The sequence below is a fragment of the Notolabrus celidotus genome, chromosome 11 (assembly GCF_009762535.1).
Source record: "Notolabrus celidotus isolate fNotCel1 chromosome 11, fNotCel1.pri, whole genome shotgun sequence".
Taxonomy (NCBI): domain Eukaryota; kingdom Metazoa; phylum Chordata; class Actinopteri; order Labriformes; family Labridae; genus Notolabrus; species Notolabrus celidotus.
Window position 1 is genome coordinate 30,358,101 of NC_048282.1, and position 70,160 is coordinate 30,428,260.

The following is a 70,160-nucleotide window of genomic DNA, read 5'->3' on the forward strand; positions in this document are numbered from 1 at the left end:
TATAATGCACACTTAACATTGACCATGTTTGTCTCATATGGTCCATAGGCACGAAACGGTGACAGATCTGAGTCAAATTTCACCACTTCACTGGCTTGGATGGAGGCAAAAGACATGTGCAACCCTGAGGCTCTGAAGCAGACTTCTTCAGTAAGTCACAAGACCACCAATAATCCACTCTTCTAATGACCATATTAGTTATAGTGTACATTAATGAGCTATACAGTGAGTTCCTGTGATTTATAAGTGTCCCCTCTTCTTCCTCAGACATGCATTGTGAAGATGCTTGAAGTCCTACGGAGCTACGACTCTTATGTAGAGACGATTTCCAAATATAAAAGCTGCTCACAGTATGCCAGAAAAGTGAAACCAGCTCTGCAGGACTTTCTCAGAGACATGAGCAAATGTGTGAGCTCGAGGACAGGGACAAATCCCCACCAGGTAAGTTTAGTCGCCGAAATAAATATCCCAACAAGCTTTGCAATTTTTTGTATCTTTCAGCTCCAGAAGCTGAGTTTAAGTTGATCAAAGCTTTATGTGCACTTTCTCTGATTGTACAGGAGACAGACATCAGTTCAGAAGACACTCAGCCCATCCTTGCCTGGAGGGAGCCTCTGCTCTGCCACTACACCCTGGACAGACTCTTCTCCTTCTCCATCCTCAGCGCTCGAGTCTTTGCTGTTGGAGATCCGGCTCATCACTCACTCAGCTCAGCTCAGATGTGCATGTAGAGCATGCAATATAAAAATGTTCAAAACTCCTTTGTTTGATCATATTGATCATATGGTACAGCTCTAAAGTGATGTTTCGTCAAAAGTGTTTTCACTCGTTTCTTTCATGTGTTCATGAAAGGTATTTATGGTAGAATAATATTTATCTTAATATTTATACTAATCATATTTATTGTATTTATTTATTTATCTATCTATCTGTATTGGGATCAATCATGATTTATTCTTATGAATGTCACCTGGATGCATAAACATGTGCTTAATAATCAATAAAACTTCAACCATCATTTGTGCAGTGGTTCATTAGTGAAGAATTTTTCCAAGACAGCTGTTCACTTCCACTGAAAAGAAACAGGATAAATATTTCCTCATTAAGAAAGTATAAAGGTTAACCTGCACTGAGAACTCTTTCATTGAGTGAATTTCCAAAACAAATTCACTGACGAGCGCACACAGAGACGAGGAGGAAGCTGTAGATTCCTAAAAGATTCCTGTGGCTCTTTGGACAGCCACAGCTTCCTGCATACTTCCTCCCAGACTGGCGATGTCCTCTAAAGCAGCCACACTTACTCCATTTCCCCCTTAGTCCGACAATGCAATACTCAAACACTTCAAAGCAAACAAAGGGAAAGCATCACATTTAAAAGAGAAGAGGAAGTAGTTCAGTGGTTAACACAGGATTCTCATCAAGGAAGTGTGTCGTCAGTGAATTCCTTTCCAGAGTTCAATCAGCCTCCATCAAGTCCCTGCACTAAGCAACTCTTCCTGATGGTGAAATATTTACAAAGTTGAAATCTGCTTTTTATCATCGATACATAAAAACTGTGCAGAGACCATCTCATTAAAGGTGAGAGGAGTTCATGATTAATTGATATGCAGTCACAAGTAAAGAAAAAAAACACAAATCAGGGAAACTTAAGTCTAAATGATAGCTGCTGCAGAAGATCAGAGTCAGCATTTTAAGACAGAAGGAGGAAGGCGAGGGGGTCCGTGTACCATAGCGTGGGGGTCCGTGAAATAATTAAAATACATTTCTAATAAATTATAGAATTGTGCTGGATCATTAAAATCAGCATAGTACCAAGATTTCAAGATTCAAGATTCAAAGGTTTTTATTGTCAATTTTCACTGTATATACGAGACATACAGGAAAAACGAGATGCTGTTTCTCTCTTCCAGCTTTTGAATATCTAAAATTTAAATATAAAATACAATAAAATATAATAAAATACAGTTCTATAAAACATCCTATGTACACAGTGCAGGTAGTGCAGTGACAGTTTGAAAATGGACAATGAAAATAGATAGCAGTGCTAATGATATTAAGGTGCAAACAGTATACGAGGTAAGTAAATGATTAAGTAAACGGTTAATGTGCAAAAGCAGCAGAGGTAGACTCCTTGTATGTAGTGTGTGTGTGTGTGTGTGTGTGTGTGTGTGTGTGTGTGTGTGTGTGTGTGTTACAGTCCAGGGGGCAGAGGGGGGAGGTAGTGATACTAAATGATACCATTGTTAGGATTTTCTGAAAGCTTTTAAGATCAATTACTTGGAAAGTATAAATACTGTCATGATGCGTCCACAAGGAACGAAATGGCCCTCTGTTTTAGAGTATACAAGTGCTATTTACATGATTCAAATTGAAGTGTTATTTGTTTATCACTATAGAACAGGACAAATAGTTCCAAGGGCCTCTAAGAGTGCAAATGGCAGTAAGCATGTGCTTAATATGTGTTACAGTTATGAGGGGGTCCTTGGAAAATGTTCTCACCTGTAAGGGGTCCCTGGCTCCAAAAAGTTTGAGAACCCCTGATCTAGATGACATAGAAGAAGTGTGTATTTGATTTGAGTTGCTTTCACCTGAACTTTTTTTATGGAGAGAATGACATGCAGCAGGATTGATGTCCACTGCATGAGCAACAAATTAAAAAAAGGAAATATAAGTTCTATTGGTTTTACAGTTTTTGAGAAAAAGAGACTGATGATTCGATATCCCTGCCAGCTGGAAGCTTTGGAACATTTCTGCTTAATAGAACACACGATGGAACAGTTTTATTTTTATCTTTATGATTTTTTAAATTTAAATATTACAGATAGACAACTCTAAAATACATATCTTTCCATTTTTTACCACAAAAGCTGAAAGAGGAAGTCAGGCTTGGGACAGGACGAGTGTGAAAAGACCAAGATGAAAAAGGAGGAGAAGAAGAAGAAGAAGAAGCAGAAGCAGAAGAAAAGAAGAAGAAGAAGAAGAAGAAGAAGAAGAAGAAGAAGAAGAAGAAGAAGAAGAAGAAGAAGAAGAGGAAGAAGAACAACAACAAAAAGAAGAGGAATAAAAAGAAGAAAAATGTAAGAGGAATAGAAGAAGATGAAGAGAGTGATGATGATGATGATGATGATGATCAAAAAGAAGTAGAACAAAACTTTAAAAAAATTCAAAGTAAGCACAAAGTCAAAGCGCGTGAAAAAAGTTGAGGCAACATTTAGTTTCAGTTTTGGTGAAGTGCCTGCGTCTTGTTATTATCAAACAGTGAGAATAAATCTATTTGTCATACTTTATGACAAACAAACATAAACAAACACATAAACAATCAGTGGGAAGTGCTACTTCTCACTGATTGTTTATGTGATGATTATGTAAGCAGCAAGGCCAGTTACTGTAAGTCATTTCCAGATGAATGATATCATTTACAGTTCATGTGTGAAAGTCTGGCATGATTATGTTGCCAGATAAGAGGACAAGGGTTCAACATACATTTCATCAATACCCATTAACTAAACAGGGATGTCCCATATCTGTGATTTACTGGTTATTTTTAATGTGTATCATAACACTTCCTTTTTTAATTTCTCCACACTCCACATGGTATCAGTAATTAATCCACTACTTTACCTGGTGACAACCTTTGTGTGTTTTTACTTCCTGTGCACAGCTGTTTGTGTTTTATGTGTGGCTTTACATTTCTTTGCATGCAAGGCACAGCTGTTCATTCCCACTGCTGCCACTGCGTGGAGGTCAGAAGGAGGCTGTCCACCTGTACAGCAGAAAAACAAATTCACTCAAGGATGAAGTTGCTCATTGAGACATTTTGTTGCTATGTGTCTCAGTGAAGCGAGGTGCTGAAATGTGAACTGCTTTGGTTTGTGGATTGGAGCCAAACCGCATGCTTTCTGATGCACACACATTCCTTTTATTATAGGTGTTAACAGGAAAGAGTGAAAGCTAATATTTTCTTATCTGTGATTTTGTATGTTTTTGGTGTATTGTTGCAAATCAGTGAGAGTTCTGATTGCATGAATGTGAGGAAGTCTCAATTTGTCAAGCATTTCTTTACTTCATTTATAATTAAAGCTCATGTGAGGAGTTTTAGCTAGTTTTGAAATAGACTGAAATGTATGTCTTTAAGGCCTACAAAAGAAAACACTTCTATCAGTACAAAGATTTGTTTTTCCTAACAATTATCTTAAATGTCTGAAAATGTTGCAGAGGGGTAGGTGTCACATAAAGTGTGATTACCTGCAGGCTGTCTTTTTAAAAACATTTTCTCACCAACTATTCTTCATGGGTTAAACTTTTGACTGTTTTAAGAAAGCAGGTTGAGACACTTTTTACACATGTAAAGGACAAAGTCAGCAAAAATAGAGAAGCAGAACTGCTCTGTCAACAGGTGGCAACAGTTCTGAAACAAACCGAAAGTTACTCACAGGAGGTTTAAACAAAAAGACATAAAATAATAGCTTAAATTAAAAAAAAGAACTGTGACAACACTTTTTTTAAATGATAGTTTTGGGAAGTGTCTTTGTTGGTAATTTAAATCATAAAAATCCAGCTATCACATTGTGATATTTTCCCATTTCTGTTTTGCAAACAAAATTAAGTCAGGTAGTTTCTTCATAAAACCCATCCTTTTTAGATTTAGTTATCATGATATGTATCTTTGTGTAAAAAATGTTATTATGGACTGTGAGGTAAGAAACAATGGTGAAAGTTGTATTCAAGTAGAGTTAAGTCAGAGCAGAAATATTCAAACATTACCAGCAAATTTTACAGAAAACTGCTAAAAGTTAAAGCACTCATGTGGTGTGCATTTTTCTGGAATGGTGTGTAATCAGATAATCAGATAATCAATCCATCCATCCATCCATCAATCTGCTATCATCACTTATCCAGGGTCAGATCATGGAGGAAAAAGTCTAAGCAAGGCCAGACGACACTTTTGAAGAGGCTGTAATTATATAAGGTATGTTTAATGAGTGACTTATTTCAATAGTGTATCAGCACACATCAGCATTTTATTGTTGTAAGTGTTGGAGGGCAAAGCTCTTCTAAATATATTTTGGACTGATCTCATCTTATAAACTTGTCACTTATTTACCACAGAAATAGTTACCACAGCAATTTCTCCTTGAGCTCATTAAAATGTACCCTAAGAAATATTAACTGTCTACATATGAAGTTTGTTTTGATAACTCACTGAGTAACATGCCAAAGCTCCTCAGGAGGATGTCTTATATGGGTCATTTGTAAGATGAGTTACAGCACTTCCTTATTTGGTTTCTCTGCACACTGTTCGGCATGCCGGTAACAGCCTGATTGTTTTCGTTTTCATTCTTTGCCTACTTGCTATTTGACCCCAATATATTTCTCCTCAGGACGTCACTCTGATTGTATCTCTTTTATAAGAAGAAGAAGTTTCCTGTCAGGTATCTTTGGTTGTTAAGTAAATTCCCTGGAGTTAAAAACAGCCTGTCTCTGAGACGTGGTGGAGTTTGAGCATGACTGGACTCATTATTCTAACTTCAGTATACTGCCCTCAGAATAATGAGACTCCAAACCACATTATTTCTAGAAGTATGTGAAGAAAATATAACAGTACAGTAATAACGCTCCATTTTGACCCATGCCCCCCTTCAGCATAGAACAAAAACTACAAACAGTAATAAAGATTTGAACTTTTAATATTGCAGCTTGTATGTCGCTTTCAGTTCCTACAACTTACAATACCTACAAAGAATGGAATTTTTAAAAAATGGCACACAAATTATTTTTTATTATTATTTGAAAGGCTTGATAACTTTCCAGAAAAGCTTAGAACTGTTTAACAAATGTCACTCAAACATTGACTTCAGGGGACGGCCTAACAACGTACACTTAACAACTATAAAGGAACAATGAGTCAGGCAGACAAGATGAACATATTAAACTTAACCACCCTTTTCAATCAATCAATCAATCAATCAATCAATCAATCAATCAATCAATCAATCAATCAATCAATCAATCAATCAATCAATCAATCTGTATTCATGTAGCGCCAATTCACAACAAATGTTATCTCAAGACGTTCTACAAAAAGAGCAGGTCTAGATTGTACTCTATGTTATATTATTAACAAAGACCCAACCTAAAGATAGGATAAGATCCAGTCCTATAACACAGGTAAGAATCAGTCTGATCTCATCTTAATCCACCATGAGCACAGCACTTTGAAGCTTTTAGCAAGCTACAGTAGCAAGGACAAACTTCCTATTAACAGGCAGAAACATGGAGCAGAACCAGAATCATGTTTGACAGACATCTGCAGAGACCTATCTTTGCCTCTGTACTCTCTCTGGGAGATTGTGAGGGGGGTTCAGGGTATCCACAAGGACATAGAGTTTCAAGCCAACATGAAAATATTTGTCCACGATGCCAAAATTTGGTGGGGAATTAAGTCCACAGTTTGTAAATAGATATTATTAAATGAGTAGTGACTGAATGACCAGCCATCAGGGTCTAGTTAATACTTCTAATAAAGAATGGCAACCTGTGATGAGTACTATGTCTTGCTGTGTATCTGATTGAGTTAAGCTGACTTCACCCAGCAGCATGGAAGTGTTTGTGTCTGGGTTTATAATAATGAAGGAGCATACAGTGCAACAAAGTGACTTGTTTCAGACAACAATGAAGCCCTGTGGCACAAAGGGACGCTAGAGTTAGCCCCTTGTTAGAAGGATATGAAAACAAAAACGACTGAATGTGGCCAAACCGGGCCAAAAACACTGCAGGAGTACTTTCCAAATATGGTTTCTAACCACTTTTGTGTTAACCACTATATGCCAACAGTTTATTGACCTTTACTACTTTTTTTGTGGCGCACTTCTGAAGTAACATGTGGGGACATGTACATGTTGGGACATGTAGGATGAAAGATGCTTAAAATTCCTTTCAGTTATGAGCATTATTTATTCAGTATATTTATAAATGCATCAATTAATCCTTCTCACTGAGGTACCCAGAGAGAGACCTCAGACATACACTTTGTGTCATACCATTCTGGTGTTTTATTCCATCATCCAAACCTGTCATACCTTTTCGAAATGTGCTTTTTACGTGTTTATGTTTGCATTACTGGTCTTGCATTCGTGTCTTATTTGGCCGGTTTTAATAATAGTGCTTTTCTGGGTACTCAAAGACGCTTTACATTAAATGTGAAAAAATAAATAGATAAATAAAACAAAACAAAGACAGAGGTGGGGAGGGAGTAGAGGTCATGTGTTGTATGCTTTTTTGAACAGGTAGGTCTTGAGATGGTTTTTTTATGCGAGTGAAGGGAGTCAGAGTTGCGGATGTGTAGAAGGAGGGAGTTCCAGAGATCGCAATGGCTCTGTCCCCCAAGGTGCGGTGTTTGGTCTTGGTGATGGGGGACAGGCCGTGGTTGGCATCAGATGTTCTGAGGCGACGAGATGCGGAGGGGTTAGGTATGAGGGGTCAAGGTTATTGAGGACTCTGTAGGTGATGAGCAGGATCTTGAAGTGGATTCGGTGCTGTATGGGGAGCCAGTGGAGATGCTGAAGGCTGGGTGTGATGTGAGCTCTGGTGTGGGAGTGGGTGAGTAACCGGGCAACTGAGCTCTGCACATGTTGTAGTTTTTTGAAGGTCAGTGTGGGAAGAGAATGCTGTTGCAGTAGTCCAGTCTTGACGTTATGAAGGCGTGGATGAGGGTTTCGGGAGCAGAGGAGGAGAGAGAGGATGTGAGGTGTGCAATGTTACGGAGGTGGAAGAAGGATGCTTTGCTTATGTTTCTGATTTGTGGTTTGAAGGAGAGAGGGGGGTCAAGGATGATGCCAATGTTATTTAGCTGTAAAGAAATTAACCGTGACTTTTTTATTTTAGGATTAGAATAATTGAGTATCGAATTATGCATTAAGAAGAAATACATGAAGATTTTGATATGGTGGTTGTCTCTTTACTAATCTTTGGGTGTGTTAAATGTGTAGGTGGTGGGATGAGGCGATGCGAACGAACTAATTAAGTGCAGACATCAAGGTGAGGTTTTAAATCAGGGGTGTCAAACATGCAGCCCACGGGCCAAAACCGGCCCGCCCGAGGATCCAATCCGGCCCGCGGAACGACTTTGCAAAGTGAAAAACTTACAGAGAAGAGATTAACTGCAATTTTTCAATTAAAGTAACTACTATTTCAGATTTGTCCGCTGGAGGTCACATAAAATCATAGTGTTGACAGAGCGCCACTTTTTTTTCTCAAAGTGAGAAAATAGATTACTTGCTGTTTGCATAATCTGGTTTAGATTCATAAAGACTTGTTAGAGCACTATAAGATCCACTAACTACTACCCTGCATACAACACTGTCCAGCAAGCAAACTGTTCATGCTGGAGCTGAGGAGTCCAAAATAGCCAACTTTACCTTCTTCATTTTTATAATCTCTGTTCTTTTAATGTAAACATTACACTCTGTGTCAGGTGAATGGGTAACCTGTGTGTTTGGTGTGTTTGCAGCAGGTTTCAGGGCTTAAAGGGTAAAATATTCAGCCCCACTATGAGACTCATCATGGAGGAAAAAAACAACAGCTGTTTCTGTTGAAAGATAGTTCATTAAATGTGGACATTTACAGAATGTACTTGTACTTTTTTGCACTAAAACAAAGGGGAAAATGTAGAGTTGTTGTTATTTATAGGTTATTATGTTGTGATTTTACTAGTCCGGCCCACTTCAGATCAACTTGGGCTGTATGTGGCCCCTGAACTGAAATGAGTTTCACACCCCTGTTTTGAATCAACCCTTTGTGTCCTGTTAAAGTACTGATGATTAGAAGGCATGGTGAATTACTGAGACAGAAACTAAACCTTGATTGAACAGTTTTTCCCAGGGAAGAGAGAGGAAGGGGGTGTCTGTGGAATTTTTTTTGTGTGGGGACATCAAATCTCAACCAATACTCGTACTGTACCTTCTCACCTGCCTCTCACCTGACGTCGACCAGGACACAGGCTGACGTTTCGACAGCTGAGGAAGAACCAGCCAAACCTCAACGAGGCGGGGTTAAAGAAAAAACAAGGAATTTCCTGGTGAGCTGCTACAACACAGGAAGGTAAAGATTGCTCCGTTAGAATGTCAAGTTTTATATGCAAAGAGCCGAGTGGGCGATGATTATTCATCACAGTTCAGTGGACGCTTTAACAGACATCAGGGTTAACTTTAATCCGGGACTGTAACAACATGACTACAGGAACTTTAAGCTAACTTTAGCATGTTAACCTGTGGACAGAAACTCAACTGTTAGCTAGCTTGTACACGTCTAACGTTGTTTAACTTTTCAGCAGGGATTAAGAAAAGTCTTTAAACTGTGTGGAAAGGAACTGTCATGTTTGTGTTGAGTATTTCACATCTGAACCTTCGTTCACTTTTAACGTAGCTTTCTGCTCCAGCTTGTGTCTGAATGTTGCAGCTAGCTGTAAGTTAGCTGCTGAGTGTTGATGGGACTGTCCTGTGAGAGGGAGCGCGTGTTTAGTCACCCTGAACAGTTCAGTCGGGCGGGGTCTTTCTAAGGTATCTATAGAAAGGTCAAGAAAGGGTACAATCAAAACTTTTATATTTATAAACAATAAACCTAAAGGTTATATGGAAGAGGATTAGGCCCACTGAAAAAAAATGAAGGTCTAATTTTTTTTATTATTATTATTATTATTATTATTATTATTATTATTATTATTATTATTATTCCAAGAATAAAGTAAGAATTCTGAGATTAAAGTCAGAATTCTGAGATTAAAGAGAGAATTATGAGATTACATTCAGAATTCTGAGATTAAAGGGAGAATTCTGAGATTAAAGTCAGAATTCTGAGATTAAAGTGAGAATTCTGAGATTAAAGTCAGAATTCTGAGATTAAAGAGAGAATTCTGAGTTTAAAGAGAGAATTCTGAGATTAATGTCAGAATTCTGATTTTAAAGTCAGAATTCTGAAATTACAGTCAGAGTTCTGAGATTAAAGTCAGAATTCTGAGTTTAAAGAGAGAATTCTGAGATTAAAGTCAGAATTCTGAGATTACAGTCAGAGTTCTGAGATTACAGTCAGAGTTCTGAGATTAAAGTCAGAATTCTGAGATTAAAGTCAGAATTCTGAGATTACAGTCAGAGTTCTGAGATTACAGTCAGAGTTCTGAGATTAAAGTCAGAGTTCTGAGATTAAAGTCAGAATTCTGAGTTTAAAGAGAGAATTCTGAGATTAAAGTCAGAATTCTGAGATTACAGTCAGAGTTCTGAGATTAAAGTCAGAATTCTGAGATTAAAGTCAGAATGTGTACACATGTGTAGAAACCTCAGCTGATATGGTCTGCGCTCTCAGGACATCATACAGTTGCAGGTCCCGAGAGTCAGAACTGAACTGGGCAAAAAGGCTTTTAAATTTTCAGCCCCGTTTACCTGGAACAATGTGCCGAAGGATTTGAAACTGACACATCTTGTAACTGTGGGGGAATTCAAGTCAATCATAAAAGACAGAGAAACAAGCTCAAATTAAATCAGATAAATACCAGAAAAATAAATATAAAATTAAGATATAAGATAATAAGAAATAATACAATAAAACGAAAAATAATTATGTTAAAACAATGGTCATAATTATAATAATGAAAAATTAAGAATAATACAAAATTAGTTGCAATAAAAAATTAAAACCAGTAAGTACATTTTTCTTACATTTTTGTTAAAAGTTCACTGAAACCATTTCTCATCTTCATAGTAGTTACTAGCCCATTGAACTGTCCATTTTCATCACCCTAGAAGTAGAATATGTAGGTTTTGCCAATATGCATTTATGAAAGTGCAAAAACATAACAGATTAAATGTGATTCATAGTGAAAGGATGAAACATGAAATGGTAATTAACTACTACACTTACATTGTTTGGTCACACTGAAACTTGTGTCTCATTTGTTGCACATGGTTGACTGTGATATCAATACTGTATTTTGATGGGGTAACCCCATCATCACCTTTTCACTCTACACATGTCTACAATTTGCAAACTGTTAAATGTTCTACTTTTTTAGCCTTTTTTTCTAATATTAAGTTAAGAACCAGGGTATCTAGACAAAGTGTGGTTGCCTCTACAAACAACATGCTTTAATATTAACCTCATGAACACTTGTATTTTTTCCCTGCCTGTGTTCCAGATGAACGTGGGCGTAGCTCACAGTGAGGTGAACCCCAACACGAGGGTGATGAACAGCAGAGGAATATGGCTCACGTACCTGCTGCTGACCGTCGTGTTGCACATTGTCCTGCTCAGCATTCCTTTTTTCACCGTGCCGCTCGTCTGGACGCTCACCAACGTCATCCACAACCTGGTCAGTTAGAGCCACAATATTCAATATCTCTGGGTGAAATGGGAAATATTTAATGCGTTTATTTTGTAGAGTTTGATGACAAGATCAGTACACTTTCACGTCTGCTCTGAAAACCAAACTAGTCTTTTATTTTCAGATTTAATGAGATTTTTACATCAGTGGTTAAAGAATCCCATCCCTGGTTCTTGGAGCAGATCCTAAAGACAGCCATTGATCCAGTGATACACTCAACTTCTGAGGACTACTGCTTTGAATTGTAAACTGGAGAAATGATATCTGTGTTTTCTCTATTGTTGTGCACAGGTGATGTACCTGTTTCTACACACAGTGAAGGGCACTCCCTTTGAGACACCAGACCAAGGCAAAGCTCGCCTGCTCACACACTGGGAACAGATGGACTATGGCGTCCAGTTCACATCTTCACGCAAATTCCTCACTATCTCACCAATTGTTTTGTAAGTATGCTAACTGCCTTTACTGACAAGCACCTGCTCCCACTTTCAAAGTGAAGGTCCTCCAGTATGGTGTCTGAATCACCTTGCTATCAAATGGTCTTAAGGAATAAGTATAGACTAATCTAACTGTCATGACTCATTTTGGAAACACGTTGATTCCAGACATTGGTCTTATTTCTACAGAGCGGTGATGGATTTTGATGGATGAAATGAAAACCAGTTAAGCTAATGGAAGCCGCATGATTGCTGACAAAAGCTCAAAGTTGAGGCATTTAAAACTGAAAACCTGAATCAGGATCTTAAACTAACACAAGATTAATTCTAATGTGACATCATTGTGTTATTACGATCGAGGCAGATGTGTGTCTAACATGAGTCTGGTCCTGCTGGAGGTTTCTGCCTGTTAAAGGAAGTTTGTCCTTGCCGCTGTAACTTGCTAAATGTTGCAAAGTGCTCTGCTCATGGTGGATTAAGATGAGATCAGACTGAGTCCTGTCTGTAAGGTGGGACTGAATCTTATCCGGTCTTGATGTTGGGTCTTTGTTAATAATATAACATAGAGTACGGTCTAGACCTCATATATTTTTAAAGCATCTTGAGATAACATTTGTTGCGATTTGGCGCTATATAAATAGGAGATTGATTGATTGATTGATTGATTGATTGATTGATTGATTGATTGATTGATTGATTGATTGATTGATTGATTGATTGATTGATTTTAACCTCTTTCTTCCTAATCACTCAACTGTGTTAAATACTTGTTCCTGATTGGTCAGAACAGTATTCTATACCTTACATAATGCATATCCTAAACGTGCTGGGCTCGTATGCACGACCAGCCATTAGCAATGAAAACGGGCCGTTAGCGCTAATGGTGGAAAAGAAATCGATTAGCGGTATGCATGATCCAGGTTAACGCCCCAACAAAGCATTACATTTAATGTCTGTAGACCCCGACATTACAGGTGCATATGGTAGGATTAACACACCTGTTAGGCTGTTTAAAGGATGGCGGACATCGTGCTTCAGCGTTACCGTTTAAGCACATTTAGTCCTCCACCTGGACCACGTTGGCCGCAGTGCTTGCTGCAGAAAGCGGCTTTCATGTTGCTTATTTCATCTTTTAAGTCTTCTACTGTGAGCTCAGAAAAACCACACGCATTTACCCGGTTCAAGATCTTAAGCCAAACTATCCCTCTATCCTTGTTTGTTATCTTGGATGATTGACTTGCTGATAATAGCTGTTTGTTCATTCTATATTTTTGTAATCAAATGTCCATTTCTTCTTCCGCTGAAAATTTGTTTTTTCTTGATCTTCTCTCAGTCACACCGGTACAGCTCGCCATGTTTATTGTTGTTTATGCATAGTAGGCATGCACAATTCAAATTTGTTGGATAGGGGTTTTCCAGGAGGTTCCCTTGACACATGACCTTTTGCATCAGCCTCGCTTTCAAGACCATCAGGACTATAAGTTTCTGATTAGTTCTGTGCTGTCATTTTGAATGCCTCACAGACCAGCAGTGTGCTTGTGTTTTCCATACAAAGGAAATGAGTCAGGACATGGCTCTAAATCAGTTTGAACTACTAACATTCCTCAGGAAAATAACAGATTTGATGGAAAGAAGCATTTGTTGAAAAATGGCAACATGACTTATCCACTAGACCTTCTGCTGCAGCTTTTGAACTCACCAGTGAATCCAGAGAGCTGTGAAAAAACCAAAACTGACCCTTGATAACGCAGACTAAAAGCAAAGCAGAATTAAATCTTTACATTGAAGGTGCTGCATGTTCTGCCAGTAGAGTTGTGTATATTCACTTCTTTGCAATGTATTTGAGATCTGTTCTTGACATGTGTGTTTTTGTTAAGACTTTGAAATTGATACTGACATGTGGATGTTGCATTGACACTTCTTCTTCTTCACTTCTCTGCAGGTATATTCTTGCTAGTTTCTACACAAAATACGATCCCACACATTTTCTAATCAACACCAGCTCCCTCCTCAGCGTCCTCCTCCCAAAGTTGCCTCAGTTTCACGGAGTACGGATATTCGGGATCAACAAATACTGACAGAACTTTCTGATCACTGGATTTTAAACACCAACACTGGACTTAAATTTTCTGCTTCCGAAGAACTTATTATGTTTGGCGTTTGAGGAGAAGAGGACCAGTAAGGTTTGTCTTTTCTGTACAGACTGTGTGGAGTAATATGGGAAAGGCTGCAGTTTGTGCTGCAGAAAAGGTAAATGCACTGCTGCTGTTCCATGACGGTGATTTTTCTCTACCGATGTTTCTGATTTGTGTTTGTTACAGCTTTAAAATGTGTTTCCATTATTTTTAAAACATCACCTTCTATCTGTTTTCTCTTCCAAACTGCACTGGCTGCAGGTCTGTAAAACTTTCTGGGTGTCGCCATAAATGTGAATGAATGCATATGGAATTCATTGTTGCAGCTTCTTTTATGTTCTTGTTCAAGTTCTCCTCTTTTCTCTTAGTTTACTATGAAGGATATGCATGCAGCATGCATTTAAACGCCTACAGTGAACACTGCAGTCTTTGTTTTGCTATGATACACATTACTCCATGTTACTTATTGTTCTCTATAAAAGCTGGATTTCCTGTCCTCTTTATAAAATGAGCATTAGGAGCACCATGTGTTTATTTGGTTGTCTTGTCGTTATTGCACAAACTGCTGAATTATTTGAGTTCTGAGGTGAGTTAGATTTACTTGACCTAATGTGGGCCAGGTTGTGACCCCTGGGGAACTCCAGACACTTTACATACAGCTTCTACTGAGGTGGCGTCACTGTTTGCAATATGCTCATACATCGAAAGGATTTTCCCCTCTCTGGGAGCGATGGGTCCTGTTTCAGAGGTTTTCCTGCTGGTATAGCCTGTTTGACGGAAATAATTGACAGGAACTGCGGTCACATGTTATCCTAAGCCTCAAAAATGCAAATGTTGCATGGTCATACACTGATTCATACATGCTGTGTAATCGACTACAGTCATTTGAAAACTGTGTTCTAAGGGGTGTTCCCTAGCCTCAAAGCCTGCTTGTAAAGCCACCATAATATAAAAAAGTTGGGCAGCTGGGCTAAATGTCATCAGATATATGGCTCTTTAAAAGATAAGAGTGGGAGAGAACCATGAGTACAACATCCTATTTCACCAACATACACTGAAAAGTACCTGATACAAGATAACACTATCTCACTTGTACTGCATTTGGTCATCAGCTGCAGTCTTTCCCCAGTTCTACTTTTTATGTAATGTGACTTCAAAGAAAGCAGAGGTGGGTCAGGATTTTTTAAGATTAAAATTGCTGTTAATCCCCAAAAAAATTAAGTAGTTCATGCTACTATTAACTCATCTTAAAAGCTGTTGGCTAACTACTGTTAACGCTCCTGTTATGTCTGTTTCTCAGGGACAGCAATAATATTCTTGGGTCAACTTGACTCGGGGCATATTTAGTTATCCAAAAGTGTCAGAATCCAACAAAATCCCAATACATATTTTTTTTTAAATCTCATTATGAACTCCATTACTTACCATTTAAATCAATATTTAGTGCAATGGTGTTCTTTAATTTGCACAGATCATATTGCAATGAGGATAATTCACGTTTTTTTCTGAACACAGTTGCAAAGAAACATTTAGCATATGACACTTCTGACCCCTTTTAGTCTCCACTTTGACTGCAGGGTCAAATTGACCCACAACCAGTATCTATGTAATATAAACATGCAGGGGGGGTTGCAAATGTGTGAAATGAGCCATTTTCATTGTATATGTTGTTTATGCTAATTAAGGCAAGCAGAAGAAGTTTCATAGTAAAAGAAAATCTTAAACATTTTTTTTTAAATTATATTTGAACTTTAAAAAGGGTCAATTTGACCCGCAACATATCAGGAGGGTTAAATGACAAAATAAGAATAAAGCATTAGTGTACAGTTGCAGCTATTTTGATGATTATTTTCACAGGAAAAATAAATCCAATATCTCAATTACAATATTAAGATAAATCAAAAAAGGATTTCAAATATAGAAATGTCCAATTTCTGAAAAATGTGTACATGTTTACACTCAGGACTTGGATTGGAGCTCCTTTATCACCAAATATTGCATCACTGTTGCCTGGCATGGAGGCGATCAGCCTGAGGGACTGCTGAGGTGTTCCTAAGCCCAGGCTGCTCTGATAGTGGCCTTCACCTTGTTTTTATTCTTTGGTCAGGTGTTTCTCATCTTTTCACAGTACCTCACATGGTTGTGGTTTTGGTGGTGTGGGCAGGTGCCAAGTCCTCATGGGGAAGGAAATCTGCATTGTCATAAAGTTTGTTAGCAGATGGGAGCATGAAGTGCACTAAAATGTCCTGTTAAACAGCTGTGTTGACATTGGACTTAATAAACCAAAGTGGATCCACACCAGCAGAGGACGTGACTCCCCAAACCATCACAGGCTGCAGAAACTTCACACTGGACTTCAAACACCTTGGTTTTTGTACCAGTCCTCTCTTCTTCTGGATTCTAACATCTTGATTTTCAATGAAAAGCAAAGCTGACTAATGTCTGAAAAGAGGAATGAGCAACAATCCAATTCTTTCCTAAATAACTCATGCAAAATATTAAACTTTTTCATGATGTTCTATCATGTTGAGCTGCACCTGTAGTTTCCATCAAATAGTATTTTTGTTTGAAATGCCCACCCCTAGAAGAAAGACGCTAGATAGATGCTATGTGTTCAAATCATCCCTTTGCAATAAATCCCTGTCACTCTGCTAGAAAACTTTAATCGAAACAAAGCTGTCAGAGCAATATTTTATTTAGCCACTGGGCAGAACTTCCTAAATGTAACAGAGCATGAAACCAAAAGGGATTATTAATTAACTTGACATGCTGTCTCCTGAGATTCATCTCTGAAAAGCAAAAGATTTGATTGATGAAGTTCACAAAGGATGATGAATCATTCCCCAGTATGCAGATTCAACATATTTCTGTGGCAGTTACTGTGAAATGCAGCTCCTGCAAGTGTAGTGACACATTTCATCTTCTGAAGTGGAAACTCCACAGATAAATGTTCATCTTCCTCATGTACTTCTTTTTTTTTTCAAAGAACAGTCTTTGTAATGCTGTGCTGTATTTCCCACCTGATTACAAGCTAGGCCTTGTGGTTAAGTCCCCCATCCGATGTAAAGAGGCTCTAGTCCTCAAGAAGGCAGCCCAGGTTAACTTCCGTCCCCTTCGCCTCTTTCCTGCTCTATCCACTATCCTATCCTTCCTTAATAAAAGCCCAAAATATATAGAACTACTCCGGAGGGAACTCGAAGTAGAGCCACTGCTCCTCCACGTTGAAAGGAGTCAACTGAGGTGGTGCGGGCATCTGATAAGGATGACTCCCAGACGCTTCCCTTTAGAGGTGATCCGGGCACGTCCAACTGGGAGAAGGCCCCGGGGTAGACCCAGAACGCAGTGAAGGGATTATATCTCCCGCCTGGTCTGGGATCGCCTCGGGACTCCCCAGGAGGAGCTGGAAAGTGTTGCTGGGGAGAGGGATGACTGGGCCAATTTGCTTGGACTGCTACCCCCGCGACACGACCCTGGAGAAGCAGAAGAAAATGGATGTATGGATGGATAAAAAAAAATAAAAGACTTTCTTCTCACCTCTGAGAATATCATCTTCCAGTATAGGCTTAAGTTCCTGCCATGAAAACAATAACACAGAAGCATGCATAACTCATATTTTTTTATTCAAAATACTTTAGGACACTTCCACCTCTCTATTTCAAGTAAAATAAAAACAGAGGAAAAACAGTAACATGACTTCACTTCTCCCCGAGCAGAAAGCAGAAATAAAACCTCACACCACGTCATGCTGCTGTTCAGAGAGGGGAGAACTTTCACATGATGTGCTGCAGGGATGTATGGATGCTCTCAGTGCAGTGAGCCCATTTAAAGAAGCCTGAAGGCTGTGAACACATTGTTTGTAAAAATTAAAACGGCTAAAGTCAGCACAAACAACAACACACCGGACATTTCTATATTGCTTTAACCTTGGGCTTGTTTCATTGTATTTTGTTCCCTAAAAAAGAAAACGTCTTGCTTTAGTGCACATTCTTTGAAACTACATTTCTTTGCTGACATCAGATGGGTGACCACACCGCTCTGCTGTGATCATCAATGTTTGTCATAGTAAGGCAGTTCATGCGACTGAAATGAAAAATCCAGGCTTTTCCATCCCTCCACAGAAAACACTCAAAAGGCAGGAGAGCACGTCCACGGAGGGCTGCTCTCTGGTCCCACCTCGTCAAAGGCAGCAACGACTGTTTCTATATCAGAACATCTTCTGTAACTGTTATCTCACTCTGGTTTCATCAAAGGTTTATAATCCTCCATTTCCTCATCGTCTGTGTCGAAAAACTCATCCTCAAAAAAAGATCCTCCAAAGCCGTACTCCTGTGCGTGGACGGACACCTCGTTTGACATCAAGTGAGGCGAGCCTTCAACGAAATCAGCAAACCTGTGGATTAAAGTGACAACATCAGCAACAATAGAAATTATACATGACATGTGTCCTTACTTCATTCATCAGTCTGGTTTGGCACTCTCGACACACTCTCCTAGAAGAAACTGCAGCGCATCATCAACAGGGCATCCAAAATTACTGGCTCACCCCTACCATCCCTTGAATCACTATGCCTTCCAGCTACTGCCCTCTGGGAGGCGCTACAGGACAATCGCCTCCAAAACAACCCGTTTTAAAAACAGTTTTATTCCCCTTGCAATCAACTTTATTAACTCTGAACTCTAAACACCAAGGATGAGGCATGGCCCTTGTATTTTTGTTTTAGAAATGTTACTTCTACATGTACAATTATGTTTTTATGTCTACTGTTAAATGTAATGTTGGAACCTGCAGCTGCACTGATAACAAATTCCACCAGCTTGGCTGTGTGGTCATTAAAAGAATCAATCATTGACATGACCTAGATACTACATATTAAGATCAGTGATAAATTGCCATACATCAGTGGCACACAACCACCGTTTCTAAACATCAAACGGCTGCTTTTGTTTTCTAATTTGAAATATATATAAATAATACCTTTAAATAGATAAAGTTTCCTCACTTAAATAAGACGCACAAACTCGTTCTATGCAGAAGTCAACAGGTTTAGATTGACTTTAGCATAAATACAACGATATCTGTAAAACTGAACCCCTTTTTAAATCTAGATCTTTACCATCATGGATAAAAAATGAAAAATAAAAAAATTGAACACCAACTAAAACAACATTGGTCTGTATATATTTGTTTTATTTTATTTTTTTCCATAGATTTTATCTTATTGGAATTGTGTCTTTGAAAATGTTTAAAAAATTCAGTAAACATATTGTAAAAAAAAATAAAAACAACAACATGGGTCACCTTTTCGGGGACTGCAGTCTGGACACAGTCTTCCAGGGGCTGAACTCGGGGCTGTGACAGTACTTCCTCAGCTCGTCCAGCGAGCGCCGAGTCTCCTCCTCTGCCTGCCTCTGATACTCCTCTTCAGTCAACAGCCGACGAGGCTCCGGCTTCCAGTGAACTAACCGTCTCATTTTCCTGCACGAAACAGGCAATAAAATATAACCAGAATGAATGAAAATACTCTTTCATGAGGTGTAATCCTTTATAACATAACGTGTTAATATCATTGATTTGAGATTCAGTGCTTGAAGCAAGCTCAGAATATAAATCAATACAAGCAGAGTGAACAGACATCATGCATGGCTTTCCAATGAACAAATCATTCTGATGATATAGATTTTTAAATGCTTAATAATCGTCAGCCATAAAAATGGTAATGAATGAGTGACAGAGATCTCCTCTGAAGTCACCCAAGCCTTTTGAAGTGTCTGAAAGTGAAACCCAATTAACTACAGTCCTATTGCACCCCCTTCTGTCCACACTGCAAACACCCACCTCCATGCGGCCACTGCCAGAGTGACTGGGTACTCCAGGTATTTGGAGAAAACCGCTGCTACAATGATGGCAATGGCGACTTGTTGGATTTGAATCCCGAAATAAACCAGGAGCAGACCGAAGAGCTGCAGCGTCCAGGACAAGATGTTGATGCTCTTCTCATTCGCCAGAGGACCATAAAGGTAACACACCGCAAAACTGATGAATCCCACCACTACGACATAACCTGACAGAAATAACAGACATCATTTACAGTACAGTATCAGGGAAAAGATGCTTTTAAGTATTCATTGGATGAGATGCAATAAAATCTGAAGTATTGAGAGTGTTGCTCTGATCTGATGTTTACATGTTTTTAAGTTACTATCTATACAAACGTTGGTACCTAAAGCCATGTTCCAGTGCTCCTTCAAAATGACGCTAAGGTTCTTGAAGACGAGCTGGATGGCGTACACAGAAAACGACCAGCCGCCAACAATCAACACATAGAAAGGGCTTTTCTGCAAGAACAGCAATGGGTTAAATAGTTATCAACAAGTGAGTGAATTAAAGAATTGCAGTCATGGATATCTGCGGTGAAGAAACACCTTACCTTTGGCAAAAAGCGAGCCAGAATGAAGAAGAGGATGATGAGAGAAGCGATCATGCCTGTGCTCATTCCAGCAGAGTAGAAGAAGAGTTGACTCCTTCATGTAGAGGACGACATGGTTAGTGAAATCATAGTTCTGTTCAGATACTGTTATATATGGATGAAAAGTTACCTGCTGAGCGAGTCTGCAAAGAGAAACAACATAATCCCAGCCAGGAATACCAAAAACAGGTAGATATCAAATTCTGCAAGGAAGACAGAACGATTGTGTCGGCTGTAAAACGTCTTGTAAAAGAGGTGAAGTGTCAATTGACTTCATTTGTTTTCCCACTTACTGCGTAGGGGCTTGACAGTGTACAGAGTTTTGTCAGCTGGGTCGATCTTGAAGCACGTCTTCTTGCTGAACAGGCCGATGTTGATCGTGGTTTCATTTTTACGCTCCCGTAACAAGCCCTGAAACCAGCCCCAGACACTGAAGCGGTCCAGCTCCTGCAGCTTCTCCTCACCTTCTACTGTGTCCACCTTGAACACAGTGGAGCTCCACACTCTGACCTGTTAGACAGTAACAGATGTTATTGAGCACATTCAATGAGTTTGACAGTAGGATATAACTTTTGAAAAAAGCAACTGTTGAATCTGTGTAGATTCAATGCTTGGGCTTCTACATTTCTGTGTGTAACAGATCACAAACTTAAACCTAACACCACAGATCATTTAGAAATCAACCTCATGAAAGCAGAAAGAGAAGTACATTACGGATCATTTAAAACACTTCTAGCTTTTGTAACGTACCTGAATCCTCGTCCATGTTTGCCTCCAGGTGGGCACCGCTGAGTTTTTGTAACAGAACCTGTTGGACCCTGACATGACGTAGTCCTGTCCATCCTGAAGATCAATTATTTGATGTGTGTTACCTGGGTTTGATAAGGAGAGGCGTGTTAGTACAAAGATTACATGATAGACATGCCCACTTAACCTCCATGGGATCTCGAGCTGCAACTCTTTACCACTAACCATCAGTAACTCTGACTGTCTTCCAAGTTTCAAACCCTGCCTCAAAACCCTCCTTTTAAGAGCTGCATATTCCCTGTAAACACGTCACATGTACCTTTTTTATTGGATTTCGTCTTTCTAGTGTTGGAGTCAAGACCACATTAACCGAGATCAAGACATGTCTGAGACCAGAGTGCACCGAGCCCAAGACAAGAACAAGACATTTAGGGATCGGGACCGAGTCAAGACCAAGAGCAAGGCAGGGCAAGACCGAGACAAGACCAAGACCATATATATCAATGAAAAATCATTATGAGAGTTAACAAAATAAAAGACTTCTGTTTATTTTATTAAAATTAGCTTTGAATACAATTGACAGCAACAAACAAGGTTTGGTTTTGTCTTTGTTGCCTTTGTTTTGACTCCTTATGTTTCGTTTTTTCTCTTATCACAGTAATGACAGGGACACAGAGTGCATCAGTGGTGGTCTCGACCGGTCTTGATATCAAATATGGAGTCCGCCCAGTCAGAGACTGAGACAAGACCGAGTAGAAATTATTTTGATTCCGAGACAAGACCGAAACCTACAACACTACATCTTTCCATTCATTGTGTCATTTTCATATCATATATTGTTTGTTTTATGGAGTACTTTTTATATTAAGTCTGTTTTATTATTGTTCCATTTGTAAGGCGACCTTGAGTGTCCTGAAAGGGGCCCAAAAATAAAATGTATTATTATAATTATGATATATGACATCAGATGTTGACATGCTACAAGAGAAACCTGTCAACAGAAAAACAAATGGATCAGATGATGTGAAAAGAAAACACCAACATCTGGTAATTAGAGGATGAAAGCTGTGTTATAATATATTTACATTGCATTGCAGCAGACTGAGACACCCACCCTGCAGGATGGAGCACTACCACAGGTCCTTCACCCCATCTGCAATCAGACTATTTAACACCAGCACCACAATTACCCGTTAATAACCCGTTAATTATCTGTTCTCATTTTCATTTCACTACATAGCAGTTACTTTGTGACTTGGCAATATGTCTGCAATTTTATCTCTGCAGTAATTTACATCACTATCTATTCATCAGATAGGATTGTACATAGTGTTAAATATATCTTCAATATTTGCCATATTTTATTTTATTTTTGTTTTATTTTATCATTACTTTTATTATTGTTTTTACATTTTTAACTATGTATGTACATTGCTGTATTCCCCCGTCTCAGTGTTGTAAGCTGCTGTAACAAAAGAATTTCCCCAAGGGGATCAAATAAAATATATCTTGCATACAAATGCAATTAGAAGATTACTAAATCAGTCTGTATATTTCATCAAACATCACTCTGTGCTACATTAATGTTTACAGAAAGGTATCAAGTATCTTATAATGATCCAACCTGGATGAATAACCTTGACAGAAATGTTTATGAAGGTGACACTAAATCATCCTCAGGTGCTGCAATCAATTCAACACATTGTTAATTATCTGTTATCATATTCATTTCACTACATGGCAGTTACTGTGTGACTTGGCAGTATGTCTCTGTCTTCCAGGCTTTCGACACAAAGCAAGAGAAACAACTATGTATTACTCTGTCTTGTTCCCCTTCATCAGCTAGCTCTGAGTTTCAGACTTGACTTTCACTCATTTCTTGAACCATCAGGTTAGGATTATGTGAAACAGGTTTCAGTTTCTGACTTCATGCTGGTGTTGTGATGAGCGACACACAGCCTGAGGGCGGGGCGGACTCTTGATCCCAGAAACGATGATGTTCAGTTATTATGCTATGAAATCTAGAAACAAGCTAAATTAATGATCAACTTTAATCAAATTATCCAGAGGCAGAAAGGAAGAGCAGACCGATCAGCTGGGTTATGAGATTAGGTGGGGGTAACTCTCAGCTTCACAAACTTCCTCAACTGTTTGAAATACCAAACAAACACAAGCTAACACGAGTTAGCATGATTCTGGTTTAAAGTACCCGTTATATTAATCTACGTCTCTACAGTTGCTGTGTCACGCTGCGTCTTACCCGAGGTTTGATGTGAGTGTTGAGGTAGAGAGAGAAGCAGCACCGTGAAAACCACAAATGTAGCATTAGTACAAATTAAGCCGTTTATCATTTTCATGCATCCCGCCATGATGATAGCACCATTGTCCCGCCCCTCAAGCTTGGCTCCGCCCCTTCCTCCTCTGGCAGCACGACTGAGTTACAGCCCGTCCAGCCAATCAGAGCTTCAGGTTGAATGACGTCACTGAGCGTTCAACGTCTATAAAAATGACAGCGCAGTAGACCTCTTTAATGACTTTTTTGGAGAGGATTTCCCTCTAAGTGTCTGAAATATTTTAATTAATTATCAAGAGTTACATGTCCCGGTTTTTGTTTTTGTTTTTTCTTTGTTTCTTTTTCCTTTTCTCTTTAATTTATTGGAGTATTTGATTTATCTGAAGCACATGTCTGTAGTGTTTGTCATTGTGTTGTTTACCATGTTCAATAATAAAATAAAAATAAAGAAATACTTAAATAAAGAAATAAAGAAATACATTTTAAAAAATGGCAGTGCAGCACCATGGTTTCCAGTACATTATAAGAAGAAAGGTACTTTATTAATCCCCAGGGGGGAAATTCAATTTTTTCACTTGCGCTATTTTTTTGGACATGCTACACACAGTATATACATGCAATCATGCACACACATGCAGTGAACATGCTTAGGGAGAGATGTCAGAGTGAGGATGCTGCCATCAGGACCCCGAGCAGTTGGGGTTTCGGTGCCTTGCTGAAGGGCGCCTCAGCAGTGCCCAGGCAAGTGAACCACCCCCCCTCCAGCCACCAGTCCACTTGCCAAACTTCATCCATACTGGGACTCGAACCGGCGACCCTTCAGTTCCCAAGCCGAGTCCCTATGGACTGAGCTACTGCCGCCCCCTATACTTGGATTAAATACCTTAAAAGTTGATACTATCTGGCCCAACTCAATATGGAGATTTTTTTTTTAATCAAATATACAATGCATACATATCTTTAGTGGCCATTTGTCATAAAAAAAAACCTCTCTTGTGCTGGTAAAAAAAACCATAGGCCCACTCAGGTGCATGCTGGCCTTCTGCCACCTACCTAAATAACCTCAGGTGCCCACAGTTCTTTATTACCAAACAAACAAAACAAACAAAATAAATACTAAATATACAAATATTTAAATATACTAAACATATGACTAGCAAAAAATATATCCCCAAAAAAGGTTTGGATAAATCTAACAACTAATACTACTTATTAATTCTAAAATAAATAAACAACTAACTACAAAAAATAAACAAATAGCTCCAACAAAATCAAAGTGGAGAAAGCTTGGGGTTTTCGAGGCCCCTAACAATTCTGGTCCCGCTATAGAGTTGAAAATGTGTATATTTTAGCCTGTAATGTATTTTAAATGAGAAATAAATAATTTAAACAACCCAAATTCCTAATGCATTTATCTTTTGAGACCATTAAATATTAATAATCATATATTCAAAATTACTGGGTGTGACAGATGTTTTTTCCCCTTCATTTTAAGAAAGTTTGGTCTAAATGGAAAGTCTTTTATTGAGCTCTGTACTTACCTTCGTCAAAAACAGGAGCCCCAGTTTGACAATGGTGGAGTAGGTAAATACAAGAGGACACATGGAGGCTGCTGAAGAATAAGCTTCTCTCATAAAAGTTTATCATAGCACTGAGCTGTATAAACACAGAATGGGTGTGAGCACAAGGGCCTATAAAAATGTAAAGGCTTCATGGTAAGAAATGAACAGTGACAGAGGACACACCAATATAATCTTACTCCACTAGGTGGCAGCTACCAACATTTTCACACTTTCACATGTGAAGCAGTGCTGTTATATTTTTCAATCCAATCTCATATCCAGGTACAAAAATGTACTTGGGCGCCATCAGATGAAACTTTCAGGTAAAGCGAACATGTTCAATCAGCTTGTAGCTCAAGACAACACTGTGCCTAAGGAAAGCCTCACAGAGCTGTGAGCTCAGCTGCAGTCCTTTATACACTGAGTGAACCACCCTGACACATACACCTGCTGCATTTGGCCAAGTGGCTGAATCACTTCATGCTGCATTGCCAACTGTGCTATCATTGTGAAAGTGAAAACTTCTGTCATACCCGCATCTGTTATACTGTAAAGTGAAAAATGTAAATGAGAAAGTGAAATTGATACTGATTTAAACTGAAACATAAATGGGACGTAACTTTAAAACACAAAGCATAAAAGACTGAGGAAAAAAATCACAGACTAGATATATTCCATGCTATAAAGGTGTATCAATTTTTTTTTTAGGATATTATTGCCTGGGATGGTCAGAGCACGGTCTCCATACACTAAAGCCATAGTCTTAATTGCTGGGGCTGCAAGTTCAACTCCTGGTCATGACCCTTTTCTGTCATCTCCTGATCTCATGCTCATCACGCCCAACATTTCTTGTCTCTCTTGAGCTGTCTTATCTAATAAAGGTATAAATGCCCCCAAAAATGCTAAAATGATATACATATATCCCTCCCTAGGGTTTTTGGGCAAGCCATATCCCACAGAGGCCTAACAGACTGGAGGGGGGGCTGCTAAGGTCTTGAATTTGATCTATGTCATTTTGCTGGAAAAGGTCAGAGAGGGAAGCTTTTCAATAGTCCAGCCTGCTTGTGATAAGAGCATGCACTGGGTTCTAGTAAAGAAATGGACGCCCTTTTACAATGTTTTTCAAGTGCTGAAAAGCAGACTGGTCACATTCCGGATGTGGGCATTATAACAGATAAGATTAAGGATCAGAGAGTAATGTGAACATAACTGAAACCTTCTGTTAAATGTAAGTCACAATAAAAAACCTCAGAACGTATTCCCATACCAGCAAAATGAAAGTGTTAGTACTGGATTCAGTTCCTGACCTTGATTTGAAGTACACAGGGATGATTTACTGAAAACTAGGTGAGGCTGATGATATCTATGCAGTATGAGCTGTTCAGGTATTTGGGTCACTCAGGTGTTTGTTTTTGATATGCTTTGATATTTGTTGGATGCAGTGAAATCAGCTGACAAGTTTTGCTCCATGAGGTCAGCGCTGATATTACAAAGCAAACCACCAAGAAGAAGAAGGAAAACCCTGGACACATAACAAGTTCAAAAACAACTCAGCCTCAGACAATTATTGGTTCAAAATGAAACATAAAAGTGAGCTTTCAAATTAAATCCTATCACAGCTTGCACTCAGACTTGTGGATTCTATCACATGACCATAACTCAAAGCAGGAATATCTCTTTGTTCTGTCTTTTCACTCCATTGTGGGCCAACAATATTTATTTGGAGGATAAGGAGGCTGATTTTATCTAAAATATAATCTCTGGTTTAAAAGTTAAGTAAACTGAGAGCTCTTGAAAATAGTTCTCTCAGACTATTGAGTAGTTACGGTGTCTTTTGAAATTATTGCTCAAGCAGTGAGTTATTCAGAAGCCTGCAAACGTTGTGCTCGTGTGTAAAAGAGGAACTGTTTAAGGAACTGTGTTTCATGCAACTTTGACCCTATGTTTCGTTTCCTATGACTGTCACAAATTATGAATCACCGTATAAAAAAATAGATGAGAGAGTGGGAATAGAGAAGTTCGGATTATTTCACAGTGCCTTCCAGGAGTGTTGGATATGTAACTTTTATGATCTGTGACGTTAGACTGTGTTAAAGATTAATCAAATAAATAAATACAAAGGTAAGAGCTGACATTGCAACATCAGTATAAAAGAGGGTGTTGCTGTTACTTTTCAGTCAGTTGGTGGACCAATGCCTTTTTAGTGTGAAATCAAAGATAGCCTTTTGGACTTCTTTCATTTACCTTTCATATCCTTTTTATTTGCCTTTCATATCCTTTTTATTTTCACCCTGCAAAGAGTAACTTGGCTCTGCAGCTCTTTGAATAAAGCAGCAACCAGTGCTATATATTTAATATTAGAAGGATTTCAGACCAAAAGCAGTATCTTTTTAAATTTCAGATTTATGGTTTGTTATGTTATTTTCTTTTTCTCAAACTTAGAAAACAGCATCTTCAATTTGGTGAATAGTAACTTTAGTACTTTAGTTAAGTACATTGAATATTATGTCCCATTACGATAAGATTTTATGTCTTCTTGGTATTTTTGTTTAATTTTGTAGTCTTATGGTGACAGAAAATAATCTAGTGTCATAAAAACAATATTGAAATAAATATATAAATACAAAATAAATTAATGTTTTACATTTGATAAATAAATAAATAAAATTAACTTGTCAGTGTACGAGATGGTAACCAAACTCCTTGATAGAAGTTGAAGACAAAAAATTAAAAAAAAAAAAAAATTGACTTAACAGCCAATTGGGTTTCCATTATCTTATTGTTTTATTGTTTTATTGATTTGATTACCACAAGTAATGTTATTTATAATTTATGACACAATACAATATGATAGATAAGAAATGATACACTAACTCAACTCAACTCAACTCAACTCAACTCAACTCAACTCAACTCAACTCAACTCAACTCAACTCAACTCAACTCAAGTTTATTTATAAAGCACCTTTCATACATAAAAACATGCAGCCCAAAGTGCTTCATAAAATAACAGACAGACAGAAAGCAACAACAATGGTAATATTATAAAAGGCATGATTATAAATAAAATACTTAAAAATTAAATAAAATCAATAAAGTAAAATTAATTAAATAAGTAATAGTGGAAAGAAAAGTTAAAAAACAAGGCAGCATTAACAAGATTAGATGAATACAAGAAATAAATGGTATTAAATAAGATAAATAAATGTTAAAGCAATGATTAAAATAATAATAAAAAATAATAATCCAGTCCAGGGCTTAAAATACATTACTCCAAATTAAAAGCTAGATTAAAAAGGTATGTCTTAAGTTTACTTTTAAAAACACCCACTAAGATACATTTTTATCTTAGTGGGTTACATTACCTTTTTAGTCTTGCTTTTAACTAAGTTTTATTTGTATTCTTAATAGTTCTATTTATTTATTATCTATTTCAAATTTAGTCACTTTTATTCTACTTTATTTATTTATGTACTTATTTATTTATTTCAAGTCTTGCATCTTAAGTTCTTTTAATGGTTTAATATTTAAGACTTTTATTATCTTAGAAATGTATTTTACTTTGGTGATTTGAATTTCCTGTTTTGAGTTTTAACATCTTGTTTTACCTCCAGTGTTTCCTCATTAAGATATCATGAGAGTTTTTCCTCAGTTCGTTCAGCAACTTCTTTTTATTTTTTATTTATTTATTTTATTTGTATTGTTTTTATTAATATTGTTGCATATATTGTGTTCTTAACCTTAGGATTGTGGGGTGGGTTTGGGGTCAGGGCTGGGGCTGGGATCTTTTTCTTAATTTATTCTATTTTAAGTTGTTTTTATGTACAGCACTTTGTGTTACAATGTCATTGTATGAAAAGCACTTTATAAATAAAGTCTGATTTATTGATTGATTGATTATAGGGATATATATTTGTTTTGAACTCTCATGTGCTAAATTTGTGTATCTGCCTCCACATTGGTATTAATAAGCAAAAACAAATAATATAACTAATCATTAATAAATCATTATGAAGCCCTTCATCTCCACACCCCTGATCCTCAGACTTTCCAAATCCGCCACTGGACGGATGTGTGTTCAAGGATAAGCTCCTTCAGACGACCACCGGCTGCGACCACACACAGTGTAGACCTGAGAGTTCTGTGTTAAACGAGGAGCCCCTGAAGGCAGCACAGAAGTCACAGAAAGGAGAAGTGCTGAAAGGAAGAAAGAAAGAAAGAAGGAGGTGGAGAGAACAGTTTGATGAGCCGATGAAGGAGGGACTACAAACGGTACAAGTTAATGTAACATCTCGGTAGATTCTAGTCTTCGTCCCTCATCGCAGGATTTAAGAGACTTCTCCACGAAGGTAAGAAACATTCATCTGTGGAAAACCAACTTTATGTCACGGTAACTGATTATTTTGGAGCACGTTGAGGTTGTTTTCGTCCACAGAGCTGACTCTGTAACTGCTGTTTAGCTTTGTTTGTTTGTTTTAAAGTAATCTAATTGAAATAATGTTTACAAATTCTATTAAAAAGACAGGTTTCAATCGGTGTAACACAAAGCAGGTATTGTGGCTGTAAGGAGCGGTTAAATTGGGGCTGGGCTGAACGGTGGTTTTTGATGCCTTCAGGGTCAGGAAAATGTGTCGACTAACAATTAAAACCTTTCATTGTTCTGTGACTTCAATCTTTTTTTTTTGTATGGCTGATCCTGTATTTTTTTTTTCTCTTTTAATTGAATTATGAATATGTGCTTTCCTCTGGGCTGTGATTAATTCAGTCAAACAATAGAGACACGTGTGGACCTACTTATTTATTAATAAACTAAATTTAGACTCACAGCTGTGTTGTTCAATACCCTGTAGAGTTACAGGCTTTTATCTACCAGGTTCCTCCTAAAATAAATGACTCAGATCCTGCTCGGTGCTTCCCATAAGCTACAGCTGATGTAATTCCCATGTTACTCAGTCTTTCAAAAAAAATAACACTTTTTGTTTCTTCTGTGCCAGGAAACTCATCGTCAGCAGCCATGGGTGTCGAAGGGGGCATGAAGTGTGTCAAGTTCCTGCTTTTTCTTTTCAACTTCATTTTCTGGGTGAGTAGTGGCTAAACACCTATAAATGTCCTGGTATTAAAAAGGTGAGACAGTGGATGTAGATGGTTTCTTTAACGGAGTGTTAAAAGTGAGAAATAAAGGTTTGTTTTGGTGGAACAAAGTGAGAGCTATCAGGAAATAACGCAGGGGTATATATTTTCTGTTTTTCTAGTGCGATTTGTGCTGGATCAGCTGATCTCTTCAGCAGACTCCCTTTTTTTTTTTTTCAATCCAGACTAGTTTTGTGACATATTTCCCAGCCGCATGACTCTGACCATGAACTCCAGTCCGTGAGGTTAACACACAGCAGTAATCATCTGTTAAATCAGCTGATGAGCAATTACACACTGGCATATCCTATGACACCCTCTCTTGATTTATTCCTTCTCACTTTGAGACTGGTGAGCATGTTTGCTTAGAATCAAATTCCTGAAATCATGAAGGGGAAACATGAGGGTATTCATCTTTTATATCCTGTCTTTACCCAGACACTTCCTGGATGTCAGGGTTTTTTTTGATGCGTATGTGTTGGAGCGGTCATGCGAGAGGTGTTAATGTCTGACTGTGAATCTTATGACTAGATTTTGACAGTGTAACATGTGACCGGTCCAAACTGTAATGTTCTGCTTTTATTCCATCGCTTTATTTCCTGACAAAATGCCAATTAAAGCTTTAGACAAAGGACACAGACATAGTTGTTTATGCAGGAAACTGGAACTTGATAATAATCTCACACTGCAAACAAGGAAGTGAAGTACGACAAAGATACGCAGACAGATGTAACAGGTACACATCTTGCTTAAAACCAATAATACTCAATATGACAACATTTAATGACCCTTCTAAGCCTTTATAAGGGCTGAATGATAACTGTTTGAGCTGATATGCTTTGTAAAGGAAGAAAGAATGTATTAATTTACTTGTTAATCATCCAAAATAAAGCCGGTGTGTACACAAACAAACATAAGATTCAAGTTCTAAGACAAAAATGTCACCTCAACTTCTTATCTCTTCTCACAATAACTTCAGAGTGTTTTTTAAAGCATTCAGTGAATGTTTTTGTACTGCTTGTTATCCTCACTTAGAGACAACATTTTACATTAGAGCATTTTTTCCTCTTTCTGTTGTTGAAGTTACAGCTTAAAAAGAGATCTGAAACCTTCAGCTTAGGTCACGAGTTGATGGATTATCAGCAACTTAAAAAAAATACTAACACTAGTTTATCCATAAGTTTAAATGTGAATATTTTCAGGCTTCTTCACTAATGTATGACAGAAAACAGAATATCAAACAAGACATTTAAGGAAACCTTTAATGTACACTACCAGTCAAAAGTTTAGACACACCTTCTCATTCAATGTTTTTTATTTATTTTAATTATTTTCAACTTTGTAGATTAATACTGAAGAAATCAAAACTATGAAATAATCTGGTTTTGCCATAATCTGGATTACAACAGTAGTCAAATAGAGCTATCCATTGTGTGCTAACCCTACCTCTGAACAACACAACTGATGGTCTCAAACACATTAAGAAGGCAAGTCATTATACAAATGAACTCTTGACAAGGCTCATGTTAATTAGAAACCATTCCAGGAGACCACTTCATGAAGCAGACTGAGAGAATACCAAGAGTGTGCAAAGCTGCCATGAAGGAAAAAGGGGGCTACTTTACAGAATCTAAAATATAAAACATATTCTGGTTTGTTTAACACTTTTTGGTTCATTCAATAATTCCATATTTGTTCTTTCCTAGTATTGTTGTCTTCAGTATTAATGTACAGTGTTTCAAATAATTAAAATAAATACAAACCCTTGAATGAGAAGGTGTTTCCAAACGTTTGACTGGTAGTGTATATCTCTGTACATTTTAATGTAATGAACAGTAACTGGTACTCACAGCACTGTTATGAAGTCTAACAGGCGATACAACCGAATAAAAACTCACGTAAATACACATTAGACTGAAACATTTAATTGTGGTTAGTTTCTCTCAGACTTTCTTCTCAGTGGTTTCAGACTTACTCATAAAAAGTGTCTGCGTCACATGCAGTCATGGAGACATTTAGGTCAACCAAAGGCTACAAAATATAGAAGCTGCTTTGACATGGCTTTTATTTTTATCACTCTTTTATTACACGCTGGGATGATGCGACTGTGACCGCTCTGTTAGCTCACTCTCTTCACTCCTTTATCTTTACTTACGTCAATCATTAGCCGCCTATTGGACTAATACTCAAATATTGACTCTGGCGGTGCCTGCATGCATGCTGAGGTCTTCCGCTGCAGCGAGGGATTGAAAATAAGAAGTGGGCAGTTTGTGGGTCACCTGAGTTTAAGGTACACTGAGCAGTAGACTTCTTCATTCCTGTAAATTTGACTTGAGATCTTAAATGAAAACAGTGAAGGGTAGTCAGACCGGCTTTGTTGTTGTTGTCTGCTGGCTATTGTTTCCTCAGGGTGTCTGATTGTTTGTTTACAGCGACTACACTGTTCTACTTTTAAATGAATGTAACAAAAAAGAGTTTCAGAGGTTTCAAATGGACTCATCATTGAGTTATATATTTAACTTTGATGTGCACTGAAGTTTCACTCTGCTACTTCCTGTCTGCATCCTGTGTTTGGTTTTGCAAGGTGACGCATGTTGCGAGTGATACTGCTGTTATCTGTCATAAAGATATACCTTCATGTCATTATTTACCAGCTTACAATGTTAGCAATGTTAATGCACACTACTTTAAATTGCAATGAAAGCAGGACAGACCTAAAGCAGCTCTTCTAGCTCCTACAATGTAAACATCTGATGCTCGGTTAGATAATTAATGTTTAAGTGTTAGAGTCAAACAAACAGAAAGTCAAGTTAGGTGATGGGAAATGATATGATTGCTCTATATTAAGGACATTTCATATACTGGAACATTATTTGAACCTTAGTTTATAGTTTATACATTTCATTATTTTGTTGAAGTGATGAAGTCAAAGTAAGTACAAGCTGTTTATCTCTACTGTCTAGTCATTGCAAGTCACAGTCACATGTAGATAGACGAGTCTGAGTCACTGGATTTCTCAAACATGTTTACGTGTTCCAGTAATAATTTCCCGGGGTCTCAAAAACAGTCCTGGTCTCTGAAATTCCACTTTAATCACCCTGTCCTGAGCGAGCTCTCCTCTTCGTACAGCACAGTCTAAGTAAAGTCTGTATTCAGCTCACTGTACTGTTTGCTTTGGAGCTTGTTGATCCCAGAAGATCATGGTCAAACAGTTCAACCACGCAGAGTGTTTGCAGAAGATCTAATGAAATACTCTGAACGCCCCGCCCGAAACAATGACACAAGAGTATCACTCTTTATCATATGATCAACAACTGCCGGAGCTTCCTGCCATCTATTTATTCTTAGTGCTTACTCATTTTGTGGCGTGATGTTTGGGTAGAAGTGAAGAAGGGGTTTGACTCTTTGAGCAAATACCAAAAATTTAAATATAGTCATGACAGAATCTGTCTGTCTTCATCCATGTTGTATTCTTTTTCAAAGTTCAAAGTTCAAAGTCTTCTTTATTGTCAAAAACTGCAGTATGCACCAGACATACTGAGGATTTGATATTACATTTCTCTCTCAGACCCTAGCAACGACAACAACAGATAAACATAGGAAAGCTAGAAAAAGATAAGAATTAAGATAATAAAAATAATAAAATACACTTTAAAACAGTGCAAAAACTTTGCTATGGTGCAATATATTATGAAAACATGTAAATACCTTTATTGGTTTCAGACATTGAGCATATATAAATTAGGACAGCTATCCTCTCCCTCCTCTCTATTGTTAAATAAGGAAGCCAAAATACCACTGCAGTGGGCGCTGACATTTTGCCCTGCGAGAATTGAAGTCACACCCTATCCGCTCACCAAAACACACATTTAACTCACAGAGAAGAGCTCAGAGACCCCCTCAGGTCGGTACAGCAGAACAGAGTCCTGTGTGAAGCAGACCCTCATGGACATTAATCAGGAGAACAAGAACCGACTGCTTTCGCAGAAGGCATGTTAAAGAAAAACTATTATGGAGTATATTCAAATGTAACAGTTTGACTCATGACTCATCTGTTATAATGGATTGAACTGGACTGGAGCGTTTGTGGCTTCCATGTTGTGGTATGAAGGTCTTTTAGGGATACTACCTGGTTCAAATAATTGCACCATCAACCTTTTGGTCCAACACCACGAGTCAAAATGTAATTTAATCCAACTGGGACATTTACTTTTATCAGAGGAGGAATCTTCACCGCTGTGGTCATTCCCTTACTTTTAATCTGACTTCATCAGCAGGTCCAAAAGTCACCAAACACACTGGTATATTATTTTATGACATTATGACTCAGCCTACTTTTGTGCTTCTAGAAATGTCACCTCCAAACTAAGATGGTTTACATAACACAACAATAAATCTGCTTTACAACAAGTCTGAGCTTGTATGAAACATTTTTAGCCAATCACAGCACAGCAGCAGCTTCACATTTTTTATACATGCAGCATTTTATCATACTTTACTTACACACACAGAAAAATCAGTTCATCAGTGTAACATATAACAGCATGCATCATGTTTTAAAAGTTAACACTGTGTTGTATCACCAACTCCAATTAATAATAAGAAAAAAAAAATAATACATTATGAAAATAAAAATAATAATGAAAATATAATAATAAATAAAATGATATTAATACAACTAAAATAATAATAATGGTAATAAAAAATAAATGTGTATGTATTGCACCTTAAAAAAACAGGGGTTCACAAAGTGTTCAGACAAACCAGCAAAAAATAAACATCCAAACACAGAAAACTTAAACAACAAAATGACCTAAAAAGAAAAAAAAAAGAAGAAAAAAAAAAGAAAAAAAAACAACAAAATGACCAAATGGCAAAAAGCCCAACAAAAACATGACCAACAAATCACCAATCCAACATAAACCCAATCTCAGGACAAACCAAAACAATATACTTTACCCAAAAGAACCTGACCACATGAACTGAGACCAGGGGCCAAAGATGTAAGATGATGTAAGCCATTATAAAGAGTTAGAGACTGTAGAGATAAGACATAAAAGTGATAAACAATGAAATAAAATAAAAGGAATAAATGACACCAAGAAAAATATGAACCAATTAAAGCTGCAACAGAAAATCAGAATGATACGAAGGGAAGAGTATAAAAAAGGTGGAGATGGAGCATTAAAATGGAGAAGCAGTTTAAATAAATACATAATTAATAGAGCAAAAAGATCAGTAGGCATAAAAACACTGAGTATATCACAGAAATCAAATGGTTCAAAGAAACAGGATATGATAAAAAAGTAGGGAGAGGATAAAAAGGCAGCATCACATAAAAGCAGGGAAGTAAAAGTGAGTTTGAAGAAGTGATTATAAAGTCATCACTGATTCTGCACGCCGTGTCTCCTCAGGCAGGTCGTTACTAAGGCGAGGGGCCCTGATGAGAAAAGAACGATTGCATTCAGATTTGAATCTTGACTTTGGGGCGAACAGAGGGTTCCCACTGGAGGAGCTAAGGCGGCAGGCTGGCTCGTACAGTGTCAACAGTTTTCATGTGTGCATTGTTGATGAAGAAATTTGGATCCCGATGGATAATATAGGCTTGATGTTTAGGAAAATAAGATTCAAGTTGTTAAGTTTAGTTGATCAGTTTGAATCTGAAGATTGAAATCAGTTGAGCTGCTCAAATCTCATTGATTGGGGGGGAAAAGATTTTTCACAGGATATACAATCAAAACTTAAATTTCTATACTAGAAGGTTTTTAAAGAAGACTGAAGTGTTACTTTTGAGACGGCAAGATGAAGTAGAACTTATCCATCAGAGGGTAATATTAAATCTTGTTTAGAAAGCTGCCGAAGTCTTAGTGTAATATACTTAGAGGTGTTTAATAAAGCATTACAGTATTTAGTATTTTGATACGGCTTGATACTCAGTTTCTTATAAAACACTAATAGAGCCTTTGTTTACCAGAACAAAGCAAATAATACAAGACGTTATATTTTCCACTGTACTCTCCAACCAAAGACTAATGATTGTTTTACATGAAAACAGAATGATCCCATTACTTCCACCCTGAACTAACCCCTCTCCCTCTCTCTCTCTCCCTTCCTCTCTCTCTCTCCTGCAGTTATGTGGCCTTGCGTTGATTGTCGTGGGAATCCTGGTTCAAGTGGCTTTGCACAAAACCCTCATGATCAAGGATGCGTCAGCTTCAGGAGCTCCCATTGTCGTCATCGGTGTCGGTGTGGTGATTTTCTTCATCGCCTTCTTCGGCTGCTGTGGCGCCTGGAAGGAGAACTACTGCATGGTCACGATGGTAACTCAGATTTTGTGATATGTTTTCGAAAAATGAGACAAGAGAGAAGCCGGATAAATGTTGTTATGTGGAAGTCTGAGATGCAGATGAATGAATTATGTTTGTGAAATGTATGTGGCTATGCTTGATAATTACATTGTGCATTATTTCCTTTATTCCATCAGTTTGCCGTCCTCCTGTCCCTGGTCATCATCGTTCAGATTGCGGCGGCCATTGCTGGATACGTCTTCAGAAACAAAGTGAGCGTTGTATATTTTTTTCATATTTGGTGTGTCGCTCATCATCCTGCAGAAAGTTTAACGTTGATTCTGTGTCGTGTCTTCCCTTCCAGCTCTCAACGATTGTCCAGGACAGTCTTGTTGACATGATCGACAAATACAACAGCACATCTCAGTTCAAAGAAACTGTGGATAAACTTCAGGAGGATGTGAGTTCAGTGTAAATTCTCGTACCCTGTATTGACTTTGCTCTGACAACACCTTCACATAACACTGCCGCATCCTGTTGGTCGATGCTGCATGGACCGACAGTGTTTTTCTTTTAAGCCACCTGTTGACACAAGGTTATACTCCCTTCACTGTACATGGGTCATCTGACTACTGTATCGCTGTAATGCTAGCATGTTCATATTAAATGGTTCTCCTTTGACTTGTTTGCTCTTCCAGTTGAAATGCTGCGGCGTGAACAGTTCTGCCGACTGGAGGGCCTTCAAACCTGATCGAAAGTCTGTGCCTGACTCATGCTGTGTGAATGTCACTGCGGGGTGTGGAGTGGGAGCTTTGGCAACCCCTGCCAAATTGAACAAGGAGGTAAATTGCTGTGGTTGATGTCTGTAAACATGAGATTGAGATAGACTTAGATTCCTTAAGATTTCAAAATGTGGGGATTTGGCGGGTCCCATGGCTGCTGGAGGAAACTGTTTGTGCAATTAGATGTTACAGCAAACAGTCATTTCACAGCTCCTCCGTCAGAACACACAGTCCAGGTTTATACAGGAAGAACATTTGGAGAGAAGCAGCATCCTTTTCAGATTATACTCTCAGGGTTTGATTTATTTTCTGTTTGGAGTTTTCTCCATCCTACAGAGTCATTTTCGTGTGACTGTTTTGTGACATGTGCTGCTGACCTCTTGGCCAGGTCACCCTCGTGAAAGAGATCCTGATCTCAATGGGTTTTACCTGGTTAAATAAAGGTTAAATAAAAAATAACTATAGATTTACATTAGTTGGTTCATATTCATAAGAACTAAAAGCAGTCTATTTTATCTCTGAAGCCTTGTCAATAGTTCCATTTGTTTATTAGACACACTGAAATAATTACTGCTATCTCTTTATGACTAATCAAATCATCAGCAAGAACATACATCACTTCTATTTAGTAAATAGTTACGTCTGATGCCTGTAAGCTGTCAGATGAAACAACTCACAACGTCACTGTTTTTACATTTTGTTATTTATGACAGAAAACTTCAAGGTCAGTAATATGTTTGATTCTTAAGAGACAGCTGGATAAAACTTTTAGTCACTGCATTGGCGTGTACGATCGATTGGGTATTAATGCGATTTAAAAAAAAAAAAAACTGAGCTGGAGGACATAAGTCATTTTCCTAGATTGAAATCACAAATTTGTGAGATTAAAGCAGCACATTTGTAAGATTTTTAAGTCGCCAATTTGTAGGCAAATTAATTTAACTTTAAGAAAACTAATGTTTCCTACTGCAACACCTCCTCACGTGGTGTGTGTGTGGTGTCCCCTGTTTTCTGGCTTTGTCTGTGGCGTAACCAGGATGTTCCAAAGTGAAGCAACATGGTTCCTGTAAATACTTTCTGAAGTTGTTTCTCACACATGTGCTTCTTTTTTTCTCACAAATTTGTGACTTTAATCTTAGAGTATTCCTATTCTCCTCTGGCTTTTATTTATCTATTTTTTACAACGGCCATCGTATCAGATCAACAAAAAGATAAAGGTACCCCTTTGTTCACGAGGGGCGCCGTAAATGACCATCTGAAAGGTCCTCGCAGGAGATTTAAAATAAATAATTTAAGAAAGCATTCATACATCAACATCAATTTAATATTTCATCTAAAACTCAAAGTGAGAAAAATAATTGAAATGCTCATCTAGGTGCTTCCACATGAATTAATAATGAATAAAGATGGATGGATGTTTTATTATTTATTCATTCATATGTACAGATCTTGCCAATGGAGGTACTAATCTCTGCATCACTACAGTGCAGACACACAGATCCATATGTTCCTTTCCTGTTTCACCACCATGCACCATATTACCTTGTTATTATTGGCACACAAACACAGCAATACAGGATGACTCATGGCTTAAAATGTCAAACACATAAGGAGAGTAATGAGTCATGGTTAAGAAAAGACTTCACCGCGCCATGAAAGTAAATACTGGACAGAAGCTGGACTCCAGTGGGATTATATCACTCTTTGCCTAAAAGGTGTGTAAGTTTGTACGAGTCTTCACACAGGTGTGTGTCACCCTGTCCTCTCTGGGACACCTGACTCCAGACATTTACAAACAAGAGTTATGTCTGCTCATGGAAATCTAATATGACTTCAAACCTGAAATGGTCTCCTTGTTATGTGCACAATGTTCAAGGTTACCATTCAGTACGTTCTTATGGGGTTATATTAAGACCAGAAACAGAGGAAGGGTTAGAGCAGTTAGAGAACTTGTGTAACTTCAAAGATTGAGGAAGTCAAACTAGTTCCTACAAAATATAACGGTTAGTTAGAAGTTAATGTTTTACTAACTTGTTTCTCAAATGAAGGTCTACAGATTGAATTGAACTTCTGTCTCTCCTTGTTCCAGGGTTGTCATGATGCTGTGGTGGCCTTCTTGAATAAAAACATCCAGTGGGTGATAGTAGCAGCTCTCGTGATTGCTTTCCTGCAGGTATGTAACATCCATGTTTTCAAAAAAGCTGCTTTAAAAACAACAACTTAGATGACATTACACTAAACTCTGCCCATCTATGTGTATGACTTCAGTTGAAAAACAATGTTCGTTTATTTAAATAAGGCTCATCTATGACGTAAAACACTAGTGTGTGTGTATATATAAAAAGCTGTTGTTATACGTGGGTTAAAAATGTCCTCACCCTCTTGTGTTTCCTTTTAGATAATGGGCATCGTGTTCGCCTGCATGTTGATGAGAGGCATCCGCAGCGGCTACGAAGTCATGTGATCGAGGCTTTAAGGGAAATCTTTCAGGAGCTCCATTTAGCAGCCTTTTGTATGTTTATCCTTAACGTTGGATAGAAGGCACAGAATGTATTTAACCTCAAATTGATTTTGGATTATATTTTCATAGGTTAAGAATATCCCCTCTTTGATACAGTACATAATTAGGGTTTAAAATGAAAACATTAGTGGTCAGTTTATCGTCACTGTATATTGTTGGTTTTCTAACTTCTAGCTCTTCGCTTGGTTTCTGTTTTGGCGCTGAGTTTTTACATTTTTCTGGTTGTGAGTTTCTGTTTTTATTAAAGACTCTTTAAATTATGTTGCCTTTGCTTAACAGGGAAAAATAAAACAGGGAAAATGAATGCATCATAAAAGGTATTTAATTCAGACACAGCTCTGATACAATGTTTTATCATATTGGCACAGCAACACAACATTTTAACCTGTTGAGGAAAAACATCACATACTTAAAATGAATCATTAACAGAACAGAACTCATGTAGATGTAATGTGCCGTCCATGCAAAAGGCACACAGAGTAAATGACGTTTCCTATTTTACACTTTACAACACCAAACACCGGCAGAGGGGATGTGCAGTTCCTCTTCGCGTTTACCCAGAATAAGCAAATGGTTTGTAACTAAGTCTGTGTGGGAGTGTGGTCCACCACGATGAGTTAAGTGTTTTTAAGCTTCCAAAGAAATAATAATCAAGTAAACGATAAAGTGCCATCACGACTCTGTTCAGACTGAGCTGCACAACAAAATGATACTAACCTACAAGAAACTCAGCTTCTCACCACTTACAGAAGCTTGATGTCTTTGCAATTGAGCGATAATTTAGCTTTATTTCTATCTCTTTTATATATTTAGGAAGTACTGACATAATTTAAAGGTGCTTTTGTTCAGTCTACTAATTTTTTTTTTTTCACATCAACCATTTTTTACACATTTGACAAAGTTTTTCCTCTCCTGCGATAAAATCCTCCCTTCACAGGATATCACTGTCATGACCTGCATTATTCATCCTTAAGAGCGAAGCACAAAGTGAGGTAAACGTATAAGGAGATAGTTTGACTTTGATATGATACATGTAAAAAATAATGAACACATAAAAGCTATTTCACCTGTATTCATGAAAGGAATGTGTCTGAACTGCTTTAGCTTTCTACAACGCAGACTGTGCTGCTGAGCTACTAAAGAAAACCCCCTTTGTTTCCCTGCTTTGCTCTGTAGCTGTGTAATAATATCTTAGCTTAAAAGTAAACAAATGAGCAGTCTGTGCTGTACAGACCAGCTCGAGATGCAGTGACTGGTAATCATGTTATTACCTTAACATCACTGCTTATTATAGTTCAGTGCATTATAATGTCAAGTCCCTTATGAGTGCCTGAATGAGAACTCTTTAAGTCAAAATACATCTCTCTTATAGTGCTTTTTTTATGAAGTTTAATCTCCTACCACACCACCCTGGATAAACACAGCAGGCTCACCATGTTTTCATAAAGACGTCCTTAAACTAGATATTTACTTTATGCGTTGTTCAAAGCTTAAACTAAAACATCCTTTGTACTGCAAACCTGTTCAAGTTTGATCGTCGACAGGTTTTTGTCCCTCCTAAACCTCAAAATCTTGTAAAGACCAGTTTTGCCGTGTGTTTTCTTTGGCAATAAAGGGAGATGTTGACAGCTCCTGGGAAGTGGTGCTGCCCAGTGCACAAAAAAGACAACAAAACACAGAATCAGACCGCTGCAGACTTCCTGTCAGTGTCCGCTGGAACCTTTCGGGTGGTTGACGGAGAGAAGTACAAGGTTGTGCAAAAGCAGGGAAACCTCCGAATCTGCAAGTGTGACACAATAACAGACTTAGAAATAGGATTACATTCAAGAGTACGCAGGCATTAAGGTAGAAAGAGTTAAAGGAATAGTTCAAAGTTTTGGTAAGAGCTAGATGACAAGATGGATACTTTTAGACTACTTTCAGATCTGTGATTAAAGGAAGAACCAAAAAGAGCTGAAGCATGGAGTCTAGAAAAATAACAGAGTGATATCTGATGAGTCAACTTTGGATGAATCTTAAGCACACATGGGACTTTTAGGGTAACTAATGATACCATACATCAAGATTATCGATACTAAACAACACAATTATATGATGATACATCATGACATGATTAACCGAAGGACACAAAATGCACTTGAAAGGTAAAATGCAAGATTGATGTCCAAAGTGTGACCTCTAGGAGTCATGTAGTCGTGGTGCAGTGAGTCAAAATAGAAGAGAGATATAGAGTAAGTGTTGATTTTTGGTGTCAGTGATATGATAATTGGATTGTATTAGGATGACAATATTTTGTGGTATCGATATCTTGATAATGAAAGTGTTTAGTAGATAATATAAGCGTCTGGATTGATTTAAAGGCACTATGAGGAGTTTTTCACCAGCTGAGAAACAGACTGAAACCAACACTGATGCCTCTTTATGACCCTCAAAAAGCAAACAAAACCATAAACAACAACACTGATACCTTCTCTTGTCATTTTTAATCCCTCACTTCCACCTGCCCAGACTTCTCACTCACTATTGATAAATCCACTGTTTCAGCATCCACCCACATCCGTAACCTTGGTATCATTTTTGATCAGTCACTTAACTTTCAACAACACATTAACAATATTTCAAAAACTGCTTTCTTCCACCTCAAAAACATTGCCCGTCTCCGCCCCTCCCTTTCCTTCACAGCTGCTGAAACTCTCATCCACGCCTTCATCACCTCAAGACTCGATTACTGCAATAGCATCCTCTACGGTACACCCAACACCCTCCTCAACAAATTACAATACATACAAAACTCAGCTGCACGCCTCCTCACTCATACCCGCTCCAGAGACCACATCACCCCAGTCCTCCAGAACCTCCATTGGCTTCCCATCCCCTTCAGAATACAGTACAAGATCCTACTCATCACCTATAAAGCCCTCCATAACCTAGCTCCCTCCTACCTCACCGACCTTCTGCAGCCATATAATCCCTCCCGCAACCTCCGCTCCACCAACGCCAACCTCCTCACCCCTCTCACCAAACCCAAGCACCAAACCTGGGGGGACAGGGCCTTCTCTGTCGCTGCCCCCACCCTCTGGAACTCTCTCCCCCAACACCTCAGATTCTCTCCTTCACTCACCAAATTCAAATCCGGACTCAAAACACACCTATTTACAAAGGCTTTTAAACTATAATTGATTGATTTTTTTTCTTGTTTTGTTTTATTTTGCTGCCTTGCTTTTCTTTGCTTTCTTGCACTGTTCTCCTTTTGCTTCCTATTGTAAAATTGTATTTTCATGTAAAGCGCTTGGAGAACCTTTTAAAGCGCTTTCATAAATAAAATGTATTATTATTATTATTATTAATGCCTTAAACCACTCAGAGGGGGTAGGTGTCAGACCTCATGATTGACATTTGGCTTTAGAATCACCCTTTTTCAGCTGTTTTCATGGCAAATAATCACATTGAGTGATAAATCTGGCTGTTAAAAGACAGCAGGGTGAGGTTTTTGTTGAAAACGCTACTTTTGCATGTACAGAACAAGAGATAAGAGGTATCACTTAGTCCACAATGGGGCACCATAATTGGTATAAATGAAAAAGTTCCTCACAGCAGCTTTAAGATAGAATACACAATTTTTTAAAAAGGCAATATGTCTCATTCTGTAGTATTCTCATTTTATATCTCTCAACTCTGAATCAAATTATTTACTCAGAGTCAAAGGCCAAATCATAGGGCAGAGACTAATAAATATTAAGCTCCTCTTTTGGAGATAAGTTGGAAATCAGCAGAGGAAAGCTGCAAAAAAAATGGACAGAAAAGGTGAAAATCAGGAGAAGTGGGTAATGGATCATGCATGTTTTTAGTAGTTTGCCAATCAGCACATTTTTTCATTAGTCTTCAAACTTTCTCTGACCCGTCTCCATCCTTCATAGTGCCTCATTTACACACTTGCCCAAGTTCTGAATCACCCTAACCCACCAACTGTCTTCATGAGTTAAAAATCAGAGCTTTAAGTGAACAAAATGATCCCTGCATGGACACACACAAAAAGATCTAACTCTATTCCTTAACTTAAACAAATATATTTTAAGTAAAGCATTCCAAAATACTGTTTATGAATTATATCTTACATTTGTGTCCTAATAATTATGTTTCTTTGTGTTTGTTTCAAATTAATAAAGACTGGAAACAGAGGAGCACACCTAGCATGTCCCTGTATAATAAAGGTATCTTTATTTCTGTCAAACCAAAATCAACAAAAACTGAAAGGAATCTTAAAAACATCTTCACACTTTGATATCAGAGATGCTGGTGATACAGCGTGTTATTTATTGAGCTTTAGAGAGTACAAGCTGGCTTCATTTATTATTCTCAGCCAATAGAGGGTCAGCTGTTTTTCAATTTCTTTATAACACTCTTCACTAATCAGCTGCTGGTTGCAGACTTGTATTTGGAGCACAGACAAGAGGGATGTTTGAGTTCTCTCAGTTTAAGTGTTTTCACAACATTTTGAACTCTTCCTTTAAATTTTTGAAAGATAGAGTTATCAACAGGATAGGGTGGAAGCCACAACATCAAAACCAAAAACAGTGTATGAATAAAGTACCTTTCAAAGAAGAGGACACCTGGAGCCACTGAGATAACCACGCACGGCACTGGTCAACATCAAGTCTACCAGAGTTGAGCCCCCGAACGAAACAAGCCTGAAAGGGAAAACCATCATCTATTTAAAGCCACACTGACTGAAGAATGCACAGCACACCATGTTTCCACTGAGTATGAAATTTACGACTCAGAGTGCAGAGTTACTGACCTGTCTGAGCTCAGCCTCACTCAGCTGCTGAGGGCCTAGCCTGATGAGGGCCCGGTCCAGCTGGAGCAGCTCCAGGGCGTGGCTGTTCAGCCGCCGGCCAATCAGGAAACCCGGGAGGCGGGGCGTCAGAAAGAGCAAGGGGCTGATGTGCCTCTGTTTTTGTCATGAGGATAGGAGACATATTTTCCAGTGGCGTTCAGGTTAGCATACGCTTTCTGTGCTTCGTGTAAACTGAGCGAGTGAAAATGGAGAGTGGAGGGGTTTTACTGACCATGTGATCTGTGCTCATCCTCTTCACACCCAGAGGGGGGCCAGAAAACAGGCTGCGAACAGCAAGGATTTCTGACGCTTTGGGGGTCACTCCATTTTGCACCTGAAAATACACAATTTAATAATTGTGTACATGAATCACTCAGTGAACTATCATTCTTTACTTTATGGACTGGGAATTGCTATCGTACGGCAATGGACAAATTATGGATTTTGGGGGGGTTCTGCAAGTGGATCATGTAAATGTGATGAAATAAGAAATGTATATTGACATGTTGATGAATGGAGAATGATCTGATATCAAGTTCAAGTAGTGGGAGATTTTATTCATCTTTTTGGTTTAAATTTGCTCTGACGAGTTGTAAGCGATGAGGATCAGTGCGCTGAAGGAACAATGAAGGCAAAGCACCGCTGCTGATGAGCCAAACAAATGGATACATCAGGCCATGAGTAAACAAAGGAATGGATGGATCATGCCAGTGTATTATAAATGGATGTGCTCTTACATGCTGCATGCCCAAATATGGATTCAACTGTTTGAATGGAAGCAAACTAAAAAGCATGCAAAGTGATTCAAAGGGATTCTGTGTTCATGAAACGACAGAAAAAAAACAAAAAAACATGAAAATATATGATGGAATGGAATAAAAACCAGACCATCTGATTACCTCTGATTAAAGAGTAGTCATCCTTACACATTTCAGACCAGATGAGACCTTCTGCGTCTATCAGGTAAATTGTTCTTTTTGTGTCTTTAATATGTTATTGATGATAGAGGATCATAGATTTGTGCTCAAAGATTTTACAATTCAAGAGTGATGCTTACTGATGGATAAATACTGATGTTGGTACTAGAATAGGAGGCTAATATGAGTGAATAGTATTTATCTGAAAATTTTTAGTGCTTTTTATGTGTTTAATCAGAGTGATAGGATAGTAAATAAAGTAGGTACAGAGAGTGGGGAATGACATGTCTGTATGTTGGAATCAAACTCAGGACGCCTTTTTTAACCTCTGTACATGGAGCGTTGGATTTAACAGCTAAACCTAATTGGCAACCCCATGAACAGCATACGTGACACAAAAATCTTGCGATGCGTTCACTTACTTTAGCACACAGGTCCCTCAGCCGTCCCTGCAGCTGTCCGTCTTTGATCGTGTGACTTGTTCTCTCGAGCCCTTGGAGCACAGGAAGGTGATGCTGTGCCCTGAGGGAATGGTAAATCCCCTGAAACTCCACCTTCTGGCTGGGAGTCCAGAAATAAGGGACCAGGAGCTGGCGGGGGAAAAAGTACCTGGCAGTGAACAGGAGAGGATGGTAGCAGAGAGGGGAGAGACACACAGAGTGATGGGAAAATATGTATCAACAGGGACAAGACCAGAAGGAAGATCCAACACAATGTAGGACACAATGTTTTATTTTCAGGGTGGACACGATGGATTTCCTGATCAATGATATATTGAATATATATATTGATTGATTGAATATAAATAAAATTGTGCTGACTCAAATGGAAAGATGGCTATTTCAAAAAAACTCACATCAGGACAAAGACCAGGTAGTTGGCAAAGGGAGGAATGGAGAGCAGTACCAATGGAACGGCCTTGACCGTGTTTCTACGAAACTGAGAAACAAAAAGAAAAGTTACAATCAGGTGACAAACATTACACATCTACGGTGTATGTTTTTAACATCCAAACTAAATTGTGAAACTAATTAATACTCAATAAATGGATGAGACATTACTTCAAGCAACATTTATTTATGTGTTTAATTCTTAAGAAATCTTCATTTACCTGTGGGCTGCTGCTTTATTTAACTGAAAGGGATGTTGTTCACTCAATTTACTAAATGGCATGTTATGTCAATATCTAGTATGGACATTTAAATCTATTTCATATAGCCTGATTATTCGTGTTACTTAAAAATCATGTAATGTTCCTATTTAATAATGCCATAACTCCTGAATGAGTTAATCCTTAAATTAGAATCCTACATTGTTGCGTGCTTCAATCAGTTGAAAAAACAAACCCGTGACAGCTTTCTATTTTACTTTACAAGACAGAATTCATTTGTGAAAAATAATACACCTTTTACATTGTATTACCTCCACCACCTTCCATCAAGACAAAGCTCTTCTATTCTCTCTTATTCTCTCATTTATGGATTAAAATTCTTACTTTCTACCTCCAATGTTGATCAGATGTTTTACTTTAATTCAAGACAGTGCTCACGTTAACTTCCATAAAGCACATTTGAAGCTTAACTCTTCCTAAAATACCTGGAAGTGTCTGAAAGGATTTGAGGGACGGTTCAACATTCACCATCCTTCTTCCATACAACTTTTCTTTTTAACTCAGTTATGAGGAGCTTAAAGTCACTTTGGTATGAAATCAGACCAATCATATCACTCTGTCAAAATAAGATCAAATATAACACAACAGTGATAATGTCAATATAATAGGTAAACAAGCAGGGCCAAATGAGCAAAGATTTCCCCCAATCTCAGATGTATTTTAAACAACCAGCGCCTTCTTTTTTCTGACTTACCTTTTTAATCTAGCTTTTAATGTCCTGGTCTGCATTATTATTATTATCATTGCTTTAGCATTTATTTATTTATCTGATCTTTTTAACTTTTCTTTCTACTCTTAGTTATTTTATTAAATTTGCTGTATTGATTTTATTTTATTTCTAAATATTTTATCTATAATCATGCCTTTTATAATTTTATCATTGCTGTTGTTTTCTGTCTCTCTGTTCCTATGTGAAGCACTGAGATTTGCTCCAAATGTAAAGTGCGTGATAAATAAAATACATTATCATTATTATTATTATTACTTTGGGCTGCATGCTTGTATGTATCAACGGTGCTATATAAATAAAGTTGAGTTGAGTTGTCTTTGAATGAGTATAGTGAAGCATATTAAGTCAGGATACTCACATGACGGAGCATCTCCATATCCCTGTAGGGCAAATCCTTGGCCTTTACTCCCATGGTGCCCATCTTTGCTTTTATCCTCCCCACAGCTTTGCCGTCTTGGTACAGTAGCTTGAATCCTGGAATAAGACGACGGTAGAAGACTGTGTCCATGTTAATTATATACTGATAAAACAGCTCAATTCCAGGATAATAAGTACAGGTTTGTTACACAATGCCGGCCATAGCACCAAATTCCCAAGGAAATTGAAGTTACTTGAATGCAGTAAATGCATTTAGCTTCATATAAACTGCACTTCACTAATAGCTGGATAGAGTGAGCTGTATGTTCCCTTGATGTGCACGTAATTTAAGAATGTTTAGTAGGGGCTGTTTCTTCAACGTGTCATGGGTTTGCCATATGCAGTTTGTATTGTGAAATTATACTCAGCCACTGTGTACATGTGTACAACCAGGAATTTTCTTCCTGCCTGCCAATGTTTGTGCACATTTCAGAGAGTTTGATATCAAGCATCTATAAGTGATGGAAACTTAGAAACAATCTGCTGTCAACATAAAACTCTTTAAAAGGAACCATGTACGCGTCTTATCAGAGGATATTAAGATAGAGAATATAAGTCCCTGTGTACATACAGTGGATAGCAAAAGTCTACACACCCCTGTAAAAATGCCAGGTTTTGTGATGTAAAAAAAATGAGAACAAGATAAATCATATCAGAACCTTTTCCACCTTTAATGTGACCTATAACGTGAACAATTCAATTAAAAACAAAATTAAAATCGTTTAGGGGGAAGAATAAAAAATTAAAATAATGTGGTTGCATAATTATACACACCCTGTAACTAATAATTGTTTTACAGCACTCCATTTTTCTTTGTAGGAGTCTATTAGCATGGCACATCTTGACGTGGCAATATTTGCCATATTAGCTCCAAATCCATCAAATAGTGAGTGCATCTCCTGTGCACCGCCCTCTTCAGACCACCCCACAGATATTCACCTAGATTTAGGTCTGGACTCTGGCTGGGCCATTCCAAAACTTTAATCTTCTTGTGGTGAAGCCATGCTTTTGTTGATTTGGATGTATGCTTTGGTTTGTTGTAGTATTGCAAGGTGAAATTCCTCTTCATCTTTAGCTTTCTAACAGAGGCCTGGAGGTTTTGTGTTAAACTGACTGGTGTTTGTAACTGTTCATACTTCCCTCCACCTTGACTAAGGCCCTGGTTCCAGCTGAAGAAAAACACCCCCAAAGCATGACGATATCTAATGCCTTGGAACTTTATTTGTACTCTTCTCCTGACTGATACCTTTCCACAATGAGATCCCTCTGCTGCTTTGGAAGCTCTCTGTGGACCATGGCTTTTGCTGTAAGATGCAACTGAGGAAATGTCAGAAAAATCCTCCTAGAACAGCTGATCTTTATTGGGATTAATCAAAGTCACTTTAAATTATGACAGGTGTATACTGACTACTATTTATCATGAGTTTGAATGGTTAATTCTGAACACAGCCAAATCCTCAGTTATAAGAGGGTGTGTACAGTCATGGCCAAAAGTTTTGAGAATGACACAACTATCAATTTTCACAAAGTCTGCTGTTTCAGTTTTTATAATGGCAATTTGCATATACTCCAGAATGTTATGAGGAGTGATCAGCTCAACTGCAATTAATTGCAAAGTCCCTCTTTGCCTTGAAAATGAACTTTATCACCAAAAACACATTTCCACTGCATTTCAGCCCTGCCACAAAAGGACCAGCTAACATAATTTCAATGACACACAGGTGTCACACACATTTACACAGGTGTGGGTGTTGATGAGGACAAGGCTGGCGATCAATCTGTCATGATTGAGTGACTGGACACTTTAAAAGGAAGATGGTGCATGACACCATTGTTCCTCATCTGTTAGCCATGGTTACCTGCAAGGAAACACGTGCAGCCATCATTGCACAAAAAGGGCCTAACAGGGAAGTTTATAGCAGTGAGTAAGATTGCACCTCAGTCAACCGTCTATCGAATTATCAAGAACTTCAAGGAGAGAGGTTCAATTGTTGCCAAAGAGGCTCCAGGGCGCCCAAGAAAGTCCAGCAAGCGCCAGGACCGTCTCCTGAAGGTGTTACAGCTGCGGGATCGGGCCACCACCAGTGCAGAGCTTGCTCAGGAATGGCAGCAGGCAGGTGTGAGTGCATCTGCACGCACAGTGAGGCGAAAACTTTTGGAGGAAGGCCTGGTGTCAAGGAGGGCAGCAAAGAAGCCACTTCTCTCCAGTAAAAACATCAGGGACAGACTGATATTCTGCAGAAGGTACAGGGACTGGACTGCTGAGGACTGGGGTAAAGTCATTTTCTCTGATGAATCCCCTTTCCCATTGTTTGGGGCATCTGGAGGAAGGCTTGTTCGGAGAAGACGAGGTGAGCGCTACCATCAGTCCTGTCTCTTGCCAACAGTGAAGCATCCTGAGACCATTCATGTGTGGGGTTGCTTTTCGGTCAAGGGAGTGGGCTCTCTCACAATCTTGCCTAAAAACACAGCCATGAATAAAGAATGATACCAGAACGTCCTCCGAGAGCAACTTCTCCCAACCATCCAAGGGCAGTTTGGTGATGAAGAATGCCTTTTCCAGCATGATGGAGCACCTTGCCATAAAGCAAAAGTCATAACAAAATGGCTCGGGGAACAAAACATTAAGATTTTGTCCCTTGGCCAGGAAACTCCCCAGATCTTAATCCCATTGAGAACTTGTGGTCAATCCTCAAGAGGCGGGTGGACAATCAAAAACCCACAAATTCTGACAAACTCCAAGCATTGATTATGCAAGAATGGACTGCCATCAGTCAGGATTTGGTCCAGAAGTTGATTGACAGCATGCCAGGGAGAATTGCAGAGGTCTTGAAAAAGAAGGGTCAACACTGCAAATATTGACTTATTGCATGAATTCTGTGTAATTCTTAATAAAAGCTTTTGATACTTATGAAATGCTTCTAATTGTATTTCATTATACCATAAAAACATCTGACAAAAACACCTAAAAACCCTGAAGCAGCAGACTTTGTGAAAATGTAATATTTGTGTCATTCTCAAAACTTTTGGCCATGACTGTACACTTATGCAACCATATTATTATTATTATTATTATTATTATTCCCCCTAAAAGATTTTTTTAAAAATCAATTAAATTGTGCACATTATAGGTCACATTAAAGGTAGAAAAAGTTCTGCCATGATTCATCTTGTTCTCATCTTTTCATATGGAATAGGAAACGAGATAACCTGTTTTATCTTACTAAACCCTAAATATAAGAACAAGGATAGAAAATGTAATTCCTCCCTAACAAAACTTCAAGCATTAACAAAGCCAGCCTGTGTGTGTGTGGGAGATGTCAGAGATGAGTTTAAAGAGGACTTACCTTCCACAAAAGTGTGGTACAGCTGGAAAAAGCGAGGAAATCGCCTTTTGAGGAAAGCTTCATATTTGGTGTTTACTCTTTGTAGCTTTGAAGAAACATATCGAACAACACCTCGTCTAACTTTGGACGATGAATAGTGTCTACACAAGGGAAGCCTGTAGCAGACGAGGAGGTAAACATGGTCAAGGAAACACCCCACCATCGGGGTTCAAAATGAAGTATAATCATCTCTAAACCATCCTGCCCGTGAAATATTGCAGAAAAAAATAACTTTCATGCAGGCTGTCTACTAATGATTATAATACAACACACACAAATCCCTCCAACTTCATCTGATGATCGTTATCAGTCATTTCAAGCGGTTAACACAGCAAGAGAGGCAGCTAGCTTAGCAAGGGTTCAGTGAGAAACGAGCAAAACAAAGTGAATAATAAAGTTTAAATGAGTCAAAAAGGGTCAGAGACATACCCAGACTGGTATGCCGTGTATGGAGAGTATACTCCATTATTTATTATGTTTGTCCTGAGACCACACAGGCGGATCAAAGACAAATGGCTACACAGGTTGGAGCAGGACAGCGCCATGTTTGACATGGGGAGAGGATGCGTGGTTACCGTAATGACGGCGAGGCGCAATATAGTTATTTTACCGTAATGTCTGTTGTATGCGTCACCCATAAACTATAAATACAACGCAAACCATAAAGGGAGTCAAAGGCTAACTCTTGGCTTTAATATGTTTATATTATTCAAAATAAGTATACTTTAAAATTACAACTAGATAACTAGACTAGATAGTACAGAAAGGGATAAGGGCCACTGGAAAAAAATGAAGGTCAATATTTTTTTTATTGTTATTCTGAGAAAAAAACGAATTCTGAGATTAAAGTGAGAATTCTGACTTTAATCTCAGAATTCTGACTTTATTTCTCAGAATTCTGACTTTAATCTCATAATTCTGACTTTTTTCTCATAATTCTGACTTTATTTCTCAGAATTCTGACTTTAATCTCAGAATTCTGACTTTTTTCTCAGAATTCTGACTTTTTTCTTAGAATTCTGACTTTAATGTCAGAATTTTGACTTTTTCCACAGAATTCTGACTTTTTCACAGAATTCTGACTTTAATCTCAGAATTTTGACTTTTTCCACAGAATTCTGACTTTTTCACAGAATTCTGACTTTAATCTCAGAATTCTGACTTTAATCTCAGAATTCTGACTTTTTCACAGAATTCTGACTTTAATCTCAGAATTTTGACTTTTTCCACAGAATTCTGACTTTTTCACAGAATTCTGACTTTAATCTCAGAATTCTGACTTTAATCTCAGAATTCTGACTTTTTCACAGAATTCTGACTTTAATCTCAGAATTCTGACTTTTTTCTCAGAATTCTGACTTTTTTCACAGAATTCTGATTTTTTTTTTGGACAGAATTCTGACTTTTTTCTCAGAATGTCAGAAATCTCCAAGTTGAGGTGGGGATACAAATTCTGGCAGACGGGAAAAACAGTCTGAAATAATTTGTTTCCCCCTCACATCTTTGGCTAGAAGAGAAGAAACTTGATCATAATCGCAGGGGTTATGGAGCAGTATCTGAAGTACTTTTAAAATAAATCATTTGACTGTCCGGCTTCATTTGTCCAATTTGAGGTGGGGATAACAATTCTCGCAGACAGGAAAAACAGTCTGAAATAATTTGTTTCCCCCTCATATCTTTGGCTAGAAGAGAAGAAACTTGTTCATAATCGCAGGGGTTATAGAGAAATATCTTTTATCCTAATACTGCTGCAATATCTGGTAGCGCCACAAGGCAGCGCCACCTTCCTTCTTGGTCTGTTATGTACAGAGAGAAGTTGCTCCCCCTCTGAGCCCGCAGCAGCAGTTGTTATTTTCCGACCGAGAGAAAGACGACCTGGTGTAAGCTGTGCCTACTTTTCTATTTGTCGTGCATGATAAACGAATAAGTGCCGTGTGGAAATCCCCACTCTGTCCTCCTGAAGCTTTCTATGCTATCTCACTATCTTGGGTCAATTGCTACCTTCTAACCTCTAGCTCGCTAGACTGCTAGCTCTCTCCACCTCCACCTGCCTCGTTACAGGAGCTTCTGGTCCTCCACGGCCACCGTCGCTTAGGTCAGTGATTAAACATGGGGGGCAGGGGGGGGGGCATTATTTCCAAATTGAGTATATTCATTCATGAAATATATTATATGCTAAAACCGCTTGGACCAGACGGCCTCCGTCTGTTGACGTCAATTGTCCAGCGAGCGATCACATCAATTTGCTAACAAAAGTGCGGCCAGGAGGATAACAATGGTAGTTAGGACATGCTTCTTGTTTGACAGAAATAAATCGGTGTGCTCCTTGGGCCATCAAAGGTAGTAGCTGCCTCAATCTTTAATCATTTCTGAAAATGTTGCACTACAAACAAATGTAGAATTTGTGTCATGATTCATTTCAATGTTATTATGACACTGTAAAACCACATGCATATATTTATTCATGTTATTTCCCCCATATTATTTCCTGAAAAAAAATTGTCGGCCATACAAGGGGGTACTTGGTTGAAATTGTTTACAAACCCAAAAAGTTTGAGAACTCCTGGTTTGTGTGACAGAAGCACATAGAAGGGTTGGGAACGGAGGGGTTCATTCTAGAATCTGACCGTTCGATGTCTCTAATATCCCCATTGATACAGTCTATGGTTTAGGTTTATACACACTGAACCTTTGTGTGTCCTCGCAATTTTAAATAATTTCTTATAGCATTTTAAGAAAGCGTTCGTCTAACATAACATGGGCTACAGTGCTACATGTTGGTATATATCATAGACTGTAAATAAATATATAATTGTTTTTACTTTAGTTCACAGTTCAAAGCTGACTCTAATTTAACCGGAAGTCACGTAGTCCTCGGTAATGTATAAAGCTAAAGTTGTATTAAAACCAAGCGGCAAACTCCGGTCTCAAACGATGAAGCCAATGCGGAAGTGATATAAACTGCAATACATCGAAAATCCGCTTGAGGCTGGCTGCAGAAACACCGGAAACCACATAGATATGAATGGGAAAAAGACGATCTTTGCAGCATTAATAAACATGTTTACAGCCTGGTTCAAAAAACGGCTTGGCCCTACAACGCTAATCTCTCCAATGGCACACACTGTAAGGGGGGTGAATTTTTTTCTAACATGACGGTTAAGAAGATATTAAGATTATGAGTTTTGCCCAAATAAGGACATGACTGACGTGACTCCCGGTTGGGAACACACAGCCATTGGCTAAGAGACTCACACTACGTCACACTCTGCCTAGTTGAGTTCTGCATTTCCAATATGGCTGCTGCCGTCGATTTGCTTCAGCTCTCAGGAACAGATGGGTGACGTCACGGATACTACGTCCATATGATTAAAACCAAAAACAGGAGGATATACGTTGTAGCTTTTTCCGAAGGTGACGAAAGGGCCAATAACTTTAACTATTTTTGTTGTTTTGAAGCTTTCAAAAAAAGTAATTAGAAAGTGATCTTAAGAAGTTATTTTACTGTGTAATTTGAAAAAAAAAAAAAACAACCAGAACGTCATTAGCTAGCTAGGCCTGCTGCCAAGTTATTCGCTAGCACACGTGCTCGAGGGCCAAGTTTCTTTCTCAGTTTGAAGGTAATGTATGAAGACTGTCTTTTGTCATATGTAAATGTTTGTACAGATTTTAAATGACGTATTTTGTTATTTTAATGTTTAAACCAAACCTTGGATGCGGAGGACCCATTAGGAGCAAAACCAACATGTGTTGTGGTTGCTCCAATCTGAGAATTTAAACCAGTGTTATGTCAAGTTTTGCTTCTTGTTCGAAAAATGCTACAGCAGCACAAATCGATAGCAGATGCTATCAGTTATTCTTAGTATTATAAACATAATACAATATTTGTATTATTTTAAGATTATTTAAGCATGGTTTTTTAGTCTTAACCCTCCTGTTATGTTCGTTTCTTAGGGACAGCTATAATGTTTCCGGGTCAACTTGACCCAGGGCATGTTTAATGATCCAAAAGTGTCAGAACCCCCAAAAATCCCAATTAACATTTTTTAAAATCCCATTATTAACTCCATCACTAAGCATTTAAATCAATATTTAGTGCAATGATGTTCGTTAACTCTCTCAGATCATGGTCCAATGAGGATAACTCACTCATTTCTTGTGAAATTCATGTTAAAACAATTTTTAATGTACATTGAAAATCCCTAAATATAAATACAATAGTTTCTTTTAACTTTGTTTTTTGTTTCTTTTTACTTTTTCTGAATTGATGTTGATAAATTAACAAGAGACACCTCTTCTGTTACATGCTGCCCATATTTTTATACTGCATTTAGCTGGTTTGGAAGACGTATATTACCTAAGATGGAAGGAACCTCTGAATAACACTAGCCTTTCATCCACTGTGACATTAGAAATGAGAAATAATAATTACAAGGGTTTTTTTTTTTTAGATTTTTTGGAGGAGGGTTAAAATCCTCTGTCTCCATAAATTAAAACCACTTCCAGATAATTCTCCCAGTAGTGACCAGTGCAGGAGTGAAGCACATTTCAGTAGAATGTTGTTTGATAGGAGACCCTATGGCCTCGAGATAAGGACTGCAAAAGATAGCTGGCCTAAAGTGATTTATATCTTTATTACTACATAAATTAATTGTTTGACATGATTGGTCTCTTAGTTGTATAAAACGGATAACATGCATTGGTGCACTAGAGTAGACTCTTTTGATTATGTGTGATTTATTAGTTATTTTTTCTTTTTGGTATTCGTTTGAATTAATGTCACACTGATGTGTGTGTGCAGGTGATTGAATCAATCAGTGATGTATAATTTGGAACACCTGCTGAGTTGAGTAGAATCTGTTTATGTACGATCGGTTGCTATGCTTTTTGAATTGTATGTGTTTAACAGAGACCTGTAAGCAGTGTTGATTTCTTCTTTTGTCAGCAGGCTATCTTGAGTAAAACAACTAGTTGGTTTCATTGAAAATCTTTGCCCTTGACAGTTGTCCGGTCATCTAAAGAAACACCAGCCAAAGATGTCAACCACAATTCGATTTGGAACCACTAGTGGTCCTTGCAACATCTCCTCTTCAGAGAGAACACAATGTGTAGAGGACATGGGTAAGACTAAGATCATATAACCACGTATGTCTTCTGTTTTAATTGTTTTATATATTTGTTGACATTCATGTTCCTTTTTGGTTTTAAAGATGAAAAGGCAAACTGTGACCCAGAAAGACTCCTCCAGTGCCCCTTTGACAAGAACCACCAGATCCGAGCGTGCCGCTTCCCGTACCATCTGATAAAGTGCAGGAAGGTAAGCTGTGCACTTCAAGTGCAAACACTAGTTTAAAACAAGGACAGCATAAATTTGAATTGAGGGGATTTTTTCAGTTGCTCTGGTAAGCCTGTAGATCAGGGCTATTCAATTAAATATTTGGTCGGGTCAGATTTTCAGACTAAGGACATGAGCTGGGCCGGACATTTTTAGCAGGCAGTGAGCAAAGTTAACCATTTAAAAGAAAAAGAAATTGGGTGTGAGAGAGATAACAAACACACTGGATGTTTATTAATGTATTGCCACATCCAAAAGGGCATAAACACAATAAAAGAGCAGCACTTGTCAATGTTAGTAAAATAGGTTTTTCTTGCTGGACCCAAGTCACAATCACTTGGCAGTTGCTTCCGGGCCACTCGAGGGTTGCTTTCAGGCTGCATGTGGCCCACAGGCTGCTAATTGAATAGGGCTGCTGTAGACTAACACCTTTTTTTGAAAGAATCACAAGAAGTATCATTTTATGTTGCAGTTTTTTTCCCACACAATGTTATTGCATGAGAAAAAGATGCATTACAGATATAAATCAGTCTCAGTAAGAGCTCAACAAACTGACGCCTCAGGTGTGTTTTCAAGTTTCACTACAACAGTTTGAACTAAAACATAAAACATAAGATATGGCCTCTACACAGGGATGTTTTCATGCAAGAATGTTTCCTTGGACTGTTCTCTTTGAAGTTATTTCGACCCTAAACTGGTATGATGGTGATGATGACGTTGAACAAGTATATGCTTGTCTTTAAACAGCAGTTGACAAAATATCAACACAAGGTTCATCCAGTAGTAATTACATCCTGTGTGCTGATGTAGTTTAATTCAAACTCTCCAACTGAACTGATTGCTGAGACTCCACCTGCTGCTTTTCAGTCTGTTCCTATGCCTTCATCACACTGCAAGTCTGACTGTTAATTACTGTACCTTTTCACTGGTGTAGAACCACCCGAAGCTGGCCAGTGAGCTGAAAACCTGCCCTTTCAACGCTCGTCACCTGGTGCCTCAGCATGAGCTTGCGTACCACACAGAAACTTGCGTGGACCGGATATCTGTGCACACAGAAGAAGGCAAGTTTATCACTACAGTCTGATTCTTTCCTCTGCAGTTTGTACATGTGCTTAGTGTTTCTGAGTTTGATTATGCTGTCTACAGATGGAGGCACAAATGGACACTGTCAGTGGCAGGTCCCAGTCAGCACTTGGGTGAACCCAACCATGACTGAGGATTGGGACCAAGGTATTATTATTACCCCAAGATTTGTATTTGTTTTTGTGGGTTGAACAAATTTGATGTAACTTGCTAATTTTTGAGCTGTAGGGCTAAAACTGTTGTTTCCCATACTTCCTGTATTAATGCTGAGCTAAGCTCTTTGGTGCATATTCAATGTACAGAGAATTAAGTAGTACTAATGGTATTTTGTAATTATCAGTAGGAAAATATCTAAACTACTGAACAGCTGTTGCTAGAATATAAATATTTAGTGTGCAGTACCTAAAGCAGGTTTACAAAGATGGTATTTTGCATTCTAAACCAGACATTGAGTGCACAGGTTTTGAGTGGAGTGTCTGAAAAGCTAACAAATGTTTTTCCTTGCAGAGGCGGATGATCATGCTGCTCCATTTGTGTGGGGTACAAATGGAGCCCTGGATCTGAAGTGAGTTGTGCGTTCAGTGAGGCTGATTCAGCCTTTAAAAAATAAAATAAAAAGTCAAAATGTTCTTTAATTCTCAAACATTCTTTTTGTTTCACTGCAGTATGGAGACCAGGCCCACCAACAACCTTGGCCAGATTTATAGAACGCCTAATACGTTCCCATGGTAGCCACGTCTGTGGTTAGCTTCATCTATATCCAAGTTCATTTCTGTTTGTTTTTAGCATTAACACTGTGTAAAAGTTTTACATTTGACAGCAGTTTTCACTGGTTTACAATATTTTTTTTTTCACGCTGATTTCCATTCTGTTGGAAAAAAGGATTACCAAATGTTGACTGCTGTAGTTGTTCTATTAAAGTGTGTTTGTTTCAAATAAACTTGAAATATGTGCATAAAAGGGTATTGCCTTGTTGATTTTAGCTTGACAGAAACGCACGCTTACCCTGAGTGTTTCTAGGAAGTAAAGCTTGTGCCTACAAAATATAACGGTTAGTTAGAAGTTAATGTTTTACTAACATGTTTCTCAAATGACATCTACAGATTGAATTGAACTTCTGTCTCTCCTTGTTCCAGGGTTGTCAGGAAGCAACGGAGGCCTTCTTGAAGAAAAACATCCAGTGGGTGATAGTAACGGCTCTCCTTTTGCTTTGCTGCAGGTATGTAACTTCCATGTTTTCAAAAAAGCTGCTTTAACAACATCAACTTAGATGACATTACACTAAACTCCCACCATCTACGTGTATGACTTCAGTTGAAAAAACAAAGTTATAGAGTTTATTTAAATAAGACTGATCTATGACGTAAAACACTAGTGTGTGTGTGTGTGTGTGTATATATATATAAAAAGCTGTTGTACGTGGGTTAAAAATGTCCTCACCCTCTTGTGTTTCCTTTTTAGATAATGGGCATCGTGTTCGCCTGCATGTTGATGAGAGGCATCCGCAGCAGCTACGAAGTCATGTGATCGAAGCTTTAAGGGAAATCTTTCAGGAGCTCCATTTAACAGCCTTTTGTATGTTTATCCTTAACGTTGGATAGAAGGCACGTTTACATTTTTTTGGTTGTGAGTTTCTGTTTTTATTAAAGACTCTTTAAATTACGTTGCCTTTGCTTTACAGGGAAAAATAAAACAGGGAAAATGAATGCATCATAAAAGGTATTTAATTCAGACACAGCTCCGATACAATGTTTTATCATATTGGCACAGCAACACAACATTTTAACCTGTTGAGGAAAAACATCACATACTTAAAATGAATCATAAACACAACAGAACTCCTGTAGATGTAATGTGCTGTCCATGCAAAAAGCACACAGTAAACAACTGTAATGACCACTGTAATTTTAGTCAAAACACACTTTGAGAAAATAGTTTCACAGCAAATGCACCAGAATGTTTACTTTTAGCTATGGAGAGGCTTGCAGTCAACTGGGATGCTAGGTTATCAATATCAAAGGGTCAAGAACTGAATTTAACTACTCCAATGCTAGTCTTAAAATCAAGTCATGTTTAGTGTGCACATGCAATTTGCATAATTAGACTAAAAGAAAACATGTCCAGAGTAATAGTTATCTGAGAGATTATCATGCATAATCTTTGTGTGGTTCAGAGTAAAAGTCCCATGGGGAATGCTCAAAGAAATTTGAGATACACACAGACATTAGTGGTTCTGGTTTCATACGCTTCTGTAGAAATATGTGATCAATTTTCTTTTCTTACAGACAGAACCAATCAGATGCTGTAGCTTTAAGACATATAAGATAAGATACTCCTTTATTCACCCCGCAACAGGGAAATTCAGAGTTACAGCAGCAAACAAGAAGGTGTACAGTACAAGAATTCCAACAAGAATATATATAGGAAAAAATGTCCAGCAGAGACGACAGCTTGGCCATAATTCTCCTGTCTGCCACCACCTCCACAGGGTCCAGGACTGAGCTGACCTATGAGCACATAAGTAACAAAAACTGGGATATGGCCTAAAAGAAATGATTGGGCTTGTAAAAATAATTTATAAATTGAAGTTATGTAAATTTGTCCACAAAGAATTAGAGAATAGTAATGTATTTATATGTTTTAATATTTGAATACAGTCATGATGCTGCCATATAAAATAGAATGAGCTCAAAATCAGAGTTTTAATATTTATACTGAAATCTGTATTTAGAAGTCTTCCTCAGCAAGCATAATGCAGTTCACTGAATGACCACCAGAGGGCAGTACTTGACAACCTCAAACAAAAGCCAGAGCTATAATAACCCTAAACTATGACATAATCTCAATGTCTGCCTGCCTCACTTTACTTTTTCTGATACACTTCCTCCCTTTGCATCATGGCTGGTATCTGTACCTGTGTTTTCATATGGAGCACAAGCTTCAGGTGTAAGGTATAGTAGTGACTCTGACAATCATGCCTATGTGTGGGCAGCCAGCCGGAGCACTCTGTCATATCTAAGTGGCATTATTGATTTCATGTGATGACTGTCTATTTTAGTTGGGTCTATTAATGGAAGTGTCCAGACAGGCCCTGTGCTACCCTGTCACCATCTGTTACAATGAGATATGACTCTTCAGAACAGTACGTGCAGGACCACCGGTCTATACAGGACCCTGTGCATGTATGTGTGTGTGTGTGTGTGTGTGTGTGTGTGTGTGTGTGTGTGTGTGTGTGTGTGTGTGTGTGTGTGTGTGTGTGTGTGTGTGTGTGTGTGTGTGTGTGTGTGTGTGTGTGTGTGTGTGTGTGTGTGTGTGTTGAGAAACCACAGTCTCTTCTGAGATGTTTCACATGTCTGTTGTTGCCTATACAGTGTTTACTGCGTGGCAAGGAGAGGATCAAGTTAGCTTTGAACTTTTGAACTTGTCAACTTACAGGCATAAATATCATATACGTTCATGTCAGTTTACCTGCAAGACACAGCACACAGGAGCTGATTCTGACAGGTGAATATGACTAAATCAGTCGTCAAGGATTCTCTAATGACATAGCTACACAGACAGCTCTTTAGATGGTTTCTTTTTTCTCATTACTCGTGCATTTCTTTTCATGAGGATTTCCTGATTTTCAGAGACCTCTCCCTGCATGGGTCAGGACACTCTGTGACACAGCAGGGAGGTTATCACACGCTGTCCTTGTCTCATTGAGATATAACTCTTCTGAAATTGATCATGCTCCCACTGCCTGCTGGTAATTCTGCTAACTAGTTTCAGGCAAACATCCCCGGCTTGTCGCCTGCAAACTGCAAACTGAAACCGAAGCCCCTCTGTCCGTCTCAAATAAATGTGACATTCTCATATTCTCATAGAAATTAGAGTCCTGCACATTGTGTCATGGACAGCCTGTGCTCTGGAGCGGGCCTCTAGTCCTGTAACCCTGTCTGAAGCTTGTGATCCTCAGTTATCACTGCCATTTGGGACTCAAACGAGCTGCATCCAAGTCTCTCTTGTTGGCACCAGTTTCCACTGAGCCATGATGCCTGGGTCGTAAAAGACCTGGCTGTGCCCATGATGACTACGGCCTGCCCTCCTAATAGTAATTGTGAATCAACACCCTCATACAGTATGTTCTGTAATCCGAGAGATGCTGTGGGGACTACTTTTTAGTAGAAGTCTTACATGTGCAAGGTTATAAAGTCCTTCTGTTTTTATATTAAGTAACATCACGACTCCAGATGCCAGACATAGAACAAGAGCTTGTTATCGTACCAGGTGTGCTTGCTTATTCACTTTACTGTGTTGTACTGCACTGTATTGGTGCATAATATCCTGTACATTTCTGAGCATTTATTTACAACTGCTCTGATTCTTCTGTGGTTCATTGTAACATACAGCTGCAAACACTTTGGTTGAAAATGTGATCTTTGATTTCACAAATGGAAATAAATACAGTTAGGATTGGTTCTAACAGAACTACTCTTGAGATTCTCCCTGGATTAGCCAAACAGCATCAGGGATGCAAGCAACACACACACACAAAAAAAAAACAACCTGTGGCTATACAAGAGGGGGCTTGAAACAATACATTGATTTATTTTTTGAGTCATGGTGAAGTTTTACAGCAGAAAGGTGGACGCTTGGGTGTAGGCAGCAAAGCTTTCCAGGAGTAGGGCTGAGATTGGAGCGTCACTTTAAGATAGTGTGATGCTACTTTCATAGTTGTGTAATACTAAATACCGTGACATCCACCCTTCCAACTAAAATTTGGCACAGACCTTTATGTTCCCTTCAAGAACATTTGTAAAACACTTGGTGTTATTCTAACTATTGATTTCAAGTCATCATCAAGTCAAAATGGTCCCATTTACTGCAATTGTTGTATTCATTCCTCCTGACTCTTACCCACCATCACTCTTCCTGCTAAATTTGCCTGTTCTGGTTCATTTTAATGGGCCACAGAGGCCCATGTTCCACAGACAGGTGTATCTTATCTATTTCATCTATCAATAGTTTTTTATTGCCCTGCAGACACGTAGCACTTTTTTCCACAACATTCCCCTCACGCACTATTTTCTGACACACATGTTCGTGTGTGGATCTGTACAATGGTGAAGTAGTCTGGGTCACTTGAGACTGGACTGGGAATTCCTCTGGCTTCTAAAAAGAGCCGAGCATGTAGCACGGAGGGCAGGGGACAGGGGAACATGTTTCAGCAGCATGTTCTGATGTGCGGTCAGAAAAAGGTGTTAGACACAGACCGACTGCTGGCACAGCAGGTTACTCAGCACAAATACACAATTAATACACAATAATCGGAGGAAGGAATACTGTCATTCACGTTTTTTTTTCACAGATGTTTCTGCATTTAAGAACCCTGCTAAGGCTCTAGAGGGAACCCATCTATTCAATTTTCAAAAAACATATTTCTTTTTGATATAGATTCCTAGTAAAGTTATATTTTCAAGATATCTCTGATTAGTAAAGTCATTTTTACTTAGTCAAAGCAAGCCAACCTCAGTTGATTGATCATAACAAAAGCTAGTATTTAAAAAATGTGTTTTTAATTTTTCAAAAGTGTGTTAACTGTTTTTCAAATGAACTCTTCAATTGTTCTTCTACGTTATGGTCATTACCTTTGTTAAGGAGTTGTTTTTTTTAATGGTGCTCTTAGTTTGTATGTTTTTTTGGCAAGATAACAAAAAGCAGAGGCCCAATTTGTAATGAGACTTGGTCTGAGGTTTTAGGACAGGCAAAAACAAAAGCCATTTAAGTTACAAGATGGAAAAAACAAAAGGCCATGAAGGTCTGTGTGACCTGAATGCCCTTCTCCAGTAACACGTATCTCCACATAACTCAAGTAAACATAACCAAATCCATAGTAAAACTCCAGTTTTCAACTTTATTTCACCTTTACTGCAGTAAAATAGACTTTCACGGTATGTAAAAATAACAGGCTTCAAAGAAAATTACTTTTTCTCCAAACTTCAGAATACAGTTCATGTGGCAAAACACCTTCAAAACAGTTTACATACAAGACCAGTGTATTCAGATGTGCTGGGCGATACACTGTATATTAGCTGCTCACTGTCACTTCATGATACATGAATGATACTTTTGAGTGATTCTGTAGGTTTGACCTACCTTTTCTTTTATCACCAAACAAATGTGGTGACCTTAACATAAAGCAAACATCTGCTTCAGGGACTACAAAGTGGTTCTATGAGATAACTTGCTTGCTTTAAACAAATATATAATGCTCTGTTAGACATTTCATATGCAATATACAGTCACATCAAAACCTTAAAAATACATTGTGCTCACTTCCTGAAATGATGATCAGATGTTATCATCTTGTCTGGAAAGTGCAATAATCCCTTCTTCACAATGTTTCCATTCATGGCACCTTGTTGTATGTAAACAGTCACCTTTTGGTCCATGAGCTGGCCGATATAGTTTCCTTCTTAAAGTGGTCAATATCCTGGAAACACTGATGAGGAAGGGGATTTTGTGAGGGCTCCACTTTCATGTTGCGTCTTAAAGTTTTTTCATAATTCAGAGGTAGCCCTTTTTCCTCCAGATATAAAATCCATCAGGCTTTTTATATCAAAGATTTCCCACACTCAAAAAGGAAGAGTATCCATGAAGATTTTGTCCACGATTGGAGGCGGTGGGACAAGATCTTCTAATTTCAGGTAAAAGATGCGCTGGAGGCCTTGAGTGCACAGAGTCCTGAGCTCGGGCAGCTTCCCGAGAAGTCTGGACAAATAATTTGGCCGCACTGAGTCAGAGCCACAGCTGGAGACGTGATCTTTGAGGCAGGTAATGAGCTGGTTCTGCAGTTCTTCCACACGTCCTGGCTCCTTTAGTCCATGTCGGTCTGCAGAAGAAAATACGATACAATTCAGAATCAGAGCAATATAAAGATGCACTCCCAATTAAAGACTCAAACTTTAAACTCCACAGTAACATATCTGATTATCTATCATTTTTCCTCTTTGCTCAGTTGATTTTAATCTGCTTTAAAGACCACAACTCGTTTGTTTGTACAGCATCTTAAGACTACTATGTCAACTCTAACAGTTCACAGCTAAACTGGACACGCAGTTGTTTTTTTCTGTGATGTTAATGTCGCCAGAATGGATCAGTCCCTTTTGTCTTGAAGCTCCAGTGAGGAACTCTTGGTTTCTGTTCATTTTGAGCACAGCTACCCTTGTGGACAAAGTGGTACCTCCTATCTCTTGGCTTATCTTGCCCTGTCCTGTGTAAGCCCTGCTGTCTGATGAAAAATCTCACCCTGCTGTCTGATGAAAAATCTCACCCTGCTGTCTTTCGATTATTAAATGTAGCACTCACTGTGAATTATTGTCATGTAACATGTAAACAGGCCCTGTTACAGCGGAGTGCTGTTAATCTTCTCATTTGACTGTGGTGGCTCCAATAGAGGCATCAGTATTGATTTCAATGTGCTTATAAACAGCTTAAAACTCCTTACAGGAGCTTTAAATGTAAATGTATATCAAATGTATATCCCATTCATTGCAGCTATGTTAAGCCTGCTGTGATATAGCTTATTCTCTGTACTATATGTTCCTTGTGTTACATTTTGTCGTACACCTGTCCTGTCAGTCTAGTGTTATGCAACAGCCTTGCATTGTCTTCCTGTTTCCTTATGCAAACTTTGGTCATGGTTCAATTAATGAAACTAATTCAGGCTACAAAGGCCGATCGTGTCCATGTCTAAAAGAGTTATATGATGAGTGTACTCCTTACCAGCAATTATGACCAGGGCTGTGAGACAGGAGAAGGAAGAGACATCCAACTTCATGCGATGCAGGCTTTGTGAAAACTCCAAGATAGAGTCAATCCAGTCCCCAAAGCCTCGGACGCACTGCATCTTGTGAAGCACGGCACCATTGCAGAAGATTAGCTTGTCTGTTTCAGGATCAGAACTTCAAAAGGAAAACAGGAATTTTTCATGTTAGTATCATGAAATTCAACTAGATTACATATTACTCTTTTGTTACCATCTAACTGTGCTTGGATGCTCACTAGTAACTTGTTTGTGATTATATTTAGAAGCCATGTAAGCATTATATTATAATTTAGGGAGTCTGGAGAAATGTGTGTCCTGGTTTTAAGAAACCTGGAAATCAGATTTGGAGTACTCAAAAAGAAACCTGGATACTCATCCTGATTTCTGAACAAGTAACTGGACACAGAACCTTAGAAACTCAGATAGGTAATGATCGTGTATAGGTTTCATATGCTCCAGGGAAACGTGCTACAGGCAGGATTTGTGGTTATTGAGATAACTCCAGGTGTAGGAGCCATGAAGGATTTAAGTGTTTATTGTATCTTAATTTTGAGGTTTAGGGTAGTTTATTGTTTGTATATTTTTGGGGTGTTATTTTTGATGTTTGTTGATGATATGGTTTATTGTGGGGTCAGTTAATTATGTTATTTACGGGTCATGTGTTAGGGGCGAGGATATTGAGTTCATTTAGGCCACCTGTTTTCTTTTGTTTAGAGGTAGAGAGAGGGGGTGAGCTGGGTCTCCGTACTTTTTGTTGGCCGCTATTCATCGCTCATTATTGCTTATTTTTGCTACTTTCTGTTTTGAGTTGATTATCCTTTTTCCTTAATGAAAGGTTAAACTTACTTAACCTCTCAGCGGCTTTTGGCTCTTCGTAGTCGCTACACCAGGGTTAACTCAGGGTTTCCAACCTAACCTACTCGAGGACATGTTAGAGATCAGGTTGTAGAAAACTCTGCCTACTGACCATCAGATTGCTTGATCATGAAGCTCTGTGAGCTGATCGAGAGAGGGGAAGAGGGAGATACTTTGCCTATATGCATGATTTACTTATGAAACTTATTCATGAAGGTAATCAATTGGACTCTTCTGATACCATCTTTCAGCAGAGCCTTCAAGATGTTGTACTTGTTAGATTTAAAAGTATGCATGCATATCGCATTATCAATAGTGCTTCTTATTATCACTTTACCGCTTTGTTTGGTACCGTGCGGGCTGCAGCTGAAATATTACGTTCCAAACTGTGATTCACGCCACAGGAATAAAGTTTCAAGGAATGAACAGGGTTATTATGGTCTGGTCTATCACGCACTAATGATGGGAAAGTGATATACCCTTCTCTGTGAAGGTTTGTGAAGCCAAATAACCGAAAGATACCCAGGGTATATTAAACTGGCTTTGGCTTCAGTTAGACTTAGAATAAGATCACGATAAAGCTCAAAACCAGGTTACAAATGAGCATGTAAACACAGTCACAAAGGTTCTCTGGATCTCTGCACTCACCGATATGCAAGACGCAAGATGAAGAGTTCTACAAAAGCAGATTCCAGCAAAAGTTCCTGATCTTCTGCGCAGAACTCAGAGAAACCTGGGATGCTCTTGGTCCACTGACTGATGACCTCCATGGAGGTTGTGAGTAAGTCGTAAAACAGTTTGATGTCGCTTGCATCCTCCTTCTGGTTTGGACTGACCTCTGTCTCCTCATACTGAAAATGCAGACATGAGAGATGTTTCAAAAGATGCCACAGTGTGTATAAGTTATCCCCAAAGAGTTTTTGATGCTTTATTTACCTTGGAGTAGTCCACTTTACCAACACCAGGGTTTGAGTCAATGTGGGCCCTCACGAGTGAAGCGATCATGCTCACAGGAGACACAGTTGTTGTCACATCCTGGACGGCTTTTGGCTTGGACGGTAGGCGGCCTCTTCGTCCTTTCAAGCTATCTGTTCTCACAACTGGAAAAATGGTGACACAGGCTGTTAGTTTTAGTTTAATGTTACCATCATAGTTCTACCACCATACATCAGCACTTGACTCACCTTCCCTCACCATACCAACAACTAGACACTTCTGGAAACGGCAAAACTGGCATCTGTTGCGCCTCCTCTTGTCCACTGGGCAGTCCTTGTTGGCAAGGCAAACATACTTGGAATTTTTTTGGACTGTGCGCTGTAAAACAAAGAGAAGAATTACTCTCAATACAACGTTCAGATATATGACACATTTTCTTCTGACTTTGTCAAAGTTTGACTTATTAACCAGACCTTATTACCTTAAAAAACCCTTTGCAACCTTCACAGGTTCGAACCCCATAGTGCTGACAGGAGGCGTTGTCCCCGCACACAGCACAGCAGCCATCATTCCCCCCTGGACTTTTCAACTTGGGTGATAGCCCTCCATCCATGCGGTCTGAGCCTTCAAGGCTTCGAGCTTGTTCCATCACCATAGTCGGGAAGGTCAGTGCAGATGAGTGAGGGTGAACCAGAGTGAAAGGATCCTGTGGTTGTCCCAAATGAGACATATCATCCACTGAACCTGAGTTGAAAGTGAAGAAAGATGGTGCAGATATCTCCTCTGCCCCCCAAAATCCTGGACTGGGTGAGTATGGCCCAAATGCTGAGTCCCAGGTGGATGTGTGCTGGAACCCAGGGGTAGAAGGAGAAGAGGTGGATGCAGGGCTGCCAAAATAATCTGATCCAGCAGGAGACCCTGCCTCCTCTGGGAAAGGTAGAGAAAACGCTCCAGGGTAGCAACCGTAAACCTGGAGGTTGTCCAGTTTGAAAGGGGTCTCTTGGTTCAAGGATGTAGTAATGTGGGCAGGAGCTGCAGTAAACCGGCATGCATATGCGTCAAATTCGTCTGAGAGTGCTCCCTGGTGAGAGTCCACCAAGGAGCTAATGCTCGGCAGAGGTGGAGCAGAGACCTGGTCCTGTGGGTTGCTCATATCAACCGCCAGCTTGGAGATAAAGTCTGTGTTTTGAAGCTCTGAGTTGCCCATGCTGTTCTCATAGGGCTGAGATCCATGCTGGGAGTGGATGCAAGTCATGGCTGCAAGACTGGAAAGATGTACACAGACATGTAAGCCCATAGCAAGTTTGTTTTCATAATTATTTTGCTTATTCTCAAACCTTAAACCCATTGCAAGTTAAAGAAAAGTGTCTTAACCCTCATTTGCATTGCTCTTTGCAAAGTTGAGAGTTCAAGAGCTGTAATATTATATCAGCATACATGTTCTACATTGTAGCTAAACTTCAAAATACACAGAACATATCAACAGATGTGCTTGAGTGTATGGGAAGATTATACTCAATTTTAAGTGATATTCAGTTTTAAATCATTCACAGTGAACCAGAGTTTTTTAAGGGTTCCCGAGGGGGGTGTGATGCCATGGTACCAAGTTACAGAGTTGCAACATGCAATTTAAGTTGCAAAGCAATTATTAAGCATCCTTAATTTCTGAGAAAACATGATAACCTATATTGTTTTATAGAACTCCAATCATAAATCACCTTCTATAAACAATTTATACTGGGTGTATGATATTGTAAATATGAGCTGCACATGCCAGCAGGGTACAGTAAGTAAGGTCAACTTTCAGACAGGGGCACAGTGCCAACTATTACATGAGGCACGTTACACATTCAAACATTGGGGCAACCCTACTTCTGCACATTGTTTTGGAGCAATTATTTTAAAACTTAGACTCAATCTTATTTAACATGTCACTGAAGACAAAGAAAAAACACTTTGTTGGGCATTTTCATCCTAATAAACACAGAATGGTGCTGTTTAAAGTTAGATTAGCGTCATTTGTAAATATACACAACTTAAAATGAGACATGTCCGCATATCATTAATGTCATTAATATGTCATTGATATGTCTTACCTGTTCGGCTCCTCTACAGGTGATTCCAGCAGTCAATACTCCACTAATAACAGTTTGTCATCCTCTGTGCTCCAAGCTCAAATGCACTCTCTGAGCTCTCAGCTCCTCAACACATTTATAGTACGGGATGGATTGTGTCCATGACGTCAGGAAGGTTTCCATACATGGCCGGGCGGTGGGCGGGGAGATTTCCAGTGTCCAGCCAATCACGAAGCGCGCTCGAGAGAATAGACGTCTGATGACGCACTACGGGATTCCGTTGACGCGCATACAGTAGAGAACCGCCGCATTGTCCTCCCTCTTTTCACACACACACACTCACTCACACATACACACTTACACTCACACACACGCCAACACTAAAGCTAAATTAAACCTGATAACACTGACTTTATTTTTTATTTTGGGCAGTATTTGGCTGACACAATGCCAGCATGCACTGTGACTACCAAATTACACACTTCTCACACGTGTGTTTTTGTTCTTGGTTTTGCTGATAACATGGAAAAATATGGTTTGCAAAGAGGAAATTGTCGTGGTTAAGACTTTTGTTCTTCAACTATAGGCGTGTTTTTCAGTAAATGGTTTCTAATCTTTAGGTTAAAGTTTGTTTTATCTTATCTGGTGTGTATCATAGAAAAAAATGACAGGAAAATGACTGTACCTGCTGCATAAAAGAGAAAGCAATAGCAATTTTATTTATAAAGCAAAGTTCATGAAACTTAAGTTCAATGTGCTTTACATAGATAATCAAAACAAATAAAAACATTTTTCTAAATAGAATAAATAAAAACAGAAAAACAATAGATACACCCAGCATACATTAGACACAGCAATCAAACAAACACCAATTGT

At 38.5% G+C, this 70,160-nt stretch overlaps 6 protein-coding genes across 12 annotated transcripts; 3 read left to right on the forward strand and 3 right to left on the reverse strand.

Moving 5' to 3' along the window:
- Positions 1-8,923: 8,923 nt before the first annotated feature.
- On the forward strand, positions 8,924-14,477 carry ormdl2 (ORMDL sphingolipid biosynthesis regulator 2). The gene is made up of 4 exons (XM_034696674.1): positions 8,924-9,099; positions 11,186-11,359; positions 11,663-11,814; positions 13,751-14,477. Exons 2-4 carry the CDS (start codon positions 11,186-11,188, stop codon positions 13,884-13,886), a joined length of 462 nt encoding a protein of 153 aa, XP_034552565.1. The 5' UTR covers positions 8,924-9,099; the 3' UTR covers positions 13,887-14,477.
- A 3,069-nt stretch (positions 14,478-17,546) lies between these two features.
- Positions 17,547-23,591, reverse strand: nemp1 (nuclear envelope integral membrane protein 1). Its single transcript, XM_034696492.1, has 9 exons — positions 23,418-23,591; positions 21,161-21,282; positions 20,704-20,920; positions 20,541-20,613; positions 20,372-20,465; positions 20,165-20,279; positions 19,780-20,005; positions 19,243-19,419; positions 17,547-18,333 (listed from the first exon to the last, which is right to left on the reverse strand). Exons 1-9 carry the CDS (start codon positions 23,524-23,526, stop codon positions 18,174-18,176), a joined length of 1,293 nt encoding a protein of 430 aa, XP_034552383.1. The 5' UTR covers positions 23,527-23,591; the 3' UTR covers positions 17,547-18,173.
- A 5,538-nt stretch (positions 23,592-29,129) lies between these two features.
- Positions 29,130-40,036, forward strand: cd63 (CD63 molecule). Its single transcript, XM_034695276.1, has 8 exons — positions 29,130-29,361; positions 30,007-30,092; positions 36,274-36,462; positions 36,627-36,701; positions 36,794-36,889; positions 37,128-37,271; positions 39,301-39,384; positions 39,610-40,036. Exons 2-8 carry the CDS (start codon positions 30,027-30,029, stop codon positions 39,673-39,675), a joined length of 720 nt encoding a protein of 239 aa, XP_034551167.1. The 5' UTR covers positions 29,130-29,361; positions 30,007-30,026; the 3' UTR covers positions 39,676-40,036.
- letmd1 (LETM1 domain containing 1) lies at positions 40,037-51,774 on the reverse strand. 2 transcript variants are annotated; one of them, XM_034695274.1, is made up of 9 exons: positions 51,620-51,774; positions 51,152-51,306; positions 47,746-47,885; positions 46,343-46,425; positions 45,909-46,095; positions 44,802-44,903; positions 44,531-44,683; positions 44,324-44,420; positions 40,037-41,512 (listed from the first exon to the last, which is right to left on the reverse strand). In XM_034695274.1, the coding sequence occupies exons 1-9, from the start codon at positions 51,742-51,744 to the stop codon at positions 41,436-41,438; spliced, it is 1,119 nt and encodes a 372-aa protein (XP_034551165.1). In that variant the 5' UTR covers positions 51,745-51,774; the 3' UTR covers positions 40,037-41,435. The 2 variants fall into 2 exon arrangements, with proteins under 2 accessions (XP_034551165.1, XP_034551166.1); XM_034695275.1 differs by having other exon boundaries at positions 47,746-47,861; positions 51,620-51,773.
- A 1,172-nt stretch (positions 51,775-52,946) lies between these two features.
- Positions 52,947-59,184, forward strand: zgc:56699 (uncharacterized protein LOC405758 homolog). Of its 6 annotated transcripts, XR_004632993.1 has the most exons (9): positions 55,732-55,809; positions 56,194-56,311; positions 56,401-56,507; positions 57,460-57,586; positions 57,672-57,755; positions 58,116-58,173; positions 58,274-58,351; positions 58,745-58,827; positions 59,070-59,184. XR_004632993.1 is itself a non-coding variant. In XM_034695818.1 (7 exons), the coding sequence occupies exons 2-7, from the start codon at positions 56,227-56,229 to the stop codon at positions 58,338-58,340; spliced, it is 528 nt and encodes a 175-aa protein (XP_034551709.1). In that variant the 5' UTR covers positions 52,947-53,070; positions 56,194-56,226; the 3' UTR covers positions 58,341-58,570. The 6 variants fall into 6 exon arrangements, 5 of the variants coding, with proteins under 5 accessions (XP_034551709.1, XP_034551712.1, XP_034551713.1 ...); XM_034695818.1 differs by lacking the exons at positions 55,732-55,809; positions 58,745-58,827; positions 59,070-59,184 and adding an exon at positions 52,947-53,070 and having other exon boundaries at positions 58,274-58,570; XM_034695821.1 differs by lacking the exons at positions 55,732-55,809; positions 58,745-58,827; positions 59,070-59,184 and adding an exon at positions 53,205-53,285 and having other exon boundaries at positions 58,274-58,570.
- A 4,293-nt stretch (positions 59,185-63,477) lies between these two features.
- Positions 63,478-69,419, reverse strand: nr4a1 (nuclear receptor subfamily 4, group A, member 1). The gene is made up of 7 exons (XM_034695816.1): positions 69,306-69,419; positions 67,691-68,474; positions 67,458-67,587; positions 67,210-67,373; positions 66,922-67,124; positions 65,376-65,554; positions 63,478-64,482 (listed from the first exon to the last, which is right to left on the reverse strand). The coding sequence occupies exons 2-7, from the start codon at positions 68,462-68,464 to the stop codon at positions 64,226-64,228; spliced, it is 1,707 nt and encodes a 568-aa protein (XP_034551707.1). The 5' UTR covers positions 68,465-68,474; positions 69,306-69,419; the 3' UTR covers positions 63,478-64,225.
- Between the last annotated feature and the right edge of the window lie 741 nt (positions 69,420-70,160).

Bases quoted from the DNA above. Each gene is read 5' to 3' on its own strand.
- nemp1 (XM_034696492.1), bottom strand. From the start codon at position 23,526: ATGGCGGGATGCATGAAAATGATAAACGGCTTAATTTGTACTAATGCT. The intron at 20,006-20,164 runs GTACCAACGTTT...TATTTCTGTCAG, and splicing joins GCACTGGAACATGGCTTTAG to GTTATGTCGTAGTGGTGGGA. The intron at 18,334-19,242 runs GTGACCCATGTT...TTTAATCCACAG, and splicing joins AGACTGCAGTCCCCGAAAAG to GTTTGCTGATTTCGTTGAAG.
- ormdl2 (XM_034696674.1), top strand. From the start codon at position 11,186: ATGAACGTGGGCGTAGCTCACAGTGAGGTGAACCCCAACACGAGGGTG. The intron at 11,360-11,662 runs GTCAGTTAGAGC...TGTTGTGCACAG, and splicing joins CCAACGTCATCCACAACCTG to GTGATGTACCTGTTTCTACA. The intron at 11,815-13,750 runs GTAAGTATGCTA...ACTTCTCTGCAG, and splicing joins ACTATCTCACCAATTGTTTT to GTATATTCTTGCTAGTTTCT.
- cd63 (XM_034695276.1), top strand. From the start codon at position 30,027: ATGGGTGTCGAAGGGGGCATGAAGTGTGTCAAGTTCCTGCTTTTTCTT. The intron at 30,093-36,273 runs GTGAGTAGTGGC...TCTCTCCTGCAG, and splicing joins TTTTCAACTTCATTTTCTGG to TTATGTGGCCTTGCGTTGAT. The intron at 37,272-39,300 runs GTAAATTGCTGT...TCCTTGTTCCAG, and splicing joins CTGCCAAATTGAACAAGGAG to GGTTGTCATGATGCTGTGGT.
- nr4a1 (XM_034695816.1), bottom strand. From the start codon at position 68,464: ATGACTTGCATCCACTCCCAGCATGGATCTCAGCCCTATGAGAACAGC. The intron at 67,374-67,457 runs GTGAGTCAAGTG...CCATTTTTCCAG, and splicing joins TGTTGGTATGGTGAGGGAAG to TTGTGAGAACAGATAGCTTG. The intron at 67,125-67,209 runs GTAAATAAAGCA...CTGCATTTTCAG, and splicing joins GTAAAGTGGACTACTCCAAG to TATGAGGAGACAGAGGTCAG.
- zgc:56699 (XM_034695817.1), top strand. From the start codon at position 55,747: ATGTTGTTTGATAGGAGACCCTATGGCCTCGAGATAAGGACTGCAAAA. The intron at 56,508-57,459 runs GTAAGCTGTGCA...TCACTGGTGTAG, and splicing joins ATCTGATAAAGTGCAGGAAG to AACCACCCGAAGCTGGCCAG. The intron at 57,587-57,671 runs GCAAGTTTATCA...TGCTGTCTACAG, and splicing joins ATCTGTGCACACAGAAGAAG to ATGGAGGCACAAATGGACAC.
- letmd1 (XM_034695274.1), bottom strand. From the start codon at position 51,744: ATGTCAAACATGGCGCTGTCCTGCTCCAACCTGTGTAGCCATTTGTCT. The intron at 46,426-47,745 runs GTGAGTATCCTG...TTTGTTTCTCAG, and splicing joins ATATGGAGATGCTCCGTCAT to TTTCGTAGAAACACGGTCAA. The intron at 46,096-46,342 runs GTGAGTTTTTTT...GTTCACTGCCAG, and splicing joins TACCTGGTCTTTGTCCTGAT to GTACTTTTTCCCCCGCCAGC.